Source organism: Lissotriton helveticus, chromosome 7, assembly GCF_964261635.1.
Source record: "Lissotriton helveticus chromosome 7, aLisHel1.1, whole genome shotgun sequence".
NCBI lineage: Eukaryota > Metazoa > Chordata > Amphibia > Caudata > Salamandridae > Lissotriton > Lissotriton helveticus.
In genome coordinates, this window is record NC_136068.1 from 1,392,708,014 (window position 1) to 1,392,780,102 (window position 72,089).

The window sequence follows — 72,089 nt, forward strand, 5'->3', positions numbered from 1 at the left end:
ACTAGAAAGTTCTTACCCTGCAGACAGTAGACACCGCAAGCGGCATTTACTCACCAAACAGCCAAGCAACTAAGCTTTCAAGTACTTATTTAATCAAATACCAGAAAGTTATCAAGGGTTCCATTTTCAGAGAACTGATAAAGGCCACCTCACCTATCAGGCTGTCAAGGGTGCAGCTGAGGAGCAGATTAAGGTGACAGACCAGCCTTAGGCAGCACTCACCACGCAGTGCACGGAAGCGGCTGCCTTTAGATCCGTGCAGCTTGTGCACGCCTCTGCCCCACCCCTCTTGTGGGTTTCCGATCTTTGCCTGACCCTTTTTATGCAGACTTTGTGGGAGGCAGCTAACATGCAGTCTGAAAGAATCAGGGTATCTCAACCACACATAAGGAGGAAGAAAAAACTGCAATCTTGTTCAGCCATGAAAGACAGTAAGGCTAACTTTCTCTGGGAGACCCAGCCTTAAATTTCTCCTATCACTCATATGTCTGAAAAATCCTCAACCATTCCTTATAAATCTGTCCTGTTGGGACTATTCTCACCATCACAGACGATCCTAACATCCTTCCAGTACCTATCTTCCGGACCATAAGCATTAAGTGTGCCTATCAGGATTTAAGTTCCATTACTTGGCTAAGCAACAGGGTTGATGCGAAGCCAGCACTGGCAGACGATAAAGAGCTCCTCTGGGTACCGATAGCCGACCTGGAGCTACTTTCATTAAGGTCGCCGTCACCTCAACTCACTCCCAGCCCACCTACATTGCATCTGCTGCCTAATACACGTTTGCAAAACAGTGCTCCAGGCCTAATTGAGGTCAGTGTAAAAATTAACTACTGTGAAATCTGCCAAACAACTCCCCAGCAACCCGAAGGCCAAAACCAACCTCACCACACACTGGCTAGGCTACCGGGGTCAAAGTTGCAACATCTGAGCTGCAGTTTTGATACAGGGTCACCTCAATTTACCTTCAAATTGCAACCTATCCAACATTGGGGTGAATCAAGCATCCTTAGGAAACAGCCACCCAGGCCAGGTCAGCGGGTTAATGGCCTGTGCCCTAAAAGGGAGTCGACATCTGCAACCAGAGTTCTCCAGGTTTACCCAATAAGCTTGTACCAAAAGCCCATAACAAACAATCTAAAGGAAGCATAGATAACAAGGCAGGTTCACCCACAGGAAGTAACTGCTCAGGAACAACCATCAGTGGAAAATCTCCAAACCATGGCACTATTGAAGCTAGAGCTATGTTGGATCTCTCATTCAGAACCTCTCAATTCACACTAGATGCCCTGACGTACCAGTCAAATAAAATAAACATCAGAGTGGAATTACTTAATGTTATGGCAAATTCGATTGCAGGCATCAACCAAAAACTGTTGGATTTAAACAACCTTATACTCTGGGCACAAAATTATGCTGCCCAACTTCTGTAGACTGCGCCTGTGCCCCCCATCAACAAATTCGCAACAATTCCTGAAGTTTTGTCCACTTCAATAGATGATTTAAAATCAAACATTGATGTTTCCTGTGGTAATAATGCCCTATGCACATCCGTGCAGCCGCCTCAAGTCCCCAGTATAATTGGAGCCCCCAGTAGTGCAATTAATACCAAATCAGAGAAGAAGGGGAATGTCAGGTCGAAAAGGCAATAGAAGTAGCAGGTACCTCCGTTACAAATGAAAGCAACAACACCCCAAATGAGGGCTTCATTGGTACCTCCCAACCCTCTCCTATTATGCAACCACTAAAACCTATGACAAACAAGCATTTGCAATGCAATAGGTCTCGCATTAGGAAATTTTATTTCTGTGTTGGTTTTCAAAATAGCTAAATAAATAGCTTTGTCATTTACAATGCCAATAGTTATAACTTTCGCAAATGTGACACCTATAGCATTTGTGTAATGCAATATGTGTTGTATTTACGTGACTTAGATGTATTGCTATTACAAATAACAATGGCTTTTAACTTTTTTTAAATAATTAATACTTAAATAAAAGTTATTTTAATTTATTATAGCAATAGCTTAAACTCTTGTAAATAACTTTTGTGAAGATTGTGTTAAGTGTATTTTATTGTGACGAAAATCCAAGAACAGAAATGAAATATTAACATCTTTTTGTGACATTTGTAATAAAGTTTGAGACATTGAGAGAACATATTTGAACAAGTTGTTGAATGGTTGCACAGATTGATGCTGTGGTGGTGCTGAGTGAGGGCGATAGATAGATATAGTGAGGGCGATAGATAGATAGAGTGAGGGCGATAGATAGATAGAGTGAGGGCGATAGATAGATAAGAGTGAGGGCGATAGATAGATAGAGTGAGGGCGATAGATAGATAGAAAGTGCCTATAAATAAACCCATCAAAAACATAAACACCTAATAAACAAAAATGCTTGATTATTGAAAAGGAATAGACCAAGATATTAGATTTGTGCAAATACAATAAACAGACTCTTATTAATAAATTAAATGGTGCAGCAGCAGAGAGCGGCACGTGGGATGCCAGAACGCCAAATCACCATTATTCCACGGCGGAGCACAGCAAACGGGCTGAGCTGAGTTAGCTGAGCCAAGACGAGCAAATTCTATCAACTCCACTACTCTACCATTCGCAGCTGATCCGCCTCCCCTGACTCCCCACGGCCACGCCACGCCAGACAGAGCATGCCAGACAGAGCTTCAGACAGGGCAGCCAGCACTCGGCCCGCAGCACCCGGTACTCGGTACTGGGGTGAGAGGAGAGAGGGGAGTCCCAGGAGAGCTGCGGTGTTGCGGTAAAACGGCGAACAACCACAGGGGATTAACGTAGCCCCCCCGCGGCTCTCCACGGAATCTGTTTCTTGCCCAGCTGTGGCCGTGGGAGGCGCCCATGTGCAGGAAGTACCTGGCGTGAAGGGGGCGACGCCACACCGCTGCCAACCTTGAGGGGACACGCCGGTCGACAGGTGAGAAGTTGAATTGGCCCCTGGCCCCTTTCTCCGTTAAGCGGCCGGCGGTGCGCTGGGCTGAGGACGGTACCGTATCAAACGTTTACAGTCACTCAGCGCCTAGGGGTGTGATGCCTCAGGGGGTGCAGCTTACGGACTGACTGACCGCTGGTCGCCTGATCATTGACCACTGGCTGCTGCCGAGCCGCCGCCTGCTGCTGAGGCAGCTCATAGGACCTCAGCCGGTCTGCTCCCTTGCGCCGCTCAGAGACTTAGAGACGACGGTGCCCTTGGAGGGTGCTATACGACTGAGTGCACAGAGGGGGTGAGTGGTGGCGACCATTACTGAGTGAGCTGGCATCTACAGAGTTGGAAGGAAGAGCGAAAACTGGCAACTTTCATCTGCGCAGCGAGCTGGAACTCAATCAGACTGTTCTTGGGCTGTCGCTGTTTTCGCAGTTCCTTCCCATCACTTTTGGGCTTTCATCACTCTTAAGAGGAGACAAGGGGTGTGTAAGTCCCACCCCCGTCAAGCCCGCAAATAATACCTTGTCGGCCTGCCATGGAGACCTCTAAGCAACTTAGAAAACTACCACGGAGAAAGGGCACTACTCTCCGTTCCGCCTCCCCCGGGGGGGTTCAACAGGAGTCGTCGCCACCTCAAGATAAAACGTCACATTCTGGTGGCCTACCATCGCAATCTCGGATCAGCGACTTTTTGGGTAAAACTGTTTTCAAAAATGGTTCTCCCTCTTCCCAAGCAATACAGCATGACGTGGATTCAAATGCTGATACTCAGATTGACAACCACTGCTCTTCCAGCCTTACCTACATCAAAAGCCCAACCCCGGAGAACCCCCCTCTACCCTCGCCCAAATCCACTGCTTCACATGAGACCCCCCAGCTGCATACGCTCTCCCAGGAAGACGCCATCATGACCCAGGACAGCTTTTTTGTCTCACTAAGTGCCTCCTCCACAGCCCCGGGAAATCTACCCTCACCAGTATTCCTCACCTGATTCCTTAAACATCACTGCTCTAAACATCGCGACTAAGCTCCAAGTCCAAGCTCAAGTCCACGGCAGCGTCTTGTCCATATCGTCAGAATACTCTGACAACTGCAACGCGGCTGATTCAACACCGAAGCCCCCACCACAACACAGCCTAAGCTTATGTCCAGGCGCACCCCCAATCAGCCATAACGACCTCTCATCTCCAAACAAGAGCCCAAACTATGAAGGCCCTTTGTTACCCAACAAATTATCCAACCGATTCTTGGCTTCCTTAGAAACTCGAATCGAAGAATCACTCGCTCACTCTCCGGGCTTCGACCCGCATTCAAATTCTTTTAGAACTCTACTAGAGGATCAGGAATCACCCGTGTTGGTCTCATTGGCATCTCTTCATGCAAAGCAAGATGCAATCGCTAAAGCCACGCTATGGCAGTCGCAGAAAATGGAACTGCAGATCGATCTAATGCAAACTTTGACTTCAGCGCTGTCGGACTTGGGCTCCAGGATAAGCTCACTTGAAGGCTTGGTGGGACCAAAGGGCAACTCAACTTCCTGCTCTTGCTCTCCAATGATCAATAAACTCTTGTCTCTCCCCGAAATCTTGGGCGCAATCATGAAGAGCGTGAAGTGTCACAGTAATGGATATGGGTCACCAAAGTCCACGCAAGAGTCTCAAATTCCATTCACCTTTGAAGAGCCTTTATGCCCCGCCACACCAGCCGGTCCACCACCAGAGAGAAAAAATACTCCCCCTTTTGCCGACCCAGCTATTAAAAGTTCGGCCAGTTTGTTACCGGCAACCAGCCCCGGCAACCCTATAGTGGGCTCGGAACTCACAGATACTAGCAGTCTAACATCAACGCAGCTAGCAACTACGCGATCGGACTGCGCTGACACTGCCCATACTGATTCAACCCACAGTTCTTCTAATCTTCCAACGATACCTTCATTGTCAAGGAGGGAGAGAAAGAAACTTAAAAAACAATCTAAAAAACAACGCTTAGCAAAAAGGAGAGCGGGGCTCGAAGGGTTAGCGGCACCCAGCACGCTAGCTACTAAATCAAGGGGCCTCTCTTACTTCCCCACCTTCAACCTGCCCTCAAAATCCAAAACGAAAACCACTGAGACAAGCATGACAAGTCTTGGCATTGCAGACCATCTGTATGTTGAGGGAGTGGTAGGACTTCCGATTGCGGAACATATACTCCGTGGCAGCTGGTGGGCAGATGGCGACGTGGGTACAGTCTATGCATCCGAGTACATGTGGAAAATGTGCTACATTGTAGAATTGTAGCTTGGTCAAGTGCAATTCCTGTTGGCTGGTGGGAAATTTTATGTATCGGTGTAGCTGGGTAAGCATAGCGTCAACAAAAGTCTTGAGGCAGCGTGACATGGTGGGCTGGGATATCCCCCCAGCAGCCGCTACTATCGCCTGGAAGCTCCCAGAGGCCAGGAGGTGCAGGCTACACAATACCTGCACATGTGTAGGCACCGCATTGGTACGCCTTGTTGGGTGCTGCATCAGGGGGTCAAGGTCGTGTATGAGCTGGATTATCATTTCCCCATTCAGCCTGTATTTTGCATATATCTGCACTCTTGTTTGGCCCAGCAAGGTGACCCGCTGGCGGAATATCCTCTCCTGGATCTGGCCTCTCCTCCGTGCTGCTCGCTGTAGCCTTCGGCGCCTGACGACCATGTACATTCCTGGCATTGTGGAACTCCTAATGCAGCTGCTGATTGTCCTTATGTGTGATTGGTCAGGCCTGAACCTGTTACTGATTGGCCAACTGTTTTTTGAATTTTTTTTCCCATGGCTTTTATGGTTACCACCTGCTTTGAGTTGTCCTTAATTTGCGCCGCGCAAACAGCGATTTTTGGGTTTTTCTCTATTTGCGGTATTTCATGAATACCGATTGCGATTGTATAGCAAAACCGCAATTTTTTTCGCAAAATCCGTGGATTGTCGCATTTTCCGATTCGCTAATGCTCTCCTACCGGGTTTCTGCGAATATTATTGCGTATTCGCTATTATGTGTTTGCGATTTAATGATGAATGCCGATTACCGACATTGCGCCCGCAATTGCATTTTCGCAGCGATTGCGGGCGCAATTTAGCTTGATGAATCAGGCTGTTAAAGAACAGAATTAGTGGCTAAAAATATTCGCTCTGCTAAAGGGCAACAATCAGTCCCAGTTTTGGAGTCACATGAACAAGCTCCGTTCCACGAACAAGATGAGAGGAAACGCGGTTTGTGAAGAAGATTGGGCCCTGCACGTGACCCAATTATATCGTAGTGACGCCCCGGACCCCGTGGTGATTGAATTAAGAGACCGTGCTGACTCCCCCCAAATAGAAATTCATGAGCTGACCACTGTAGCCGAGGTCTCCAAGTATCTGCGAGCCATGAAGAACGACGGTGCCCCAGGGCCCAACGGCCTTCCTGCCGGGGTATTCAAATGTGCCCTGGAAGAGTGGGCGGAACTTTTGACTCCCCTATATAACTACGTGTTTAAGACATGCCAGCTACCGGACTCATGGTTAGGCTCGACTCTGTGCCCCATATTTAAGAAAGGAGACTCCACGCTACCGGCTAATTATCGACTCATTGCCCTACTAGATCTTGAGGCAAAGGCATATGCCCGGTGTCTTCTAAGGTCGCTTGAAAAATGGGTTGCAGAAAATAACATTATACCTGTTAGACCTGTCTGGCCTTTTGCGTAGTTCCTAAAATTTATTATTTATTTTGTCCCCTTTTCGCCCCTCATGCCTTTGTGTTTTTTTTTTATGTCCACTAGGTTTTTATGGTGTTGGCCTGGGGGATAGGTGCTCTTTTGCCCTCCTAGTTTTTCATCTCAGGCCTAGGTGCCTTTCCTGACAGGAATTCGCCCAGGTTTACAAAATGGTGGTTTTCAACTGACACAACTGTCACACCTGGGATTTGTCCCATAGGATAGAGTAGGGCATTCCAGAACCTTCTGGTCCCTTCTGGACCTCTGAGGGTCAGCCTATATAAGGCGGAATGCTGGACAGCCATTTTGTCTTGACAGAGAGGAACAGCTAGAGTAAAGGCTGAGGTCTGGAAGGGGTAGGGTCCTCACAGGGTGGACTGCTTCACAGGGGTTGCCTCCTGACTGGGATCACCACCCCCCATTCCTGTTGACCTAACCGTGTTAGTCCCGTCCTGCTGACCCTGGACAGAGAGAGAGTTGCCTCAAGATAGGTGAAGGGGTTAATTCCAGTTAACTGTGGAGCTGCGGGGATCCCTGCTGTGAGAACGGAACTGAGTGCCCCCCTTTCACCAGCTCCTGTCCAGAATGGAGGGTTAGTGGGTTCCTGCTGAGGATAGAGGTTGGGGACTCAAACGTGAGAGAATTAATCTCTAAACCCCTTCCCTTGGGTGCTGAAGCAGGCTACGGCCCTCGTGACACTGAGGCCCCCTTACCGGTGACTGATCGTGCAGCCGGTGAATCACCCTCTCCACTCGCGAGAAAGAGGGGAGGTGTGTCGGGGTTCTGGTGGCTACGTTGTGTTCGCTGATTCCGCCGTGAGCGGGACCCCTGGGGCATCAACAGCGTAGTTGTGGCAGCGCCACTTTCCTGAGGAAAAAGGAGGCTGGCGGTGCAGAAGCCGGGCGCCATTGCGCATGCCCCAAGCAGATTCAGTCCTTGCTGACAGGAGGGGCCTAGGATCGAGCAGGTCCGTGGTAGAGCCACTGCCAGCGTCAGGCGGGCGGAGCAGGCGCTGTACCTGGTCCGCTAGTCCCCCGGACATGCGCGGTAGTGCCTCCGCGGGGGAAACATCGAAGACAGTCTAAAGGGTGATCCCCAAGGAAGCGGGCGGGAGGCGAGCATCAGCTCTTCTCCGCTTGTGTGCCCTTTCTCCCTGCATAAGCTCCAACAAGGAGGAGCGGTCTTGAGCGGGAGAGGAGGGACGAGGGCCGTGTCAAGTGCCTGGAAAGACTGGTTCCTTTCTCCCCTGACGAACGGAGACACAGGCCCGGTGGGCCCAATACAAAGGAAGTAAGGAGAGAATGAGAGGGGGAAGTTGGAGGCCATAGTTTTCCTTGCGGAGGAGCAGAGACTTCCGGTCAGCCATACAAGGATTAGACTAACACGGGGCAAAGCCCGTTACGATTCTTACAAAAAGTATATTAGAACTAATATTAAATGCTGACTGTTTAACTTTGATGAATAACCCCCCCGCCCCCTTTTTGAGATAGTTCTAGAGAAGAGCTTACACGGAATAGGTGGAGTGAGAAGGGCTAGCCAATTCTTCTTGGTGACAAAGGTGGGAAGGGGGTAAATGTGATAACCTTTATCAGAGGAGTCAAGTTAGTTAAGTTTAGAGGAGTGCAGACACTGCTCCCTGGAAACCAATGTGATGTGTTGTAAAGCTGGAAAGTGGAATGGTGAAATATCTTGGCAATTCTGAAGAAAATATTAATTTCACTGTTGGAATGTTTTGTATTGAACTGTGCTAACTAGAGGTAAATAATAGACAAGTGAACAAAGAGTATTTTTATAAACCAGCTCGTATTTTTACACAAAGATTGGTGTAGCGTCATTTTTGAGTGGAATTGTTTGATGTTACTGCTGGGTTGTACGCAATCTTTACACATGTGCCTCACTTAGAGACTGTCTTACCCTAGGCCAGGCTACCCTAGGTGACCTGACAACATTAGGTTCCAACATATTGGTGTCTAGCGGTGGGATCTTGACTGTGGTTGCGACTACTCTGCAGTAACTGAGTGTAATCCACTAACCTACACCTGGAGTTTTCTCCTAGCGGCCTTCCTAATTTGTACTTTTGTTTTTTCCAAATTTATTCCTGGTGGTGGGGTGGAGGTAGCTTCAGGTTGCCCTTGTAACTCTATTCTTTTTTTGTGTTTAATCTTGTGTTGCCTTTTGCAAAATGGAATTTGCACTGGAAGAACTGGACACTTATTCTGTGGCCCAGCTAAAGGATTTCTGCCAACAAATGGGGGTGTTCTTTAAGCGTGGTGCTAAGAAGGGGGAACTCCAGACCAGTTTAAGGGCTTGGGTGGAAGCACGCAGAGAAGGGAAGTAGGAGGATGAAGGGACAGACCGGGACACGGTCATAGAGGTAGAGGGATTATTCCACCCTGAGGTGGGAAACCTACTCCCAGGACCAATGACCTTCTCTAGGGGGGGCAGTAGTGTCTCCGGGGGAAGCTTGACCGAAGCGGAACTCACAGACAGGAGGGAAAAAAGGAAGCTGAAATGGGAGTTAGCCAGGTTAGAACAGGAGAAGGAGTAACAGAGGATGACTCATGAGCTTAGACTAAAAGAGCTAGAACTCAAGGCTCTACAGTTAGGACTCGCCAACTCTCCAAATGGTGGCAGCGAAACCAGAGAACCAACCAGGGAGTCCAGACCCTACCTGCCTAAGGATATAATTGCCAGCTATAGTCAGGGGGATGACATAGCCAAGTGGCTGGCTGCCTATGAGGTCTCCTTAAGAGCCCATGGGATCCAGGAGAAACACTGGGAGGGTGGGTTGTACAAGTACATGCCACCTACTGGTCGGGACACCTTGTTAGCCTTAGAACCGAAGGAGCAGACCAACTACCCCACCATGAAGCTAGCACTGATCAGGAAGTTTGGGCTAACCCCAGAAAGGTATCGCCAGAAGTTCAGGGGGAGCCACAAGTTAAGCACCCAGAACTGGGTGGACTTTCTAGATTATGCAAGGAAGGCATTGGAGGGCTGGGTACAGGGCAGTGAGGTGAAGGATTATGAGGGGTTGTATGATCTTTTTTTGAAAGAGCATCTACTCGAGAAATGTTTTCCCGAGCTGCGCCAACACCTGGTGGACAGCAAGCTGACTAACCCCCGGAAGCTTGCAGAGGAGGCGGACATCTGGGCGAGTACCCGGGTGTCCTCAAAGGGGACTGGAGGGGATTCCCAAAAGGCCGGACAGGGCGCCCCTCAGAAGAAGGAGGGGGGAGATAAAAAGCGGGAGTTCTCTAAAGGTCCCCAAAACAGTTTCCAGGGAAAGGGAACAGGTTTCACCCCTAAGGCTAACCCGCCCAGAAACCCTCATCCTGGCCAAAGCCAGCAGCCAAGGGTTGTCCACTGCTTCGAGTGTGGTGGTGTCGGACATTATAAGGGAGATGTCAGATACCCAAAGAGACCACCCCCTCCCACCGGAGGAAAAGCCCCGGGAGTAGCTAGTGTAGCGCTTGGGGAGGAGTTGCCCTTAGATAAGGGGGGTGAGTGGGCGGGTGTCACCTTAGTGTCCCTGGGAGAACGGGAGATGGTTCCTAAGATCCAGGTGCCCCCAAATACTGCTAAGTATGGGCAATGGATCACCATCAATGGCCAGAGAGGGGAGGCTCTGAGAGATACAGGAGCCAGTATGACTATGGTGAGAAGTCAACTGGTGTCTCCAGAGCAGGTGGTTCCCAATGTACTCCACCCCGCCGCGATGGCTGACGGCAGAATGGGCCACTATCCCGTGGCTGAGGTTCCCTTTGAGTGGGAAGGGGTTGCAGGTTCACTTCGAGTTGCCGTAAGCCCTGCCGTGCCAGTTGATTGTCTGCTGGGGAATGATATGGAGCACAATGCTTGGAGAGAGGTGGAATACCGGACGCATTCTGCGAAGCTGGGTACACCTGACTGGGCCTGTGTAAGCACAAGGTCTGCGACTGCCCGGAAAGGGAGTTCGCCTGGGTTGGAGCCTGGAACAATGGCCCAACCCGCTGCCAAAAAGGGACAGACCCGAAGACAGGAGAAGCCTGCTTCGGCTTCCACACCCCATGTGACAGATCGGCCGCCTGCGGTGGTGGACCAGGAGTCTGTGGAGGGGGAAGTAGTTTCTCTGGAGGACCTGCCCATCCCTGCTGAGTGGCATGTGGAGGGAGGGCCTACCAGAGAGGAGTTCTGTAAGGGCCAGAAGGAGTGCCCTACCCTTGAGGGACTGAGGCGACAGGCTGAAGCCCAGGCAGCAGGGGACGTTTCGGGATACTACCACATTTACTGGGAGGATGGACTCCTCTACAGTGAACCCAAGGTACCATTACCTGGTTCATCAAGGGCCTTGGTAGTCCCGCAACGGTACCGAGCCTTTCTGCTGGAATTGGCTCATGAAATTCCCTTGGCAGGACACTTAGGTCAGGACAAGACCTTTGCTCGGCTTGTCCCCCACTTTTACTGGCCTCAGATGAAAGTGGCGTCTAACACCTACTGTCGGACGTGTGTAACCTGCCAAGCCAGTGGGAAAACAGGGGTGAAGCTGAAAGCTCCCCTAGAACCACTTCCTGTCGTTAGCACCCCCTTTGAAAGGGTGGGCATCGACATTGTAGGGCCATTGGATCCACCAACAACAGCTGGTCACAGGTTCATCCTGGTTCTGGTGGATCATGCCACACGGTACCCAGAGGCAATTCCTCTGAGGACTGTCACTGCACCTGTGGTGGCTAGGGCCCTGATGGGGATCTTTACCCGAGTGGGATTCCCCAAGGAAGTTGTGTCCGACAGGGGGACCAACTTTATGTCAGCGTACATGCGGGCAATGTGGAAGGAGTGTGGAGTGACCTACCGGTTCACCACTCCCTATCACCCCCAGTCCAATGGACTGGTAGAAAGGTTCAACAAGACCTTGAAGAGCATGATTAGAAGTCTGCCTGAAAGCCTGCGGAGGAAATGGGATGTCCTCCTACCCTGTTTGCTATTCTCCTACAGGGAAGTGCCACAGAAGGGAGTGGGCTTCAGCCCCTTTGAGCTTCTGTATGGACACCCTGTACGCGGTCCTCTCAGCCTGGTGAAGGATGGATGGGAAAAGTCTCCCAGGAAACCCCCCCAGGATGTGGTGAGCTACATGCTGGCCTTCAGGAGCCAAATGGCGAAGTTGTGGAAGCAAGCTTCTGACAACTTGGAGGCCAGCCAGGCAGTAATGAAGGAGTGGTATGACCACAACGCTCACCAGGTGGAATTGGAGCCTGGCCAGAAAGTGTGAGTGATGGAGCCTGGAGAGCTAAGTGCCCTCCAGGATCGCTGGACAGGCCCCTTTGAGGTGTTGGAGAAGAAGGGTAAGGCCACATACCTGGTGGACCTTAAGACCCCACGACAGCCCCTACGGGTGCTTCATGCCAACCGACTCAAACCCCACCATGAGAGGCCCGAAGTCATCTTAATGATGGTGACTGATGGGGAAGAGGAAGCGGAAAGCGAACCTCTCCCAGACTTGTTCTCGTCTCAAGAAAAGGATGGGTCAGTGGAGGGAGTGATTCTCTCTCCAACCCTAACTCCTGAACAGCGGAAGGACTGTCACCAGATACTGGAGCAGTATTCTACGCTGTTCTCCCTTGTCCCGGGAAGGACTCATCTGTGTACCCATGATGTGGACACAGGGGACAGCCCACCAGTGAAGTCAAAGACCTACCGGCTGTCCAACAAGGTGAAGGCTAGCATGCATGGTGAGGTTGCCAAGATGCTGGAGCTAGGAGTTATAGAACCTTCCAACAGCCCCTGGTCCAGTCCGGTGGTTCTAGTGCCAAAAGCCGCTCCACCAGGCGCCACTCCAGAACTGAGGTTCTGTGTGGATTACCGGGGACTGAACTCAGTTACAAAAACTGATGCTCATCCGATCCCTAGGGCGGATGAATTAATTGACCGGCTGGGAGCTGCCCAATATCTAAGTACCTTTGACCTCACTTCAGGGTACTGGCAGATCTCCCTGGCAGATGGAGCAAAGGAAAGGTCAGCCTTCTCCACGCCTGAGGGACACTTCCAATTTTGTGTGATGCCCTTTGGGCTCAAAAATGCCCCTGCCACTTTTCAGCTGCTGGTGAATCAGGTCCTCTCCGGAATGGAGGGTTTCTCCGCTGCTTATCTGGATGACATTGCTGTCTTCAGTAGCAGTTGGGAGGACCATTTGCAACATTTGCAAGCAGTTCTCCAGGCCCTGAAACAAGCTGGATTGTCAATCAAGGCCAGCAAATGTCAGATTGGACAGGGGTCGGTTGTGTACCTTGGACACTTGGTGGGTAGGGGGAAAGTGCAGCCCCTGCAGGCAAAGATTGAGGCAATCATGGCCTGGGAACCCCCCAAGACGCAGACTGAGGTATGAGCTTTCCTGGGCCTCACAGGCTTCTACCGTCGCTTTGTGAAGGGGTATGGCACTATTGTAGCGCCTCTCACAGAGCTCACCTCAAAGAAACAACCTCGACGGGTAGTTTGGACAGAGGCTTGTCAGCAGGCCTTTGGAAAACTGAAGCAGGCAATGTGTGCAGCACCGGTCCTGAGGGCCCCAGACTTCTCCAAGGAGTTCATTGTCCAGACAGATGCATCGGAACATGGCATTGGGGCAGTGTTATCGCAACTGAATGAAGAGGGCCTGGATCAGCCTGTAGTTTTCCTCTCCAGGAGACTGCTTCCCTGGGAACAGAAGTGGAGTGCCATTGAGAGGGAAGCTTTCGCGGTGGTGTGGGCTCTGAAGAAGCTGCGGCCATACCTGTTTGGCTCGCACTTCCTGGTTCAGACTGACCACCGACCCCTTCGTTGGCTGATGCAGATGAAGGGGGAGAATCCCAAGTTGCTGAGATGGTCCATCTCCCTACAGGGAATGGACTTCCGGGTGGAACATCGGCCTGGAGTGGACCACGCCAATGCAGACGGTCTCTCTAGGTATTTCCGCCTTAGTGATGAGGACTCCCAAGGGGTTGGGTAGTTCTCCCCACTTTCAGCTGGGGGGAACGCGTGTTAGACCTGTCTGGCCTTTTGCGTAGTTCCTCCAATTTATTATTTATTTTGTCCCCTTTTCGCCCCTCATGCCTTTGTGTTTTTTTTTATGTCCACTAGGTTTTTATGGTGTTGGCCTGGGGGATAGGTGCTCTTTTGCCATCCTAGTTTTTCATCTCAGGCCTAGGTGCCTTTCCTGACAGGAATTCACCCAGGTTTACAAAATGGTGGTTTTCAACTGACACAACTGTCACACCTGGGATTTGTCCCATAGGATAGAGTAGGGCATTCCAGAACCTTCTGGTCCCTTCTGGACCTCTGAGGGTCAGCCTATATAAGGCGGAATGCTGGACAGCCATTTTGTCTTGACAGAGAGGAACAGCTAGAGTAAAGGCTGAGGTCTGGAAGGGGTAGGGTCCTCACAGGGTGGACTGCTTCACAGGGGTTGCCTCCTGACTGGGATCACCACCCCCCATTCCTGTTGACCTAACCGTGTTAGTCCCGTCCTGCTGACCCTGGGCAGAGAGAGAGTTGCCTCAAGATAGGTGAAGGGGTTAATTCCAGTTAACTGTGGAGCTGCGGGGATCCCTGCTGTGAGAACGGAACTGAGTGCCCCCCTTTCACCAGCTCCTGTCCAGAATGGAGGGTTAGTGGGTTCCTGCTGAGGATAGAGGTTGGGGACTCAAACGTGAGAGAATTAATCTCTAAACCCCTTCCCTTGGGTGCTGAAGCAGGCTACGGCCCTCGTGACACTGAGGCCCCCTTACCGGTGACTGATCGTGCAGCCGGTGAATCACCCTCTCCACTCGCGAGAAAGAGGGGAGGTGTGTCGGGGTTCTGGTGGCTACGTTGTGTTCGCTGATTCCGCCGTGAGCGGGACCCCTGGGGCATCAACAGCGTAGTTGTGGCAGCGCCACTTTCCTGAGGAAAAAGGGGGCTGGCGGTGCAGAAGCCGGGCGCCATTGCGCATGCCCCAAGCAGATTCAGTCCTTGCTGACAGGAGGGGCCTAGGATCGAGCAGGTCCGTGGTAGAGCCACTGCCAGCGTCAGGCGGGCGGAGCAGGCGCTGTACCTGGTCCGCTAGTCCCCCGGACATGCGCGGTAGTGCCTCAGCGGGGGAAACATCGAAGACAGTCTAAAGGGTGATCCCCGAGGAAGCGGGCGGGAGGCGAGCATCAGCTCTTCTCCGCTTGTGTGCCCTTTCTCCCTGCATAAGCTCCTACAAGAATGAGAGGTCTTGAGCGGGAGAGGAGGGACGAGGGCCGTGTCAAGTGCCTGGAAAGACTGGTTCCTTCCTCCCCTGACGAACAGAGACACAAGCCCGGTGGGCCCAATACAAAGGAAGTAAGGAGAGAATGAGAGGGGGAAGTTGGAGGCCATAGTTTTCCTTGCGGAGGAGCAGAGACTTCCGGTCAGCCATACAAGGATTAGACTAACACGGGGCAAAGCCCGTTACGATTCTTACAAAAAGTATATTAGAACTAATATTAAATGCTGACTGTTTACCTTTGATGAATAACCCTCCCCCCTTTTTGAGATAGTTCTAGAGAAGAGCTTACACGGAATAGGTGGAGTGAGAAGGGCTAGCCAATTCTTCTTGGTGACAAAGGTGGGAAGGGGGTAAATGTGATAACCTTTATCAGATGAGTCAAGTTAGTTAAGTTTAGAGGAGTGCAGACACTGCTCCCTGGAAACCATTGTGATGTGTTGTAAAGCTGGAAAGTGGAATGGTGAAATATCTTGGCAATTCTGTAGAAATTATTAATTTCACTGTTGGAATGTTTTGTATTGAACTGTGCTAACTAGAGGTAAATAATAGACAAGTGAACAAAGAGTATTTTTATAAACCAGCTCGTATTTTTACACAAAGATTGGTGTAGCATCATTTTTGAGTGGAATTGTTTGATGTTACTGCTGGGTTGTACGCAATCTTTACACATGTGCCTCACTTAGAGACTGTCTTACCCTAGGCCAGGCTACCCTAGGTGACCTGACAACATTAGGTTCCAACAATACCCTACTACCAAACAGAGTTTCGGGCATCGGCCTCCACAATAGACAACATTACAACTCTAGCCATTCTGAGTCAACAAGCAGCACAAAAAAAAATCTCCCACTTTACTGCTGCTTTATAGACTACAGTGCGGCCTTCGATAAAGTGTCTCGTAAAATCTTATGGAGGAAGCTGAATAAGTGGGGGATTTCGCAGAGCCTTCTAGGAACACTCATTTCCCTGCATAAGAACACGTGGGTGCGAATTAAAACCGGCCCAAAGACAGTCTCTTCAAAAATCGCCACTGAAGACGGGCTAAAGCAAGGCTGCATCCTTGCCCCTCTCTTGTTCAATCTTTACACAGCTGACCTTGGAACATTCCTGGAGAATAGTAATCTTTTTCCGCCAAAACTGGGCCCCGCAAAAAGGACTCTGCACATATTACAATACGCTGATGACATTGTAATAATGGACCATGAAAAATCAGGTCTCCAAAGAGCCTTAAGTATGCTCCATACATACAATACCGTCAACGCCCTTAAAATCAACCAGGAAAAGACCAAGGTACTGATATTTGCAAGAATAAAAAAAGTCTAAAATGGAACATTGGGCCTGCCAGGATTAATACAACTCCAAAATATAATTACCTGGGAGTCTGGTTCAACGAGATGTCTAGACCAGTAGCTCATCTAGCCGCCCTGAAAAAGATAGCAGGAGCAATCACATACTCCCTGACCTGACTGAACCTGTCCCTGGGCAGCCCCTCCGCAGAATCCATTCTGAAGGTGACCAAAGCTACTTTAATTCCTGCCTTAAGTTACGGGCATCAGGCCTTCCCCGGCGCGTGCTCTGTTAGTCTCGACCTCGCTCAAATTTCTACCTTTAAAAAAATCTTCCATCTCCCAAGTTTCATCCAGCGGGCAAGACTACGTTTGGAGCTGGGCCTACAAAGACAATCAATCTATTATGAGGCAGACACCCTGAAGTATTTTATAAGGACATTAAAAGCTGGAGACAATACCTTAAAGTCCCAGCTAAAAGAAACTCTTTCTAGTCCTGGTAACCCTTGGAACACTCAGATTGTAAAGGCCATAACAGTGCTAGAGATTGACAACTTATCTCTTCTTTCAGACACCATTCCATACTCAGTCTGGAAAAAACTTATCAATAAGCAGGTCAAACTAATCTCCCATCGTATGGACCTTCAGGCTGTAAAAACATCTACCATTTTGCTCCTCTTGAACTCCTCGTATCTTCCCGGGAAACCGCAATCTTATCTCCAGGAAAATTTAAATGCAGCGGCATGGAAGAACATAATGTTTATGCGACTTCTAGGCCTGCGTTCGACGTCCTTTAACAGATGGGCCCCAACAAGTGAGGGGGGCCTGCAGATTGTGTAACTATCACTCCGAATCATGGCTGCATCTCCTGTGCTGCTGCCCCGCCTTGGCAGCCCCTAGAAGGTTTCTTTTAAAACCTTTGTATTTAAAATGGGGCATTAGGACATGCCGGGAGGCCTCCCCCCTGTGTTTTACGTCCACGGACACTCAAGTACTTGCAAGGTCTGCAAAATTTGTGAGACTTTTGGACAATCTTTTTTTACCTTCCTTGGTTCCTGTGTTCCCACCCCCTCCCCCTCAAAAACTCATTACAGACTTTTTTTGTCCCCCGGTTTAGTATCCTCTGTTTTAATCTATTTTTTATTTTGGGCTTAGTACAGTAATATGTTTATCTTGGCAACTAAAATACTATTTCCTTTATAAGTGTAATGGTCATTAAGCCTGGAGAGTTGTTTTTCAGCTCTGTCTTTTTAATACGACAAATGTGATAATGTTGATTTTTATAGCAATGGGTTTAAGTAACTGTGCTAAAGTAATAAAAAACTTCAAACTTCAAACTTCAATAAACAAAAGCAAGACAGTGAAGGGGCAGGAGAGAGTGAGACAGAAACAGAGGAAGAGTGGAGAGGCCAAGACAGGGAAGGGGCAGGAGAGAGTGAGGCGGAAACTGAGGAAGAGTGGAGAGGCCAAGACAGGGAAGGGGCACAAGATTGAGGCGGAAACTGAGGAAGAGTGGAGAGGCCAAGACAGTGAAGGGACAGGAGAGAGTGAGGCGGAAACTGAGGAAGAGTGGAGAGACCAAGACAGTGAAGGGGCAGGAGAGAGTGAGGCAGAAACTGAGGAAGAGTGGAGAGGCCAAGACAGTGAAGGGGCAGGAGAGAGTGAAACAGAAATAGAGGAAGAGTGGAGAGGCCAAGACAGTGAAGGGGCAGGAGAGAGTGAGACGGAAACAGGAAGAGTTGAGAGGCCAAGACAGGGAAGGGGCAGGAGAGAGTGAGACAGAAATAGAGGAAGAATGGAGAGGGCAAGACAGTGAAGGGGCAGGAGAGAGTGAGACGGAAACTGAGGAAGAGTGGAGAGGCCAAGACAGTGAAGGGGCAGGAGAGAGTGAGACGGAAACAGAGGAAGAGTGGAGAGGCCAAGACAGTGATGGGGCAGGAAAGAGTGAGACGGAAACAGAGGAAGAGTGGAGAGGCCAAGACAGTGAAGGGGCAGGAAAGAGTGAGATGGAAACAGAGGAAGAGTGGAGAGGCCAAGACAGGGAAGGGGCAGGAGAGAGTGAGACAGAAATAGAGGAAGAGTGGAGAGGCCAAGACAGTGAAGGGGCAGGAGAGAGTGAGACAGAAATAGAGGAAGAGTGGAGAGGCCAAGACAGTGATAGATACATAGTCCGTGGCTATCCTGAAAACGTGTCAAGGTACCAATCTTCCTGGACTTACGATGGACACCCCTGATGTACTGTTTTGTGTGCATGCATATGTTGATTTAATGGTGTGCAGGCATGCACTTTTAAAAGTGGATCGTGCATTATTTGGGGTTTGGGTGCACGCACTGTATGCTATGCATACATGCAGTGTGTGTGAGAGTGCGTGGGCTGTCTGCGCACCCTGTGCGTTAAGGGAGCCCAGGCACAGTTTGACAGCATGAAGAGTGGGCCGCTTCTGCTGTGCTGAATGGGTGAATGCCCTGATTTTATGAGCAAGCACACTCTCTGATGTGCACGCATGCTGCAGAACACCCCTATGGAATGAATGACTCGAACATTCCAGTTACATATGGTGCCAGTGAAACGCTACCGTAGTTTCTGTCGTGAAATATGACTCGCAACCATAGAATGAGGAGACACAACTTAGGAGATGCGTCACTTCCTGCTATCGGGGAACAGTAGGGAAATTCAAGATGACTGGTTTAGGAATGCTGGTTAGTCAAGATGACTGGATTAAGGAACGCTGGTTGTCCTCCGTTTTAGCTCAAATATAGTCTGCTTAGCTTTCGGATACGGCAGCTTGCACTTAGTCTTTTATTTTAGAGGAAACTTTTTTTTTTTAATAGAGTTTTATAGAGTGTAACTCTTCAAGGCACCTTGACTGGCTAAGCAAGTTACACCTGGCTCTGGATTCACGAGAGGGAATGTGGGTGCCAAGTCTTTCTTTACTCTTCTTCAGTGTGTAACGCAAGCCTCTCTTATTTAACCAACCTCGCCGTTCAAGGGCCAACATGACTTGGTCACGAGTTGTGAGCCAAGAATGAAGCCAAGCAAGGAAAATATACCTTATTTGGTTTCTTTAATTTTAAAACGCTATCAAGAACGTTGGTTCAATGGGGCAACCCGATTATGACAAAGATAGGAAGGAGGTGGTTGCGCCAGAGAAGAGATGAGAGTGAGCTAGAGAGAGGGGACTTGGAATTTAAAAGTAATGTGGAGACGGGCAGAGGAGGATGAGGGTGACGGGGGAGTGTCCACTTCAGAGCTTGAGAGAGTTGATTGAGGGGCGGAGGAAACAGACGAAGATGGAAAGAGGAGGTGAGAAAGGAGGGTCCGGTTGGGAGCTGGGAAAGAGGCTAAAAGGGCTGAAAGGGGGGGGAGAATACACGGAGCGCATTCTAATGAAGTCTGGCGCGAGGCGTGGGGGGCGGGAGAGGGGGAGCAGGGTTATGGTGTGTGAGTGAGGCCAAGCGCGCGCCTGGGGAAGCTTCATGCCCCAGTACACAACATGCATTGTGAGAAATACGCTTGTGTTCAAGAGAGTTTGGTCACAAGTAATAGGTTTCGAGCAATGAATTGCTCGACCTAAAAAAAAGGGGGTGGTGGAGAGGTAAGGAAAGTTAAATACAACAATTTAGACAGCATCTAAAATCCGGTTTATTGGGATGTTGACAGGGGCAGTGGGTGACATTTGAAAGTGATGGGGCGCAAAGCACCGTAGCGAGCGAGCACAGCGAGCGAGCCCGAACCCCAATAGAGGAGTTTGGGGGATATAACCACAGAGCTTCATACATTCCGTCCTAATGTTTGTTGGGTGCTGGAAAAAATAACATCCTACACCCTCTAGTCTCATATGGGCACTGTGCAGGATTGTCACATAAAAACATTTCTCCAGTATTAGGGGTGTCTTTCATAGATTCACATGCTTGAATATTCCCCGTCGTCGAAGTGGGAGTCCCACGGTATATAAAAATAGCAATAATGCTAATACAACATAAATGATAACATCATACATAATAAAATAGAGATAATACAGTCTGTAAAACCTCTACAATGGTAACTTCCATAGGAAGACATTATAAAGAGAAAACTCATTTGTAACATATCAGTGTCATTATGTTAGTCCAAACTGCAGCCAATCAGGCTCAAGCACCCTCTAGAACCTTCTCCTCAGAAGCTCAAGCACTCAGATTTTCTACCGCACGTCGTGTGAAGGGAGTCTCCCTGAGCTCTGCTCAGTTTTCTTCAAGTATTTCACTTCAGTTGTTTTTTCTACAAGATGTCAAGTAAGAAGTCTTTGTTTAGACCTTGCTCTTCCTGTGGGAAGCTCCGTTTGTTTGAGAAGGACCCCCACCAAAAGTGTATTTACTGTTTGTATCCTGAACACAAGGTGGATGACTGTAAAATCTGTAGAGCTTTTCCAGCTAAGACTCTCAGAGACAGGGAAGGTCGTCTTCTTCTATGGTTGAAGCGCCTTCAGGATGAAGAGGATGTTTTGTCAGACGCAGAAAGTTTCCAGTCAGGCTGTTCTACTGTTGCTTCCAAGCGTGGAAGTGTTCAGGGTTTACCTTCTCCGTTTTTGATGAAGAAAAAGTTGGATTTAACAGTGGCACAAGTTCAACCAACAGCTCCTATGGTTTCTGTGTCTACGCCCACGAGACCTGGCTCTCAGGCGTCATTTCCACCCACTATAAGTGTTGTAACACTTCTGACACCGCGGTCGTCGACGGGCTCGTCGACGACCGTTCCATCAACGAGATTGGCTGTGGTGTCTTCGTCGACGACTTCAGTGACGACGACGTCTGCTTCCTCGTCGTCGACGATGGTTGTGTCGACGTCTTCTACGTCGACGAGAGCTTCTATCTCCTCTGTCTCGTCGACGATCCCGATTGTCTCGTCGGCGATGAAATTACCGTCGACGAAGAAATCCTCGTCGACGTCGAAGAGTTCATCGTCGACAAAGGTCCCGTCGACGCTGACCGCTCCGTCGACCAGCTCGTCGACGACGGCTTCGTCGACGAAGAGGATGACGACGGATCCGTCGACGAAGATTCCGTCGACGAAGGTACCGTCGACGAAGGTGCCGTCGACGAAGGTACCGTCGACGAAGGTACCGACGACGAAGGTACCGTCGACGAAGATTCCGTCGACGAAGATTTCGTCGACGACGGCACCGTCGACGGGAGAGCCGAAACGCTCGTCGACGTCTACTGCTACATCGTCGACGCCCGCCATGGAAACAACTGCTTCGTCGACGGCGACAGCTGCAGCTGCGGCAGTTTCACAGGGATCACGGCCAGAACATACAGGATCCACGTCAGGAATGGGTTCTTTCGCCACCATGCCTCTAGTGCCTCTGCCTTCCTTGGCCTCGGGCAAGGAGTCTACTCTCCACTTGCCACCTCCTTCTCTCCAGCTACCATCACCAATGATGGCTACTGATCACGAAACGGAATCTATTGGGGACGACGATGTCCTTGACGATGCACATAGTCCTTCGGAATTAATAATTAAATGTCAGGACACAAGTTCTGAGAGCGAGCAGGAGGAGGAAATTGACCGCCAGGACGAACAATATGTACAGGTTCCTATGGCATAATTTCCAGTATCTTTGTTTTCTAACCTCCAGCATATGCTGGACGACTACAATCGAAGATTTCCGCCAACCCCTCAGGGTACACCAGGCCCCGCTCCTTCGGACACACCAGGCCCTACAAACCATCAGCATTCTTTGGAGCAGACTGTTCACCCAGACAGACCCCGTCCTACTATCCCCATGACTCCGCAACCTGTTGCGCAAAAGGAGGAGGAGTCGGACAGAGAAGAAGGGGAAGTACCCCAGGATACTGATGAGGAACAGGACCCAAATATGGCGGAATTCGATGACTATCGGATACAGACACCCTCTCCTCAGCAAGCAGATGCTGGTGATTCACCTCCGGTTGACATCGCAAGCTTCCATGTGCTGATGAATAAAGCGGCGGACCGCTTTAAATTACCGAGAGCACAACAACAGGAAGACTGTTTTCTCTATGATTTCAAAAACCAACTGCACAAACAAATTCACACTATACCTATTATAGAATTTGTATGGAAAGAGGGTATAAAGATTATGCATGCTCCTAACTCATTGCCGGCACAAGTCCCTCGCCTGGAGAAGAAATATAAAGCTCCGGCTGGATCCCCCGCTTGTTTGCTTTCGCATCCTAAGCCAGATTCAGTGGTCACACAAACAGCGCAGCGACGGTCCCGTAACCCGGCGACTCCTATCACCGCTCCGCCTGATCGAGAGGGTCGGCGTTTGGGCGCAATTGGGAAAAAAATTTCAACCATGTCGTCTACGTCCGTTCGTGCTGCAAATACACTGCCCATTTTGGGTCGTTTCGACCGGCAAATGTGGTCGGATATTTCTGCACTGGTTTCGCTGATACCGGAAACGTCCAGAGCAGAGGCGCAACAGATCCTTCAGGATGGCATGAGGGCATCAGAAGAAATGATCGACTGTGCGATTGACGTGGCAAGTACTGGTTTTCGAATCCTTGCCAGTGCTGCGGCGCTCCGCCGTCAGGGTTGGCTTAAATCCACTTCATTTCGGCAGGAGGTCCAGTCGAAGATACTCGACATGCCTTATGACGGTGAGTCTCTCTTCGGCGCTCACATTGATGAAGCGCTTGAGTCAATAAAGAAAGACACCGATACTGCAAAATCGCTAGGATCCTTGCAATTTAAAAAGCAGCCCTTTCGTGTCGCACGTGGACGAGGCTCCTCTTCAACCACTTTTCGAGGAGGACACACTCAGTACCGCCAGTACAATCAAGGAAATCAGCGTTATTCCAACCAACAATCTAATCGCCAACCACAGTCGAAACCCTATAGAGGAAAGTCAAATTATAGGGGTTCCACCAACAAACGTCAATGACTCTCAAGTTGCGCAAGGAGTTGGAGGGAGAATCTCGCAGTTTTATTCCCAATGGTCTCTGATAACTTCGGACCAATGGGTATTAGACATTGTTCGCAAGGGTCATGCCTTGGAGTTCACAGAGTTTCCTCCACATTCTCCACCATCAGGCCCGCCACCTCCCCATTTCAGGGAATTGCAACATCAAGTTCGTCTTCTAATACTAAAAGGTGCAGTCGAAGTGGTTCCTATATCTCAACAAGGGACAGGTTTCTACTCACGTTTTTTCCTCATTGCCAAGAAGACGGGAGAGTGGCGGCCCATACTGGATTTGAGGGCACTCAATTTCTTTCTGAAACAACAATCTTTCCGCATGCTGACGTTATCGGAAGTCTTGCGGCTTCTCTGCAGCGGAGATTTCCTAACAACAATAGATCTACAAGACGCCTATTTTCATGTGCCGATTCTCCAACACCATCGCCAATTTCTGAGGTTCAAAGTGGGCAACATGCATTACCAGTTCAAGGTGCTGCCTTTTGGCCTGCGATCGGCACCTCATGTTTTCACGAAGGTCTTGGCCCCTGTCATGGCTTATCTACGACTTCAGGGAGTGCAAGTCTTTCCTTACCTAGACGATTGCCTTCTAAAATCTCCATCCCCTCTACAGCTGGCTCGCGACACAAGTCTCTGCCTGCAGACATTCGAGTCACTGGGGTTGACCATCAACATGGAGAAGTCACATTTTGCACCATTGCAAAGGAGAAACTTCCTGGGAGCAATTCTAGACACGAGCCTATCAAAAGCCTTCATCTCCCAAGAACGACAGAGGAAGATAGAACGTCTGGTCACCATCATCCGTTCAAAACAGTCAGTTTCTGTGCGGACGTTGAAGTCATTTCTGGGGATGGCGTCGTCCTGCATCGCTCTGCTCCCGAACTGCAGGCTATGCACTCGTCCTATACAGGAAGAACTAGACCTGCAATGGCGCCAAGTGTCAGGGTCCTTCAACGACCTAGTGCGAGTCTCATCTCGCATGAAGGACAGTCTGCTTTGGTGGACAGAACCATCCAACCTGGACGAAGGAGTTTCGTTTCTGGCCCATTCTCCGGATCTAACACTGACAACAGATGCGTCCATGGAGGGTTGGGGTGCTCATCTCCTGGACCTTTCAATCAAGGGCAAGTGGACGGCGACACAACGAACCTGGCATATCAACAGACTGGAGTTGATGGCGATTTTCCTTGCTCTCAGATCCTTTTTACCCGTAGTGCAAGGGGAGTCCGTGCTGGTTCAAACAGACAACACAACGAGCATGCACTACATGAACAAACAGGGCGGCACAAGATCTCAGCCATTGTCTCAGCTAGCTCAAAGGATCTGGAATTGGGCTCTTCGTCATCAAATTTCCTTGACGGCGGTCCATCTGCCGGGGGTTTCAAACATCCTAGCGGATTCGTTGAGCAGGTCCACATCATCGACCCACGAGTGGGAACTTCATCAGCCTACTCTGGACATGGTGTTCCGCCGTTGGGGTCATCCCATGATAGACCTTTTTGCCACTCCGCTGAATCGGAAGTGCCCCGCCTTTGCGAGCTGGCATCCCCATCCAGAGTCCAGCGGAAATGCCCTTCTCATGGATTGGAGCGGCCTGTTCGCCTATGCATTTCCTCCAATACCGTTGGTACCGAGAACGTTGTGGAAGATGCGCAGGCAACCCTGCCACTTGATACTGATCGCCCCTCGTTGGCCCAGACAGGCTTGGTTCTCAGAACTTCTTCTGTTATCCCAATGCGCTCCCATTCATCTGCATCCACGTCCAGATCTCCTGTCAATGGACGAGGGTCAAATTTGCCATCCAGACCCGACCACGCTTCAGTTATGGGCATGGAACCTGAATACCTCGAATTCGCAAACTTAGATATGCCCCAGGAATGCAGAGACATTCTGGCTTCTGCTAGAGCTTCATCAACCATCAAAACGTACAAGCTAAAGTGGAAACGTTTTTGCCATTGGTGCGCTGCATCAGATGTCCATCCACTCACTTCTACTCCGGAGCAGCTTTTGCCTTTCTTTCTGAGCCTTGCTCGGTCTGGTCTCTCTCATGCCACCTTGAGAGTCTTTCTGGCAGCCATTTCGCGTTTTAGACACGATGGTTCGACGTCTCTCTGCTCATCCAGAATAATCTGACAATTCTTTAAGGGTTTCTTCAGAAAGTTTCCTCCTATTAGACGCCCTCCTCCAGCATGGCAGCTCAACGTGGTATTGTCACAGCTCATGAAGCCTCCTTTTGAGCCAATTCACAGGGCAGACACCAAATTTCTTACCTGGAAGGTTGTATTGCTTTTGGCCCTAACATCTTCTCGTCGTGTAAGCGATCTTCACGCTTTCACAATCAAGCCTCCATATTTGCAATTTAAGCCTGATGGAGTATCTCTTCGTACCAATCCCTCGTTTTTGCCAAAGGTGCCTACTGATTTCCATCTAAACGAACCTGTCTTCTTAAAGACTTTTTTCCCGGATCCAAAATCTCCGGCAGAACAACGACTTCATTCTTTAGACATCAGACGTTGTCTAAAGTTTTACATTTCAAGGACTACCCCTTTCCGCAAATCCGATCAACTTTTTTTGGCATATGGAAGGATGCGGAGGGGACATTCAGTGACGAAACAAACACTTGCAAGGTGGCTCTCAGCAGCCATATCCTTCTGTCACCAACAAGCTGGCAAGCCTTTACAGTGCCCAGTAAAGGCGCATTCGACGAGAGCGATGGCGTCCTCCACCGCCTTGTTTGCTGGAGTGCCTCTACACCAGATTTGCCGGGCGGCAACATGGTCAAGTAGGCACACCTTTACCAGACATTACTGTTTGGATTCCATCAACGGAGCGGATACCGCAGTGGGGCAAGCAGTGCTTCGCCATCTCTTTAAATAAGGTGAGCCTCTGTTCCCTCCTCCTTTTCTTTCTGTGATTGCTATATGCTTTTAAGCTCTATGTTTCCCTTCATTTTAAGACTCTATTAGCAATCCCAGTTCTAAGGAGTTACTGCTATCTATTCTATTCAAGCATGTGAATCTATGAAAGACACCCCTAATACTGGAGAAGAACAATTGTTACTTACCTGTAAACAGGTGGTTCTCCAGTATTGGTGTCTTTCATAGATTCACATGCGACCCACCCTTCCTCCCCTCAGAGGCTCTCTTCTCCTCATGCGCTGTTATTACTAGTGCTACGAAAATCTGAGTGCTTGAGCTTCTGAGGAGAAGGTTCTAGAGGGTGCTTGAGCCTGATTGGCTGCAGTTTGGACTAACATAATGACACTGATATGTTACAAATGAGTTTTCTCTTTATAATGTCTTCCTATGGAAGTTACCATTGTAGAGGTTTTACAGACTGTATTATCTCTATTTTATTATGTATGATGTTATCATTTATGTTGTATTAGCATTATTGCTATTTTTATATACCGTGGGACTCCCACTTCGACGACGGGGAATATTCAAGCATGTGAATCTATGAAAGACACCAATACTGGAGAACCACTTGTTTACAGGTAAGTAACAATTGTTCTTCTATCACTTTGAAGTCAGAGAAAGAAAAGTAAACACCAAGCTCCCTTGGAAGACAGAGAGTGACATTTGAGCTCTGTCTTTCAATGCACAGCAAATGTGACAAGATAAGATTTAAAGGCCTGTTTACAGAGAGGCAGGACTCAGAAGGATCCAGAAAACAAGGAATGCCCACGAGAGAGATGTACTCAAGCTGGACAGCCCAAAGCAACTAAAACCAGATAATAGAAAGCAGGCAACTGTGAGTTACAAACAAAGACAATGGTAAGCAATAGGTGAAATGTATTCCCAGAGAAGCTTTCAGAATTTCCCCACGATGTCGTGAGCAAACCAAATAGCTGCACCGTCTGGTAGGCTTCGACCTAAAAATGAGGCTCTTTGGAATAAAATGTTTGCCTCAGGTCACACAGTTTGGATAAGCAGGGAAGCCGGTATTGCATGTTATCTGATTTTATGTTTTGAGATTTGGCCAACAGATGTGTGTCTCTCTCTCTCTCCCTCTCTCTCTCTCTCTCTCTGTCTCTCTCTCCCTCTCTCTCGCCCTCTCCCTCATCCTTACCCTCGCTCCCTTTCTCCAAAAGTCACAGTCTTTTTTTCTTGTTGCAGGATGATCAAAACCAATACAGATATAGTAGACTCAACTCAGGGCTAGCAGACCCAACTAACACGCCCAAAATGCATTTATTTGGTGGGTTCCCCACCCCAAACATCCTCCTGAGGCTACGCTACGCCCCTGCTTATTTGGGATTATAACCACAATATATAAAATATATGAAAGCTAGACACATGCATTTATAAAATAAAATATGTGATAGAATAACCAGCTTCTTCCTGATGAGTGATATATTTTATGAACAATGCACGCCAATATATTCTGTCTGGTACACCCAAACTTTGAAGTTCATTGTAGGTGGCATTGTTGCGCAACAGAAATAATATACAAGGAATCAGATGACAATGGAAAAACATCTATAACGTAAAGTTCTACATTTATGTAAATCTCTATGTTTGGAAAAGTCAGCTAAATATATAAACATAGTCTGGCAGACTGCCAAAGCTCCTACATATATAGGCCAGCAACTGATGTTTCTATTTTTGGTTTTATATAGCGAAGTAGACCCGAGACATCGGGCATCAGAGCGCTTTACATGAGCACCAGTTTCGTAACATCACCATTATTGGGGGGCAGCGCACTCTACGAGCTCGAACTGCAGATTTTAAAAACGACCCGACATGTGCAATAGCTCTTCATTAAAGCAGGTCTGCACTGATTAAGATCATAACAATACTTTTTTATAAAGAAGATTAAAAGAGTCTGGTATATGTTATGTAAATGTACAACAAACATGAAATTAGGCATTGATTGGCCACATACTTCATAAAAGGGAAATGGTTTTGTTTCGAGGCTCTGCACAAAACCCAGGAGATATTTCATAGTGTCTGACCTAAAGCGGACAAGCAGGGAACGTTCTCAGCGCCTGCTGCCCGCAAGACGATCAAATTCATACGGACTAAGATATCTGGGCACATTTCGCATCCCCTCCAGAGCCCTAAGCCTCTGAAATACCGAGAATATGTGGAAGGCATGAGCCACCGTCTTTTTGCTTGTAGTGATCCAAGATGATGGGTCAGTAAAAATGGATTGCATTCCGATATTAAAATGCTCAGTCCTTACATAAGCAATCCCTGAAATGTGTAGCCCTCTGTCCAGAGGGTGAATATCCAATATGATGTCTCTGATCAAGGCAGCCTCATCGTTGAGCAATATCGAGCAAGATCGAGAGCCAAAGGAGGACTGGGCGTGCCCTAATTAGCTCTGTAATACATTACAGGGGAGCCCTAATTAATTGTGCAGGATAAAATGAGTGGCAGAAATAGGATCAGATAACAACTCTCTGCAAAATCTGTTTTCTTCTTCTTGGATAGCCAAACAGTTGGATGTCCCCCACACCTACGTCCCGTACATAGCAATTGGTAGGCAGTGTGATTTATAAACTTGAAGCCATGATTCACCTCACTCAAACATATAGTTACCAACTCAATATTTGCACGTATCACCTCATTGAACAGCTTTACAGGGTCACTTGATCTCCATGTCAACCTTAAATTGTCAGTGGTGGGTTGCAAGTTACATGCCTGAATATCCAAAGCTGCACTCATTATGGGGAGTGGGTGGTGGTAGCTCTATCCCCAATTCAAGAGTTGTGTTCAGGTCATTATGTAGACTATCCCAAAAGAGTCAGATCTTAGCAGACTCCACAATGTGTGGGCGAAGGTCCCCACAGATGCACACCATTCCCATAGCACGTATCTATTTTAATCAATTGTATTCAATATTCTGAGTTGCACCAACTTCCGAATAGACTGTATCACCACCTCCCTCAGGTGGATCTGACTACATCCCAATCCTCATGGTCAAATGTACCCAAGTTAGTCAGCTAGCTCTCTCTCAAGCCCTACAGAGTATATACTATTGTGCACTTCAGGATCTTGTGGATACTGAAATTGCACTTTCCATGAATTCCTCCATTAAAAACCTAGTGTTATCCTCAGTATGATCCTTAATAGCCCCTGGTCCAAAATCTCTGGCTTAGGCTGGCATGCATAATTTAATAGTTCGGTAGGTTATTCCTAACACCCTACCACATTGCTCATCTCACCTTCAAGCACTATGCTGCAGGTGGTCTATACCCACTTCCCTAGATTGCTTTAGTTCCCCTATGCTGGCATTTGACGGAATCATTTCTGTGCTTGTCAGCTTTCAAGTATATGGCAATGTGTTGGCCTTTCACTCCACTGGTGGTTTTAGGGGTCTGGCAGCATGGCAGGACCACCATATTTGCTCACAGTGTTGGCAGTCTTCCAACAGAGGCTCTTCTCTGCCAGAATACAAAGTCAGATCTCTGTCCTGAGATCCTTGACTCACCGGTACAGGGTGGCTTTGTGGCACACCCTGCAATAGGTCTCAGCTACATTGGAACTCACGTCTGCCTCCAGTCACATATAGAAGGGGGTAAATATCAGTACAGAACACAGTAATGTCAGTTCCACGTTACTGCATGGCCACCGCTTGGCCACCACTCTAACAGTTGCATGACTACTAGCCAATATGGAGGACCCTCCACCAGACCACCTCCTCCATTGTGGAAGTTGGTCAGGGGCATCCCTGAAATGGTACACCAGACACTCAAAGTCAGGTCTGTGGTCTCTCAACTTCAGAATTGGAGTGTCTCTGCTTCAGAAGCAGAAATCAGCATGAAGTACACGTTACACCCTTGACTTCTGGTGCATCTGAAAGTCAAGGGTACTTATTTCTGTCAGCAGACCTCAGTTTGATATGGCATACTAGCAGGCGCAGCTCGTGCAGGTAAGAGTGGTGGGCGAGGAGTATGGTGAGTGGGAGTCGACAGATGACAACGACTGAAACTTAAATTAAAAAAAACTAAAATCACTTACCTTGCGCTCGCTGCATTGCCCAGCGATGCGGCGAGCGCAATGTAAGTGGTTTTCTTTGTATTCAATTTAAGTATCCCTCGTTGTTGTCTTTCGATTCTCCTCATCCCAGCCCCCGCCTCACCGCTCATACCTGCACGGGTCATGCCTGCCTAGTAGTGGTGCTGGAACCCTCTCAAAATATGTTATTGCTCTCTCTGACATGCACCCTAAAACCCCGCCCCCATCAGTTTAAGCTGAGTAAATGAATGAGTAATTGAGTGAGTAAATACAGATTTATAGCAGGGTATACAGACCGAACTGAATCAAGATGAGGATGGTATTTTCATCCATGCTGACTTTCTCCATTAAATAGTCTGTCATATGTTTTATTACAATAGTGAACAGGATTTCACAACACTGCATGTCACTGTAAGGGACAAACTGAGCTATGGCCGACAGAAAGACTTCCTTGCAGAAAATGTACAGAATGCTGTGAACTATATCCAGGGCTACTGGAATTATATCATTTTGTGGCCACAACATTTTTCGTATAACACTAAGTTTTACTCACTTTCCACACAATAAACTTTATGATTCATGCTTTACAGATTTTAACCAAAAAAAATGTTTTAGTAGTTCAGTGTTCAGACAGAACAAAAATTACAACAAAAAAACAAAAGTGACTCAGCTGTGATTTGATGTATTATACCAAATACTTTCCCTTTTCTCACGGTGTTATTTAGTCACCCCTGCTACTTCATTCAGTTCTCCTTTGCCGCAACTCGCAAGTACATGATTGTGGTGCTTTATGCACCAAAATCTGAATGTACTGGTAGGTATATGATATTTCCCTTGGCTAAAATTCAGCAGGTTTCACTGGGGCACATTTTTGGGACATGAGGTAATGCCCATGAAACATGTCATTCGGATCCCTGTGCAAAGCAGGCGGTCGTGCAAGTACCGAAAAGAAGGGGCCACTCACATGGCAAGCATTGGTAGTGCTACGGAGAGGGGGCAAGGGGTCGCCTCAAACACTGGGCCTCTCCCGAAGGCTGGGCAGGGGAACAATGCACGTTTTCTCTAGATGTCACCTGCAGGGACCTTCAGACATTTGCATTTCTGCTTTTCGTGGCATCGCTGGTGAGAGCTGGAGGGGCAATGAGAAGAGACGGGAGGACATGAAAGGTGGGATTGTCCAATTGTCATCTGCTCCCCAGCCACCTGGCCGCTGTGATCCCGATGAGTGGAGACAGATAATGGGTCACCTCACGGCACGCTGCCCCGCTACTTTCTGGGGGTCAAGTTGTCATGGCCTGAGAGGCGAAAAGAGACTGAACCATGACCTTCCATGCTGCCATTCACTGGGAATTACTCGGTATGCCCGGGGTTAAAACTTTGAACCGAGGTTTCAGATTGCTGGTGCCTACTTTCACACTTTACAGCACCGCTGCAGCCTGGGTGTATGTTGTTCGACAGTGGTATCCTAACTTCGGACGGTCGGATAATATACTACGGTGGCACCGCAGTATATTATCCGACCGTCCGAAGTTAGGATACCACTGTCGAACAACATACACCCAGGCCCCCCTCTAATAACAGATTTCCTCCGAAAAAACAACTGAACTGAGATATTCACTAAAGAAGAAGTACTAAGTAGTGGGTGATGATGACGACGCCGGGTCGAGAAACTGGAAAGGCAAGCAAAGGCAAGCACAGGCTGCCGCCGCCGGTGATGCGCACACTGTCTCCACTCCACAGTCCACACCGTCCATGAGGCGAGTGAACCGGATCCAACGACAGCAGCGCTGCACGCCGCACAATGGACAATCACTGCATGACTACATGAAGTCAGACACAGTGATTGGCCATTGTGCAGTGCGGCTGAGCCACCCACGCGCGGCATCCAACAATGGATTGCCCTGCTGTGCTGCGCGGTTACCGGCCAATCCTGGCGCTGCATGCAGCGCCAGGATTGGCTTGGAGGGCACACTAACTGCTCGCCCTGTCGCCCTTTTAACGCCAGGGGCTGCTGCACGAATAAACCTGCACCCCCCCTAGTCACTAGCTAATGTGGGGGGACTTTCATGCGCATGCTCGGGCAAGTTTCGGCCCCAGGCAGCACCTGCGCGTTCTATAACAAACAGAATAGAATATAGAGGACTCGTCTCGACTCGACTGTCAATCAGACCAGCCAGCCCCCCTGCGCACTCCTGTTTCATTCGGGTGCTGCCCGGCGGCGCTCGGATAAAAATCATGGAAATGTATTTAAGATACACAGTGAGTCAGGAACAATTATTTTAATTATTTTACTTGGCAGCCGCGGGGTCCATGGGTTGGTGGGGCTACGCCCCTACGCCCCAATGGACGCACCGCGGCTGGATGTTGAACCAGACAAAACGATATCTCGAACGCATTACCAAGATACCATATTAGGGCACTAATAGACCAAGCATATGCAGCATGGCTAACCACAATTTTTAAAGGATGTGCTGAGCCTTGGCTAGCGGGCTATTTTTTAATGTAAAAAATAAAATAAAATGGGAGTGGGTTCGGGCGGGGACACGAAGCAACTCAAGAGGGAGGGCAGGACAACACGCAGGTGTGAAAGGACACGCGAGGGAATGGGGAAGCGCACGGACAACGGAGGGTGTGCGAAAAGGGCTGCTGGAGCAAACGGACAGGGTGGAGAGGAGGGTCTGGAGAAGCACAGACAATGGTGTGTTGGGGAAAACAGACAGAGGATGGGCAGGCTGGGGAAGCAAACTGACATGATGACATGATGTTGGGAAAGCTCTCCACACCACTGGAGTCAAGCTATCCTGGCTGAAGACGGCTGATAGCCAGAAACCAGTCCTAGGATACTTGATTCCGGTCCAAGGAAGACATGGCTTGGCAGTTCGGGCTGGACTGTTCCCATGAGGCACAGGGTCAAGGCTGATTTGCATATGGCCATGTCTGAATTGGGGTGGTGTGGTGAGCAAAAAAACGATGGATTTAGGCCCAGATCTCTGTACTGGGGTGAATGTATGACATTGTTCTGTATTCTGTCCATCAACTCTTGTTTTTGCATTTGTCACCTCGAGTGGGAGGGGTATGCTCAGATGTGAGTCCCGTGCTCTCCACACCACTGGAGTCAAGCTATCCTGGCTGAAGACAGCTGATAGCCAGAAATCGGTCCTAGGATGTTTGATTCCGGTCCAAGGAAGACATGGCTTGGCAGTTCGGGCTGGACTGTTCCCATGAGGCACAGGGTCAAGGCTGATTTGCATATGGCCTTGTCTGAATTGGGGTGGTGTGGTGAGCAAAAAAACGATGGATTTAGGCCCAGATCTCTGTACTGGGGTGAATGTATGACATTGTTCTGCATTCTGTCATCATCTGTTGTTTTTGCATTTGTCACCCCGAGTGGGACGGGTATGCTCAGACGTGATTCCCGTGCTCTCCACACCACTGGAGTCAAGCTATCCTGGCTGAAGACGGCTGATAGCCAGAAACCGGTCCTAGGATGCTTGATTCCGGTCCAAGGAAGACATGGCTTGGCAGTTCGGGCTGGACTGTTCCCATGAGGCACAGGGTCAAGGCTGATTTGCATATGGCCATGTCTGAATTGGGGTGGTGTGGTGAGCAAAAAACCAATGGATTTAGGCCCAGATCTCTGTACTGGGGTGAATGTATGACATTGTTCTGCATTCTGTCCATCATCTGTTGTTTTTGCATTTGTCACCCCGAGTGGGACGGGTATGCTCAGACGTGAGTCCCGTGCTCTCCACACCACTGGAGTCAAGCTATCCTGGCTGAAGACGGCTGATAGCCAGAAACCGGTCCTAGGATGCTTGATTCCGGTCCAAGGAAGACATGGCTTGGCAGTTCGGGCTGGACTGTTCCCATGAGGCACAGGGTCAAGGCTGATTTGCATATGGCCATGTCTGAATTGGGGTGGTGTGGTGAGCAAAAAAACGATGGATTTAGGCCCAGATCTCTGTACTGGGGTGAATGTATGACATTGTTCTGCATTCTGTCCATCAACTGTTGTTTTTGCATTTGTCACCCCGAGTGGGAGGGGTATGCTCAAACGTGAGTCCCGTGCTCTCCACACCACTGGAGTCAAGCTATCCTGGCTGAAGACAGCTGATAGCCAGAAATCGGTCCTAGGATGCTTGATTCCGGTCCAAGGAAGACATGGCTTGGCAGTTCGGGCTGGACTGTTCCCATGAGGCACAGGGTCAAGGCTGATTTGCATATGGCCATGTCTGAATTGGGGTGGGGTGGTGAGCAAATGAGCAAAAAAACGATGAATTTAGGCCCAGATCTCTGTACTGGGGTGAATGTATGACATTGTTCTGCATTCTGTCCATCAACTGTTGTTTTTGCAAAGCAAGAAAAGCAACAGAGAGGGTGAGAAAGGAACAGAGGAGAAGCACGCGAGAGAGACAATTGGAAAACACATGCACTTTTGTACAGTTCTAAACAAAAACTAAACAAGTAGTGCCTGAAAAATGAACAGTGTAGGAACACAACTAATGTGCCCATGCTCCAAGCAAGTGAAAACTATGAAAGTGGATACAAAAAAAAACAAGCAAATTATGGACAATGAAACCAACCAATAGTATGCAATGGACATGCTTAAAAACCGCTGCACATTAACACAAGCATTTGCAATGCAATAGGTCTCGCAGTAGCAAAGTTTAAAGTTGTTGGTATTGTAAATGGCATTGTTTTTTTAAATCTATTTTGTTTTAAAAGCAATAAATATATACAAGGTTATTTATAATGTTAGTATGTGATAGTGGGGCAAATGTGTTATAGGAAATACAGTCTATGCACGTGGGATAAGACGCTATTAACTACTGCCACTCCTTATAGCCATGGATTCATATGATGTTTTGCCAAGTGTGTTTTCTGTTGCAGAACATACCATGATTGCCAATCGATGCTTTGTGGTGAATACTTCATTTCCCCTAACTTTAAAGAATCTGTTGGTGAGAGTTGCGTGCTTTCCAACATATAAACCGTTAGGAATGGGGAGCAACGTTCATATTAGTTTTTAGTCGCTGTGATTTTTAGGAGACATTGCTCTGTTTTGCTGTCTTGGGGGTAATGTCATCCAAAGTAAGACGTCGATTTTTTTCGAAATGAGACCTTAATTCACTTTTCCAGTCTGGCGTCAAGTTTTGTGTCATAAACTACCTACCCGCTGCCTGGCAAAAAACTTGTCTTCTTCACATGTCACATTAAAGAATCACAGGGAATGGCAGGAAATAAAATTATGGCCCACTGTGGGATCGGTTCAGATTTAAAGGAGGAAATGTACATGCGTGTGTTAAGTATTCTGTGCGAAAGGCAGTCCACAGAGAACGATAGCCGTGTACTGTTAAAAAGTCAGAGAGGTAAAGGGTACATACTCAATCAATAGCACTCACGGTTTAGTATACTACCCTATACTGGCCGTGCAAGTAGCCTGTAAAGATACTAAGACACAGAATGTTGAAGACTGCATTGCAGCATGGTTAGTTCGTGGGTCAGCTGAATAAGTCTCTTACTGTTACTGTTTACAGACAGCCAGTGGCAGACCATTTGCTCTGCATTCCTGTATCGAGCTTTATGGCGAGGGCATCATAAACTACCAGACACTGCAACGAAACAGCGAGGTGGCCCAAAACTAAAACAAGAAAATCCATATAACACATTTTTTTTAAATATTATTGTTATATTATTTAAAGGTTGAACCAATTGCACTGTATCCATAACTTCACACACACTTTATAAATATGAGCACACACCTGTACAGTCTTTCAAATACATTCACACCTGCACACAGACATTTGTAAACACACACACAAGAACACGCCTGCCTGCACACAGGACTTACCATGCACCCGATGCCAATCGTAGCACTGCATAACTTTGTCAGGGTACTGAAGTGCTAGATACATAATTCATGGGAGGCAGCTAATAATTGCGCAACGAAGACAGTGCTTTGGGCCAAGCAGAGGGCAGGGAAGCGCTACACAAACGGCAATGCAATGATGTTTACACACTGTCGGCGCTTCACCAGCGCGCAGACATTGTATTCCATACTGTGTTCTAGCCACGGGAGCAGCGACAGGGGGCACAGAGCTGAGGAGGGGGCCCCAACGAGTGGCATTCACTGACGGGTGGCACGTCACCGCTTCTCCCTACCAGAGAGGCCCGGAGGCGGATGGGCACGGAGATCCCCGCTCCATTCACTCCTTGAACAGACACCGGCTTTGTAACCAGTGGCAGGAAGGGGGGGGGTGCACAAGGGGTCAGGGGCACGCAGAGTCATATGGGGGCAGGGTCAAACGTTGTCACGGTCACACGGAGGTTGGGGCACACGGGGGCGGGGGCAGGGGCAGATAAGAACTTGAGCCAGAAACGTATCTTGGACCTAGTGGGAGCCCCCGTGCCCTGGCACCTTGGCACGATGACCTGGGCACTGCGGAGAAGCACTACTGCTAAGCTGGTAAGGATCCTTTACCATGGCAGCAATCCACTCCACAAGAATGAGATGCAGGTCGGGGCCCAAGGACAGGGCCATGAACAGGGCCTCCGAAATATATCCACGAGCCGCGAAGACATGACAATCGCGAGCATGAAATGCAGGGCAGCCCTGCACAGGAGAGGGCAGGGCCCCCACCGGAGCGGCCCGGGGGCGCAGACGCCAAGCAAGGTCAGAGCTCACGCAGGACAGATCCGGAGACACAGGGGCAGAGCACTGGGCAGGCAGGGGCTCAGCTTGTTCTCTGTACTGCCCCGACCCAGCACAGCCTGCACCCGGACAGCCTGTCCGACAGGGACCCAGCACAGCCTGTCCCCGTCCGACAGGGACTCTGCACTTCCTGTGATCGCTGACTGACCAGGACCCAGCGCTCCCTGGACCCAGCACAGCCCGGCCCGCCCCACCTGCCCGGCTTCGCTACTTCCTCTAAGCGCCCGGCCTGATTTACAGGAAATTATGGCTATGGGTAAGTCAGGGAAATTACTGGCAGTCTATACAAATAATGAAACTGAATAACTCTGAGTTTAAAAACAAGTGACCTGCATCGAACTCTTGCACAGCTACATGTCTCACTCCAGCTCCGACCCCCAGGGCCTCATATAATCCACTGAACCACCAACACGAGAAAGCATGCTTGATTCCTACAGCGTGCTTGTATCTGCCCAAAGATTTCCTCAATCCTGACCACCCATCCATTTCACAGAACCCAACCCAAATGTTACAAAAGGGCTCCCCTTTGACATGATTACAGAGCATTACCCACATTTCAAAAAGAAGACTGCGCTGACGCCATTACCGATGTGCAGCGTTGGAAGTAAAAACAAGGAGGGTGGGGGGAAATAATGTGAGGAGGGAGAAATACTTGTTTATTGAGGAGGGGGCTCTTCTCGATTGTTCCTGTGTTGGGTAAGCGGCGGGCACGAATGAAAAAAAAAGTTAACAAGCGCCATGCACGTGTTGCACGCCGTGAGCGTGCACATCACCGTATCCTGCAACTCGCGCCTGTGGTGCAGAGGGAGCCCTAGCGCCAGAGAGGTAGTGCAGGGGCTGAAGTCCCGGGTCCCAGGAGGGGGCCCGGGTGAAGATCGGCCGAGAGCAGTGCGGGGCTCCCATGACTGAGGAGAGAGACCCGCATCGTGCTACAAGAAGTATACAGGGGCTGGAGTGCTCCGGAATCGCGCCGCAGCCAGCCGTCTTTCAGGAGGATTCCCCCACACCGGGTGAGTGGGGGGTTCTCCATTTGTTCAGTGGTTGTGCCGATGAAGGCACAGTGTACATGTTTATTTACTGAGCGGACCCGCCGTTGCGGGCCGCTCCAACGATGGGGAAAGTTTATGGGGAAAGTGTATTTAAAAGCATGATGGGGAAAATGTATTTAAAAGCATGATGGGGAAAGTGTTTACACGCACCCTACACACGCACACAATTGTTCTTTGATCTGTTTGATTTGCATCTTGTTTGGTTCCTGATTTATTGAGTATTGGTTTGGTTTTATTATCCTCAGAATGGGATATTGAATGTTGCGTCAGTCGCAACTCCCTCTGGGCTTCGCTCACAGTCCACTAGCAAGGATTACACTACGCTGATACACTGGAGTTCCCAGAAGTGAGTGTGCATAATTTGGTTGATGAACAGAGGGCATAATACCATGAACGGGGGCGTTATGACGTGATGGCCATGCCTTGACACATGGGAACGCCCCAATGTCCAAATCACACATGCTCTGGCGCTTCTTTTGCCCGTAATAGTACCAGTTGACAGAAATAGGCCAGCACTGCCTTACTAGAGGCATGCCTGCTGGCTAGTACAAGCCTTGCATAGCGCCTGCACTGTGTGGTTTTGGTGACAGATGCCTAATCTAATCTCTTTACCATGCAGGGACTATGTGGTATTGACAGCCATTGTGCTAAACTGTTGTTGTTTATTGAAATCCTAACGTAGATTATTGGATGCGTGTGTCATATTTCATTTTCCCCCTGCTCGGGCATGTGAACAGTGTATAACGAATGGTACATGTACTAGCCTGATTGCAGTTGTATTTTATCCCATGTGTCGCATTCACGTAACCTAATATCAGAAACGCAATAATAAAAATATTCAAACAAAAAAAATGATGGGGAAAGTGTATTTAAAAGCGCCTTTTGGGGGCCACAGTGTTGAACTGAGCGCGCGTGCGCATAAAAACAAAAGTGAAACTCACATTGCTGAGGCTTGCGACCACAGAAGGGAGAAGGGGAGATGTGCACACTGCGTGCTTGTACGTGCGCGTCCACAGACCAGAAACGCCACGCGTGCCCCGGTCTGTCTCCCTTGAAAGGCATCTCGACGACAATAGGTCTCGAGAGCGAGACCTAAAAAGCAGAGGAAAAAGCAATGCAAGGCTAGGAATAAATTAAGGAACAGTTTAGTAACCATCTCCCATACTAGTACAAATAGCATGACTGAGAACGCAACAACACTCAAAAACAAAATCTACGTAAGAGCAAAGTGCAAGCAGCATGGGCAAGAAAAGGAAGCTCTATCCAGTTTCTGACAACCACCCAGGCATTTCAACTCAGAGCAACAGCTCCCTTGAGCTGCGAGAGCCCCCTGCCCTCGGTCCGACTTTGGGCTCTTGAACAACAAGTCCTGTCTTAGGCCCTATCATTCAGGCCGTGTGAAATAGAGAGGAGGCCTGTCCACTGCACGACCATATGATTACCAGCAAGGACAGTCAATAAGCTGTTCAAATTTATCTGATCAGTTGATCACAACCAAAGGAGACGAAATTTAAGACTAGAGAATCTAAGCTGCCCTTTCAGTACACCTCCTCAGGAATGAACCCAGTGAGAAGGGCACTCTACTCTATCCAACTACAAGAGCGAGCTGACACGGTTCCTGCGAGACCCACACTGTTCATCTCGAGCCAATCATGCATCAATATCGATGAAAAACAACTGATCCTTACTCCAGAATTTCAGTCCAGAGAAAGATATGATATCCTTAACCAGGGTAACATTCTGAAACTTTTGCAGGCAATCTCATTTCTTAAGAAGATAACGTCAGTAGACATTGATCAGTCAAATTCCTTCCAACTATGGGGGACAATGTGCAAGAGCCCACCATCATAACAAGGTTCTCTAACCAGTTAACTAATGAAGTTCTTCGGGAGAAAGAATATTTTTCCAACTGGGGAATAACGATAAGCAAGCCACTCCTACCATCCTATCCAGCACCTCTTGTCTGCCAGCAGAAGCCAGTGCAGAAGAGGGCCGCCAAGGGCAACAAGCAAATCCATTCAGTCCTTAGGAACCCCACTGGCAAAAATACACCATCGTCAACCTCCCTCTCATTGAGGTAGGAAACAACTTTATCCAAGGGCAAGCTTAGCTCCATTAAACTAAATATAGGCTGGCTGTCGGCAGCCTTAAACAGCGGAAGTCGCCCTTGACGCCCAGCAACGCAGTTGTCCCAACTTCCCACAGCGCCTACTACAATTTCAGCATCCAAACCTGAGGAAGTTATGAAAGTCTGCTCTTGGAATATAAACGGGGTGCATATCAAAAGTCACTATAAGAAATTGTCAAACCTCTCAGGGGAATTTCAAATTATTCTCCTATAAGAAACTTGGGACACATTCATTCGCAATGGAAGGATTTGCCAGTTACTCTAACCCAGCACAGAAAATAAATTAGTTTGGCCGTCCAAAAAGGGGACTGGCTATCTTTATAGCGGCTGCATTAAAGATGGAAAGCGAACTAGTGGAGTTAGTTGATAACAACTTTTTGATTGTTAAACTCCAGAAATGGCATGCCGGAGCCACACGATCTTTGCTGCTACTGAAATGCTGATTACTGACTAGCAGAAGCTGAAGAGTAAAATGCAGATTTAGCTTCCAGAGACTTCAGGCGAGGCAAAGATAACTTTGTAAAAATTACTTTTCTGCAATATCTAGAAATAATCTGACTTCACCACGGAATTGAATTCTAAAAATAGTTGTTTAAATATTTTTCTAGCTAGTCCCACTGCTGACATACACTATCACTATTTAATATTGCATCCCAGTGCTTTCCCATATAACAGCCAAGCCTGCTACCATGAAAACAGCTTTGAGGGGGCTATAACTGTAAGGACTTGTGGAACATTAAACATTTACATATCCTAATTTTAAATACAAAGCACCCTGCCTTTAGGTGCGAGAAGGCTTACTTTAGGGAGTGCAAAAATGAAGGTTTTAGGTCTGTCAACAGGGTGTATTTGAAAGGTTAAATTGGCAGTTTAAACACTGCTATGCCAAGCTACAATGGTAGGCCTGGGGTAGGGTGTGTTGTGTCACTGTAGTCGGGAGCACACTGGTGCCATTTAATTAGCAGGCCCGGGTACACTTTGTATCATACAGCAAGGACATATTGGCAAGTTAAATGTACCAATCAGGTGTATACCAATTTAATCATGTTAAAAAGGGGGCACAAGCCTTTTACCACTGGTTAGATGCAGTACTGCGAACAGAGTTCTATGGCTAATAAAAGCAGTCAAGGCAAAAACCTGAGGGAAATAAATGCAAACGGTGGGACTCTCCAACAGATGCCACCCGACCTTCTTCGGGTTAACTGGTGCCCTCCCGGCTTGTAATTTGGATCCACGTCAGAAAGGTGCCATGTTTGTGTACAGGGTTTGCCTTCAAATATTGAATATTTTGCTACTTGATTGGCTCAGCTGAATTTATGCACTCGCTGTGCTGGACTGAGTATATCATAAGTACCGACAATGTGCGAACCAACACACTTTACAACCTGAATCACAACAATGTTGTAACAAAAAAGGGCGTCATTCCACCAAGAGCAATATTACAGAGTCGGCCCCTTGGTTGAACGTGTATGTTCGGTGAATGTTGCCAATGTAATTTCAGCCCGCGAACGTACGGCTTTACTTGCTTCAATTAAGTATTTTTTGTTTTGTTATACTGAAACTGCTGCCCCAGTTCGGGCTGTAGGAACCGATAAATCGCGGCCTTCATCCTGAAGATAATCCAGTCCTGGATTTGCGTCCGCCTCACTAGCCTGCATTTGGTTTACAAACAGACGTTTTCCCAGTGTACCACGCGTACAGGGCGGGGGAACAGGACGCCAGTTACTGCCAGGCAGCTAGACCGGCGGTGGCCGGGGCGAGTTTGGCGTATGCCACAGCTCTAACCCGTGTCTCGACTCGAATAAGAGAGCTGCTAGGCTCTGCCGCGAGTTAGCGCGCCTCGCTCCAGGCCGGGCCGCACCTCCTTCTTGGCCGAGGCCTAAGCCATGTGCTCTGGGCGTGACATCACCAACGGGCGTGCGCGCTGGAGTCAGTGTTTGTAAACACTGGCGGCAGGCAGCAGGGCCAGATGGGCGTGGGCACCCACGCCAGCCTGTTGTCTATGGAGATAGTGAACCACGGGAGCCCCAGCAGCAGTGCTTCGACAGCCAAACGCCTCCGCTGCTTGTAGGTCTTTACACGGAGCGAGCAGGACGCTTTTACAGCAGAGGGTGCTGCACAGGCCTATTCAGCTATTTAGAGCCCGCGGAATATACATAGAATAAACAAGCATTTGCAAAGCCAATAGGCCTCGTTCAGCTATTCAGAGCCCGCGGAATATACATAGATTAAATAAATAAAATACAAAATAGAATAAACAAGCATTGTCAAAGCCAATAGGCCTCGTTTTTAGGTCTCGGAGAGCCAGCGCATGCGCTGCTCTGCGAGAAATTTAGTAAACGGGCTTTTAAAAGTGCCACCAGCAGTGCCATGATATCCTTTTGGGGAGGACTGTTCCCACTTTATAAATACTGCTGAATAAACTTGCATACCATAGGCTTGACAGAACAATAACTTTGGCACATTGTCCCAACACTGTGGCATCATACATTACAGGGCCGGCTCTAGGCTCATGGAGGCCCTGAGCAGGGAGTGTAGGTAGGGGGCCCGAGGCCGCCAAATCCCTGCCAGGGGCCGCCACGCAAATATGTATCTAAGGATATATATTGGTGTGGCGGCCCCTGGGGTTTGGCGGCCCTGTGCAGGTGCACAGCTTGCACATGCCTTAGGCCGGCCCTGTACATTAAGAGGGAAGAGATGTGTAATAACGAAGATAGACAATCGTAGGCAGGAAGTCACATAGCCGATAAAGTAGAAAATATGAGGAAGATTTATTGCAAAGGATAGGTTCAGGTTACAGGTAGATAAGATGGTAAATGCATAGCCCCATCAGGAGCAGCCGCCTGCTGCTCAGTCCCCTCTCTCCAACAGACCTCTCAAAGCATCCATGAACATTCCATGACATCACACTCAAGTCAAGTCAAAGTAACTTTACTCGGTACAAGTGGACCATAAAAGTTTAACATACATACAAAATGCTTGAAATTATCATGTCCAATTTATACTATAATGTAACTCATGACTCTAAAACTCAATATTTAAAAATTAAAAAAAAAGATTTTTTTAAAACTACTTAAAAAACACCATTTTCTTTTACAATTCATACTGTTTCCTTATTGAGAATGAGGTTCTAATATAATTTAGTGCAGGAGTTCAAATAGCAACCGTGGACAAAGAGCGTAGGAAATTAAAACCCTTCTGATAGGTACATGGGCGAATTTCTCTTAGGATTGGGGTAAGGAACCGTGCCCTTGGCTCTTTGTAAAGTGTGCAAAACAGCATAAAGTGCAAGGTGCTTTGTTGTGCTAGATTATTGCAAAGCAGGGAATAAGGTTCTCGCACCATCCAGCCTGTTTAGAAAAGGCCACAAGAAAGTGCAAAGTGCAAAGATGAAATCTAGTCATGAGAAATCGAAACCGTGCATTAGTAGTAAAAGACAAGTAAAATTATTGTAAAGGGGACCGATCTAAATGATATTGCAATCCTGATTGCCGACGACAATTTGTTTGGCTCAGCAAAATATGCTTCTTTTTTAATCATTTTCTTGTTTGTGTGGATGCTATCAGGGTTATCATAATAATGCCCCAAATCTATCTTGTTAAATTTGTCTTTGACAAAGCGAAGCCATGGAATAGCCAGGGCATTATCAAGGGTCATGCAATCCTTGATAATTTCCCTTGAGAACATTAAGTCCTCTGACAGCCAAATTTTAGCTCAAAGAACCAATGGGGCAATGTTAATTCGGTCCTCTATAAAATCCAGCCCTACCTCAGAGTGACAAAAGGCTGTGGGAGCACTTTTTGGGGACATCAGCAGTCTTTTTATGAACTTGTTTTCTAAAGTTTGTAATTGGGTGCTTTTATTGTGTCCCCACACTCTTGCTCCGTAGGTTGCGACAGACAGGCATTTTGATTTCTATAAAGTGATTAATTCCTCTACCGGCTTGTGGCCCAACTTACAAGCGAAGCTGAATAGACCTTCTACTACACAGCTAGTGTGTTGTACCCTTGCTGTAACAAGATGGTCCAAGTCCAGTTTATTGTTAAAAACGTTCCCCAAATATGTAAAATTGGACACCTTATCAATGGTCTTGCCCTTTACGATAAGTCTTCTTGTTTTTGTTTGATTGGGGCTGCACACCATGATATAAGATTTGGTAAAATGTACTTTTAGGTTCACTGCTAACATAAAATCAGGAAAAACATTTAAAGATTTTTGGAGGCTATTGGCGGTTAAGGCCGTTAAGACCGTGTCGTCCGCATATGACAACAAAGGGACCGGGTTGCCTCCAATTCTAGAGAAGTCTAATGCCTGCTCTATTAGAGATGATTCAAGGCCATTTGTATACAAAAGGAAAAGGGGCCAGGATGCACCCCTGGCGACCTCCCTCTGTAGTGACAATAGGCCCAGTCTTCTCCCCCCCAGGGCCAAATCGTATGGCGACAGTAGTGGACACATGCAGCCTGAGCAGGAGGGTGATGAGAGATTCCTCAAAGCCCATTTTCCCCATCTGGGCCCATGGTTTCTCCCGATTGACTGCTTCAAAGGCACTGGACAAGTCCATGAAGGCAAGGTGGATTGACCCCTTCCTTGCCCTCTTGTACTTGCCCATGATCAGAGACAAATTGAGGCACTGTTTGTTCGTCCCCATACACCTCTTAAAGCCATATTGTGTTTGGGACATAAGCTTGAAGGTATTTGCCCAGGTCTTGAGGCACGCTAGAATAACCCTCCTCAACACCGTGACAGTAGCATCAATTAGGGAAATGGACCTATAGCAGGCAAGGTTGTTCTTGTTTCCCTTTTTGTACACAGGTACCACTATGGCCTCTTTCCAAGATAGTGGGATGGGGCCAGTTAGCTGCTCTAAAAACACTTGTCAGCAGGGATGACCAGAGTTGAGGATTGCTTTTAAACAGATCTAAAGGTACCCCATCAGGTCCTGGGGCTTTCAAACAAATCCCCTTCGCAAGGGCGTCCTCAACGTCACTGTCAGAGAGGAGCTAAGTTGGTATGCGGTAATTGGGTCTATTAGGACGTCTAAGCATGGCTCCTGAGATGTAATACAGTTCGGGTTAAATATGTTTGAGAAGTGAGATTCCCAAATTTTTCCTGGTATCATTGAGTCCATAACCCTCATGTCTTTCTAAAATAGGGAACGATTTATGACCTCCCAAAAACTCTTGGTGTCTTTAGTGCGCTGGCTCTCTCTAAATCTTCCCAGGCTAACCTTCTCAGTTCTTCTTTTCGCTGGTTAATTGTACTTTTATAAGCCTGCCTCACATTTTTTATTAAGATTATGTCTCTAGGGATTACATGCAGGGCCTTCTTGAAGTCCTTTTGGGCCCTTGAACACTAGACGTTAAACCATTTTGTCTCCTGGGCTTCCCTCCTTCCTACTGACTTTGTCAAGCTTTTGGATACATCCTTACAGATTAGTTGGAAGCCCTGTATAACCATATCTGGGGGAGAGTCTTGATGTAGGCATTTCAGAACGGAACTTAAATTAACTTAAAAAATATTCTCCTCGAACTGGAGGGGATTGATTTTGCTCCATTTAAATCTAACCCCTTGATTTGGGTTATACTGGAGGGGGCGACCATCACCGTTCTCCTCCTGGGCTGTTACACGTAGGGAGGCAGTGAGGGGATTTTGGTCGCTGGCGTTATTAGGCTCCACCTCCAAGCTATCAACAAGAAAAACACATTTTCTAGATATTAACATAAAGTCAATAACACTTTCCTTTCCTCTGCTCATAAAAGTAGGGTACTCTATTTGGGAGTTGCTAACCAGGGTATCAACCAAACGCAGATCATTTACAATAATAATGGGGTTTAAGGCTTCACCTTGCGGTGTATGTATAAAATGCAACATCAGTTCACCCTCAGTGTCCAGTAGCCCACACACTTGGTGTGGGCTATGCCTACATAAAGTGCAATTAAAATCCCCTACCAGTAAATACACAGGGACTGCCACTTCCCCGCTATCTTGTCAATTTCATCCTTGAGAGTAACAATGATATCACAGCTGTTTTGGTCAAAGATGTTGTAATACCAATTTATCAGTAATGTCTTTGCCTGAAACAGGTTAGAAATCAAAATAAGTTGATACCAAGGTGAGTCAATAATGGTCTCTGCCTTAATAGACCCGTATTTGACAGGAATCAGTGCCACCAGCCCTCCTTTTGCCCTCCCTGCTGGCGAAGCGATTGTATGGACATTAAAAGAACAATAACCATCTAAATCAATATTCTCCCTTTACTATGTTTCCTGAACACAAATGATATCGAAGGCCTTGACATACTCTAGCCAAACCTCGTCCTCTAATTTCTGGCGAATACCTGCAATATTCCAGGAAAGAATTCTGAGAGGGCGGGTTTGGTGGCTCCTTATCACTGTATCCTCCCTGTTACTAATAGTGGCAAGCCTGGCAGGCGTGAGTTCCAAATAATGCCCACCGCTCCGGAATTGAGTATAGAAGGTGGAATAGGTGGATCAATCCCGGTCTCAATTTCAAATGTATTAGTGTGAGTGATGGTTATTTTATGCGAAGAAGGACCCAAGCAATTTTTGGCCAACCCATTTCCTGTTATTCTAGCCACTAAATGACGGTCTCTCCCTAGTAGCCCACCTATTATTACCGTCTTATCTGAACTACTTAGGTCTAAGGGTAGTCAATCTATATCTGTTAGGCTGGAGAGTACCTCAAAGCGTTTAGGGTGAAGCCATCTGGGGGGAGGGGGTATCTATTAAAAAATCACAGTCATGGCAGTTGGCTATTAGAAGCCCCTTGATAGCAAGGGTAGGAAAAGCCCAAGGGGCTTGTATCTGCTCCGAAGGGGGGTCTCTAAGGTGACACAGTGCAAGTTCAGCACACGTCCTGTAGTTAAAATTCAACACTACACAATCGGCGTCTCTGTTTTTCGGTGTTTTTACCAGCCAACTCACCCGCCTTGCTATGATGATATGTTTATGCCACTTTATCTGAAACTGGATTTTACTGGTACACCAATAGGCAGATTTATTAATAAGGCTCTGGCAACTTTCATGGTGTCCAGGTGAGGGATATGGGACCCCTGTCAAAACCAGGGTATAAGGTGTACACTCCGGGGGTAAGTTTAGAATGGTGTTGTCACCCTGCCTGCTTGGCAGACTAGGTGCGGAACCAGGTAAGAGCCTTTTCCCTTTCAATAGGCTCTCCCCGTTATGCCTATCAGATCTTAAAAAAATTGTAGCCCCTCGTTCAGCATTAAGGGTCCCCTCATGGCTGGGTGCCATAACTAGCTGCAGTGTTAAATGGTAAATGCAATTATCCGTATCCGGGGGAAATTTGAGTGGTGTTATCGCATTGCGTGTGACTATTGACCCATTTATTACAGCCCTCCCACCCTCTGGGATGCTTAGAAAAGCATTATCTCCTCTTTCTCCAGTACCATTACCTAAAGGACACCCTCCGGTTTGCTTACTTTGCGCGTCTGAGTTCCCTGAGGTCAGCAATATAGTTGTCCAAGCTGCTCTTCTATACGGCATAGATGGGACAAAATAGGCTCCAAGGAGTCCAACACTATTTTACCAATTCAGTCTTTCACCGTGTCCATTTCAGTCTGAGACCAGATGAACCCTCCTCCCCATGGGATCTCCCAACAGTTCCTGGAGGGTTTTGCTTTGTTCTCTTGACCCTTGGCAGTTGGCCCATTGCACGCTGGTCAGTCACAGTCTGGTCAGTGCACTTCCATTTTCTCCCAGCCTTACTCTGGTCTCCCCGGATCCCCGTAGATGGACAGATAACAGCTTCCACACCCACTGGCACTACGCCCTTAAAGACGTTGCCCCATGTATATGGTCTGACCATCATTTAATATCCTGTGAGGTACGCATTAACGGCCCTAGAAATAACCTACCACCGGAAGTCAGAAGCATCCGTAATTGGGCAGAGGTTGATTTGCTAACCCTAACCAAGGTGCTTTTGCCAAGGGATCGGTCTCCGAGTCCTGGCCATAGCCTGGACCGGGAATACGCGGATTTCACGCGGAGCCTAACCCTAGCTATTGACCAGATAGCACCTAGAAGAACAAAGCTAATCAAAGGACCCGGTAAAGGGGCCCCATGGTTTACGCCATCACTGAGGGACCATAAAAGGAAGCTGAGAGCGTTGGAAAGAGGATGGAGGAAAACTAAACAGGCTTCAGCTAGGAACCTCTATCGAATCTCTCTCAATCTATATAAAAAGTCTATTAATCTAGCGAAAGCTGAATATTATGAGTCCCGCCTAAGCAAGGCAGCTAATGTTCAGAAGGAGACCTTTAAGATCTTGTCGGAGTTGAGTAAAAAACCCGATATTTCTCAGTCTCGCTTAAATTGCAATACCTTTCAGGGATATTTCTTGGAGAAAGTGAGTACTATTATCCAGGAGATAAAAAGTGGCATGGCAAATGGGATGGCCAGGCCTACAGCCCCTTATAAACTGGCTGATTGCACCATCACACTGTTTCCAGAGATTGACACACTGAGTCTGGAGCAGTTGATGGGTAGAATCAAATCCGGATCTCCAGCAGACCCGTGTCCACCAAGAGTCTTTCAGCTGGCTCGCCCTCTGGTGGAGGAACGCATCCTCTCCCTCCTAAACAGATCCTTGGAGACAGGGCATATACCAGCTGAGCTTAAGGAAGCACGTGTAAGACCCCTGCTAAAGAAACCAGGCGCAGACCCCGCTGTGCTAAAGAACTACAGGCCTATCTCTCAGCTGCCTTTCCTCTCAAAAATACTGGAACAACATGTATTAAAATCCCTGTCTATGTATCTGGAGTCTCACCACCTACTTCATGAACGACAGGCAGGGTTTCGAGCCCATCACAGCACCGAGTTGGTGATGCTCTCGGTGCTGGATGAATTGAGAGGCTTGGCTGACGGTAAGAAACCGAGCGCCCTGATTTTGTTAGACCTTTCAGCGGCGTTCGATACCGTCAGCCATGTGTTGCTTTTGGAGAGACTGAGTGATTTTGGCATCAAAGGCCAGGCCTTCAGATGGTTGCAATCGTTCCTCTCGGGAAGGACCCAAAGGATACAACTTGGGGATGAAATCTCCGAGGGGGGGACATTAGAATGTGGGGTGCCTCAGGGCTCGGCCCTGTCCCCACTTCTTTTTAATCTCTACCAGCAACCTCTGATTGCATCTTTGGCGAGCATGGGCTGCACAGTATTTAACTATGCGGACGACACTCAGCTGTTGCTGAGTGTCGATAACACAAGTGCCGCACAACTCCAAACCCAGAATATCTTGAGGTACACGGTCCAATGGATGACGGGAAATCTTTTGAAAATCAACCCAGACAAGACCGAGGTATTGGTGATTCCATCTGCCACCTCACCATGGGGTGACCTCTATTGGCCCGCGGAGTTAGGCCCGGCTCCAAAACCTAGCCTGAATGTAAAGAGTCTGGGGACCAAACTGGACTGCGATTTATCGATGGTCAGTCAGATCTCTTCTGTGGTGGGAAGCTGCACCAACATCATTCGGCAGCTTCGGAAGCTAACCCCCGTTCTCTCCCAATCCATGATGCGCTCAATCGTAGCAGCCACCGTGATCTCGAGGATAGACTATGGAAATGCCCTCTACATTGGTCTGCCAAAGACTCTGGTGCTAAGGTTACAGGTTGTTATGAACGATGCTGCACGTCTTATTTTTAGGCTACCAAGACGATCGAAAGCATCTCCCCTGTTACAGAGCCTCCACTGGCTCCCTATCAAAGAGCGAGCAGAATTTAAGAATCTGTGTATAGCTCACAAGGCGATCTATGGTCTTGCACCTGCCTACATCAGAGATCGCCTGGTGGTGTACAGTCCATTGAGATCTCTTAGATCTTCAGATTCTCAATTACTGGTCTGTCCCCGGTACAAACTGGTAACTAAGGGAGGGAGAGCCTTCTCTGTGTTAGTCCCTCAGCTGTGGAATGCACTGCCTGAGCCGCTGCGTAGGGAAGAGAATCTCCTACGCTTTAGACGGGTGTTAAAAACATTGCTGTTTAGAAGATCCATGAGTGCTATATAGACTAGTGGATGCCTTGTCTGCTTTTGCTAAGTTATTGTTCTTACCATCGATTTCCGAGCGCCTAGAGACCTGTAGGTGATTGGGCGCGTTACAAATCAAAAATAACAATAACAATAACCTGAGATGCCCTGGCTCAGTGTGATAATGGTAGGTGAAAGTGGGGGTGGGGGTTGTCCCAAAGAGTCGAGGGACGTAGCAGGTGTTGTTATGTTGGGAACCTCCGTGAAAGTGACAGGCTGAACAGTCTGCGTATTGAGAACAACAGATGGTGTTGGTGGAGCTAACGAAAGCTACGTTTGGCAAGTTTGATTTCCTTATTAATAGCCCCCACAGCCTTCTGTAGGAAGCCATCCAAAGTAGCGTCCGTACTTTTGGCAGCCGGCGTGGGTTTCTTCCTCCCCATGACAAAAAAATACTTGAATGCACAAAATGACAAAATTTAAAAGGAAGAGGGGGAGATTATTTATTTTACCATACCATCACACCACCTTCCTGGAATTTTTAATGGTGCATCAGCCGATGGAGCCAAGAGGGTGCCTCTTCCGGCAGCGGACGGGTGCAGATGGGCCCGCCATTGGCCCGGGCTTTGCCCAGGCATGGCCCGGGCACGCCCGTGCGCGTCCTGCGCTGCAGGAACCCTCTGGTGCTTTTAACTCGCCTGCAGGCACGGAATGTTGTCGTCGATGGTGGCGTCAATGAGCCACAAAGGAGTCTGGGACTTAAAGTCCTGATCCCGCTCCCCCTAGCTGCGTGGCAACAGTGTCGGCAAATTAATTGGCGTCCCGCGCTGCGGGAGCCCTCTGGTGCTTTTAACGCGCCTAAAGGCGCGGGATACTGTCGTCGGTGGTGGCGTCAATGAGCCACAAAGGAGCCTGGGACTTGAAGTCCTGGTCTTGCTTCCCTAGCTGCGTGGCAACAGTGGCAGTGAAGTAACAGGCCTCATCACATTCACACTCTGAGCAGCAGGTGTAGCATCCTGCTACAAAGAACCACAGACACAGGTTCTTATATCTCAGAGCTTTATTTAATACAACTTGTCTCGACCCTGTCCCTACTCTAACTGCCCTCATCCTGTTCTGACCCCTCCTCTTCCCCTCAGCCCATCTAGCTCCGCCCATCCCAGCTACTAGACTGTCAACTATATTACATCTCCCCCTTTCTTAACAAAATGAGTTTAATGTCTTCAGTGTTCGCAATTCTTCAATCCACCACACGGGTCGGTGGACGGCCTGTTTTTCAAACTCCAGTAGTGTCGAATCAGTGGTGGGCTTGGCTTTGGTCAATCTTTCTGTTGTCTTGATCAAGGCATTCTTGACCACGTTGCGTGTGAACTGTTTACTCTCACGGTCCGCAGTCCTCATGTTTACTTCCGGTGGTGTGACTACGGTTGGTTCAGATGCTCGATCTCTTTCACGAGTGGATAATGTTCCGGTCCTCTTCCGAGCACCCACATCTACTTTTGCTTCCTTTTGGCTAGCCCGGCCGAGGGCAACACTGCCCTCAAATTCAGAGTCATTTATACCAGACAGTACGGTGTTACCTGATGAGACTGTCTTGGTTTGGTTCGGTAACTCATTCGCCGCATCTACCCTTACTTCCTTTTGGCTAGCCCGGTCGAGAGCAACACTGCCCACCAATTCAGGGTCATGTATGCCAGACAGTACGGTGCTACCTGATGAGACGGTCTTGGTTTGGTTCAATAACTCATTCACGGCCTCGGGTTGTCTGGCGAGCTCGTGAGCTATCGGTGCATAGGCATGTTTCTCTCTCATCTGATGATCTCTCTCTCCTGACACGTCCGGCTTTCCTTGCGGAGTGACTGGCTGGTCCCTTCCCGTCCGGTTACTAAGGTCCACTGTCTCTGTTTTCCTTTTGTAGGTCCTGTGAGTCAGCCTCGCGGACCCCTTCAGGGGTGACGGTGTCTGATCTGTGTCTGGATATACTTGTGACTGACATGACAGGTTGTCAGGTGGAGTGACTGAGTATTCAGAGACCTTAGTGTGTGACATGTTGCTCTTGACGGGAAGGATGTCCTTCGGTTCCATGGTGTATTCGGGTGGTTGACGCCATGTCTGTTGTCGGGACCATGACTTGGTCGACTCACGGGATTGGACAGACATGTTCTCTGGGTCAGAGAAGTCTCTTGTCGACTTCCAGGATCGGGCAGATGCGCTCTCTGAATCAGAGGAGGTCCGGGCCATACCCCTTTTAAAGGATCGGACAGACGCGCTCTCTGAACCAGAGGAGTTCCTGGCCATAGACGTGCTTTCTGGGTCAGAGAAGTCTTTTGTCAACTTCCAGGATTGGATGGATGTGCGCTCCGCGTCAGAGAGAGCCTTCTTCCCATTCCTTCTCAAATGTTTCTTTGAAACTGTCTTGTGTAATGGATTTTTGAATTCCGTGGTCCGTGACAAATTGCTCTTTCCCTTTGAATTGTCTTTGGGATGTTTCTCCGTGTGCCTTTGTTGGAGCATCTTCAATGCTGTCTCATTTGGGGGGTTGTTTGATGACCCCACGCTTGTTCCTTGTGCTTGATCCCAAGCTTTTGCCTCTTTGTCCTTCTCGCCTGAAGTTAACGATTTCCTCTCCGTTTCTTCGTTGTCGCGGGAGCCAATGATGCATGGATCTTTTCTGGTTTGTTGCTGTGGAGGATCAGTCCGTCTTGTGCGACCTGTTTCTCCTTCACACTTTTTTGATGCTCTAACACCTCTGATCTGGGGCTGATGTGGTCTCCTGCCAGATGTTTCCTTGGACTCGTCTTCACTGCTTGACGACTGATGTTCCTGCGCCGACTTCAGGTGTTGACCAGTGCGACCCCTTCTTCTAGGGTTTGTCTTTCTCTCCCACTTGTTGTGCAGGATGCCCTCTTGTCCAGGAGTGCGATCTGTCCCACTTGACGCTCTTTCCTCATCAGAGTACTGTGTGTCATGCTTTGAATGACTCCTTGAGGAACTCTTGAGGGGTGAATAACTCTTTGGAATTGTCTTTTGGATGGTTGACTCTGAGTCATCTGACTCTGAGTAATCCTTGGTTGACTTTGAGTAGTCGGACGCTGAGGGGTCTGACTCTGAGTAATCCTTGTTACTTTCTTTGTCGCTGTATCTTTCCCGTTGTCTTTTTGAATGACTCCTTGAGGAACTCCTGGGGGGCGAATAACTCCTTGGAATTGTCTTTTGGATGGTTGACTCTGAGTCATCTGATTCTGAGTAGTCCTTGTCACTTTCATTGTCACTGTATCTTTCCCGTTGTCTTTTTGCTGGTCTGCCTTCCCTCTCTCTCCTTTCAGTTTTGTTTGTTTTCTGAGTTCTATCTTCCCAGGTATCTTGATGGTTTGCTATCAGGTGCACGTCCTTGAATCCGTCTCTTGCTTTTATCTGCCTTCCAATTTCGGCCTTCTTAATGATTTCCTTTAACGACCAATGCCCTTGCAGGATCTTGCGCTTGGTGTCAGGGTTTGTGCAACCTTCAACTATCCGAAGTCGAACCGCATCCTCATTTGTAAAAGTGTTGAAGTGGCAGCCTCGTACCAGACTTTGTAACCGAGTGATGAAGTTTGGCAACGGTTCGCCTGGTTCCTGCCGTGCTGTATTGAAAACCATGCGGTTATGATCCACATCTGTCTGTGCGTTGAGATGGGCACAGAGCTCCCTTTGGAGTCTTTTATAGATATCTGTATCCTCTTTGGAAAATGTCCTGATTGGGCATCGGCCCTCAGGACCCACCAGATGGAGGAGTAGTATCAGACATTTTCTCTCTCTTTGCTCACCATTGGCTTTTAAGAAATCTACCAAAGCTTCAAGCCACCAGTGTCGTTTGAGATCCGAGATCCAATCATCAGTCTGCACCGCTGGGGGCGGTACTTCAATGTCTGGAGTGACCCGCTGTGCTACGTCTCTTCCCGCCATGAGAGAGGGAGATTCTGGTCAAGGTCTTTGGTCTGGTCGTTTGCTTGTGCGTCTTTTATTTTGCAGACACGTGTTACTTCATTACATTCGCCACTGCGCATTCGCTTGCGTTTCTCAATGTTCGAGTTTCCACCCGTGCTGACGTTTTTTTGTTGTTGTTTTTTTTGTCAATGTATGTTTGTTAAGTCACTCTTGTGGTTGCTCGTGCTTATTCTGTTTTGGTTGCCAAGAATTGTTCATCGTTGTTCACGCGCCGTTATCCACGCTTATTCATTTGCCTTACCAATGCCTGTTTCTTGGCATTTACCAGTGCTTGTTTATCTGCACATACCAAGCCTTGCCGACGTGCAGGTACCAATGTTTGTTTATTTGCATGCACCAATGCTTGTTTATTTGCATGTATCAATGCTTGCTTACTTGTCTTTGCCAATATTTGTTTGGTCTTCGCCAATGTTTGTTTCATTTGCATATACCAATGTTTGTTTCTTTGCATGTACCAATGCTTGTTTATTTGCATGTATCAATGCTTGCCTGCTTGTTTTTGCCAATGTTTGTTTGGTCTTCGCCAATGCTTGTTTTATTTGCATATACCAATGTTTGTTTATTTGCATGTACCAATGCTTGTTTATTTGCATGTGCCAATGCTCGCTTGCTTGTCGTTGCCAATGTTTGTTTGGTCTTCGCTAATGCTTGTTTTATTTGCATATACCAATGTTTGTTTATTTGCACTCACCAATGCTTGTTTGCTTTTGCTAATGTCTGTTTGGTCTCCGCCAATGCTTGTTTCTTTGCTCTCGTCAATGCTTGTTTATTTGTTCTTGCCAGTGCTTGTTTATCTCCATTCGCCAATGCTTGTTTATCTTTTCTTGCCAATGCTTGTTTGTTTGCTTCAACCAATGCTTGCTTATCGCCTCTTGCCTGACTTCAAAATGGCCGCCTACAGTTCACACAGGGATGATGTCCCAAGAGTTGCCTGACTCAAAGATGGCCGCCGTGGTTATCTGCAGGCACTACTTTCTCTCTCTTCATTCAACCTGATTCTTCACACGGGACTCACCGGCAGTTGCTTCCAGGGTCAGCATACTCCAGATTTGGCTCCCTCTGGTCACTGCTACAATCAGGTGAGGTTGGGGTGGGCTCCCGCCTTACTTTGCAGGGTCCTCGGCGGTGACTTGCCAAGTCTCACGCATCGGGGGTGAGGTGCCAAAGCTCACGCATCGGGGTTGAGGTTTTCCGACGTCGGACCTCACCCGGGCTCAAATTTCAGCGCGCTCAGCAGCGCTTAGCAGTAGACCTTGGGGGGGGCGATCCACCCCAGGATTCACTCTTCTCTGGCCACTACAGTCTTCAGGTTGGGTTGGGGTAGGCTCCCAACTCACTTTCGGAGTTCCCGCTCTCCGGTGCCGACAGCGTGCCAAAGCTCACGCATCAGGCGGAGCTCGCGTTTTCGGCGCAAAGGCTTCTTCTTTTCTCGAGCGCTTCAGCGCTCATGGTAGCGGCTCCCTCTGGGCTCCCACAATGACAGGAGGGGCAGGGTCACCTACTATTTATCTCTCCTTTGGCTGGCAGCATCACCTACAGCAGCAGACTTTCTCTTTTCGACGCTGCAGGGGACAGGGTGTCTTCTTGGGGTTCTGCACGCAGTGGGCTTGCTCATCCCACCCTCGTCGCCAGTTGTAGCATCCTGCTACAAAGAACCACAGACACAGGTTCTTATATCTCAGAGCTTTATTTAATACAACTTGTCTCGACCCTGTCCCTACTCTAACTGCCCTCATCCTGTTCTGACCCCTCCTCTTCCCCTCAGCCCATCTAGCTCCGCCCATCCCAGCTACTAGACTGTCAACTATATTACAGCAGGGAACTTGTTACCAAGGAGAGGATGCATGGCAACCAATCACAATACTACACATCTCCTCTTCTTAAGGACGCAACTGCAAAAACAAACCAGGTAAGATGGAATTAAACATAAGGAAACATTCAATCTTATAAATGTATCAAATTAAAGGAGGACCAAAGATGAAAATAATAAATGGTCAAGCAGTCCTAAAATAAGAGACACATTAGAAATCAAAACAAGAAACACTAAGGAATAGCGAAACTAATCTCCTGGGTGCTGAACCACACTCATCCTTTTCCGAAAACACAAATGTCGCCACTTGCAACAAATATGCCCCATCACAAGCAATCTCAAGCGAAGCATTATTTGTTTTGATGAGGCCTGCGCGACGTTCTGCGTGTGTCTCCTTACTGTTGTGGGGAGTTGATCCTATGCACCTTTTAAAACGCCTGAGAGGATGCCTTCTAATGTTTTCATGGATTCCAGACAAGGCTCGCCTGGAACTTCAAGGAGGAAGTGCATGCGTTGCTCTCATGTGCCAGGAATAAATGAAGGAAGGTCCCCTCGCAGGTGCAGCCTTCTCTGGAATCCATGAAAACAATAGAAGACATCCTCATTGGCGTTTTAAAAGTGCATAGGATCAACACTCCACAGCAGTAAGAAGACACACACAGAACGTTGTGGGGGCCTCATCAAAATAAATAATGCTTTGGCTTACCTGTCAAATACACCAAAATCACCACAGTTAAAATCCGGCTGACTGTTATACCTCCTGCTCAGCCAGTGTAGTGTGGCATGGGATGTTGGTGCGTGGTGATGCAGTGGAATGTTGGATGTCTGTGAGTGTCAGTTGGGGTATGGGCTGAGCAGCAGGGAGGCTGCTCCGGGTGGGGCTCTTCATTGAAGCTACTTAATACACCATCTTACCTAATATACACCTGAAGTAATGGACTTCCTTTTATTACAACAGTGACTTAGACCAACGATGCACTTTGTGCAGAAGATTACATTTGCATAAGTGTCAATTTCATCTACACTGCTGGTTCCTTTCGCATGAAACCTGGAACACCCTTCCAACACTGCCAGCTAATGTCACTAATCTCCACAGACCCACTTTAATGCCTTAAGCTCAGTGGTATTTCCACCGCGATGCGGGTGTTCTAAAGGGTGGGCGGGGCTGCGTCAGCCGTTGGTCGTGCACAGCACTGGAGAGGGAGTGTGTTGGCTGACGGGAGCACGGAAGGGGTTAAAATCGATGTTATCAGTTCACAAAACGTCAATGCTTTCACTATCCTTAACGGCAAAATAGAAGAGCATTTTCAAGGCTGAACGCGTGCTGTCCGTCGGCTGTATTGCTTGTCAGAGGTCCGCTCCACCCCTGAACAGTTGACTTTATCATGGGGACTTTCGAGCTTGATTCTGTTCTGATGTTCCTCTTTTAACATTAAGATTATACCGCCTGTTCACTCATCACTCTGATGGCTCGGTCTTAAATATTATGAGTTTCTTTTTTAACTGTGACTTTTAATAATGACTTGCACTTTCCTTTTGCTGCAGGTTTTTAACGTTGCATACTGTAATGGTTTTAAGTAACCACACATTAAATAAATAAATACAAATACTGTAGTTCACTGTGTTTAGATATGACTTTACACAGACATCTTTGTTGGAGTTTTATACAGCACAAACTATCCCTGAAAGTATTTGAGCGCTTTACATAAGTACCAGTTATGTTACACAAGTTCACACTCATTTCTTTTTCAGTACAGAGAGATAAATTGATTTGGCCAGAATCACAGGATGTTGATCCGACGCCAAGACACGACCCTGGTTCCCTTATACCAAAGTTGGCAGCTCTAGTCCTAACGTCACATCCTAATATTATCAAGGGTAAATTGTAAAAACGTAAATTGTAGAAGTATGTAATTATTTAAATACCCCGGCCACCCTTACCAGTTGGCCTTATCTTATCACTACCCCCACGCTCTCCTTCTTTCTCCATAGCGACCCGCAACCATAAACCTAGCAGCGTAGTTTCTGTTTTTGAGAAAAAAGGCCAAAGTCCTTTTTACAGATTTGATAAGATCACTACTGTGTCCGACCCTACAGGCCCTGCTCCAGGACTTTATATTATCTTGGTGGGCCACAAAGAAAATGGGTGGGGCAAGATGATGGATGTGGTGGGAACAAAAACCAAAGGTTTTCAAAAAGTCTCCTATTTTAGACATTGGTTACATAGGTCTAATTTTGACAAGCATAGGAAGTGAAAGTTGCTTTAGTGATATTGAGTGAATTAAATTGAAATGAACATTAGCCCTGCCAAGTACCATGATTAATACTGTGGGCAGCGGTAGTGGTATAGGGCATGGGTATAAACCATGAAGCATGCTTAGTGCTCTATGAACACACTGCAGGAAACACATATTTGGATATTAGATGTAGGGTACTTATTATAGGTCAAGGAGACTGACCAAGAAATGCTGTGTCACTGTTTATTAAGCATAGCCATGGCCAGGTATTGCCACAGGCAAGAGTATATTGGCAACAAGCAGGGACCTTTTTTCTAATGGTAATGAGAATTTAATGCAATCATTTTAAGGGTTATAGTGTGCATATAGCTTAGATGGGTTGACCTTTGGTCCAGTGAAATGATTAGATTGTCCCCTTGTCCATTTCTCAAGTGCTGTTAACATGTTTGGTCACGGTCCGATAGAGCAACTCATAGCAGCCCTGTAATGTAAATGTTCTAATGTGTGCTCTCTGTCTCTTACTTGTCTTTCCTCCATCACTTGGTTAAGTACTGCCACCCAAGAAGGATTAGTTCACCCCTCTATTTGGTCATGAAGAACACCAAAAACACTTCCCACAGAGGCCTAACTGCATGTACAAAACCCTTCCAACCAAATACGCACACACATTCCACGTCGATCGTGCACGCTGATACCTCACAATGGGATATAGAGTGCTAAAGAAATAATAGCTTGATTACAAAAGCCCACCCATCACAAAACGTAGCAAGTAAGGGACTAAAAACAACTGACACGAACATGGAACTGCAACTGAATGACAAGAAGAAAGAGAACGATTATAGAATGTGGAACTGGAGTTGAGTGCTAAAATCACCCTCTTCCCAGCTTTCAGGTACAGGCACACTTGATTCAGGAAAGCACATTTTTGTCTACAGTTTTGGCATTTTTCTGGGAGATAGCCCATTTTTCCTATTTGTTGTGCTTTCAACCTCCTTCCAGTTTGTGGTGGAAATGGGTGTGATCCCGGAAAGCTTTACATTTCTGTAAGAGTTTGAATTTAGCAAGGGGTCATTTGTGCAGATTCTTCAAGGTTTTCCCAAAGAAACCAAGGGTCTGATTATGACTTTGGAGGTGCGGCACCGGGTCAGCCCCACTGCTGCACCGCCAAAGCCATGGACCGGCCGCCTGCCAGATTGGGAGTTTTCTCCTGTCTGGCGGGCTTGCGTTTTTGTGTTCCCACAGTGATGCGTCTAAAATGGGCACCTCAATGGGCATGCACACAGGGTGCACATGTTGTGCCCCCCTCTATGCACCGGAGGGTCTAGAATCACAAGGGGGTCCTATAGGGCCCCACTTCGTTTCCTCTCTGCCAGGGATTTCATGAAGGAGGAACCGGCAAGCATATTGATGCCTCCTGATTATTGCAACACCGCCACTCTATTCCCTGATGGCAGCAACAGGGCAATGGTGGTCCAACCACCCTAATTGTGATAAAGCGGTCAGACACCACCACCCCCATGAGTCTGGCTGTCCATTAACCCCCAGACTCATAATTAAGCCCTTAGTGTTGAAATAAAAAAAGATTGAAAATTAGTAGGAAAAAACATAAATTTTTTGAAAATATTTTCATTTGTAACTTCTCGTCACAATGGCCAATATACAAAAGCAGTATACTGTTACATCTGCTAGACCCTTCAGGTTACGGGGATATATAGGGTTTGTGGGTTTTCCTAGAACTCAAGGTACCCAGAGCTTCCTTTTCCGTACAGTTGTCTTTCATTGTGTACCTGGTATAGAGCAATTCATAAGGTAAAATATACAGAGGCAAAAATAGGTATCACGGAACCTTTGTTATTCCGAAATGGGCACAAGATCTAGAGTTTAGAAGCAGTGGTTATTTGCACATCTCTGAATCTGTGAGTACCCATACTAGCATGTAAATTAGAGGGCATTTGTCAAAATGTCTTCTTTCTTACACACTGGCCTGCATTTGGAAAGCACAATGCAAAGAAATACAATTGGTAATATCACTTGTTCTACTAGTAGTAGTCAATGAATGTATTTTATGATTAATTAAAATCTTTTACAATATTTTGATCACAAAAAGACGATGAATTAAAATACAACAAGACCAACAGTAGTGCCTGGTCCAATGATAAAAGAAATTACATATTCAAGTACAAATATAGCAGCAACGTAGATTCCAAGATTATCCAGCATCAGCCTGTGAAGCCTTGTTCAACTCTTTTAGACATGTTTGTATGAGGTTGATATATTTACCAAATTTAGCCAACTCATTGGACTCGGTGCCTTATTACATGTGTGAATTCCGTACATGTCAAACAGAGGTTTTAACATAGTAAGTCGCACTTGAAAGGGTGATGGGCAGCAGCAAAGTAGGTGGTTAAAAGACTCATACTTATAGGCTCAAAGTCTGCACCTAACAATTTTAGATAAAGAGGTCTATTTGGGATTTAGGGCCAGATGTACGATCATTCACTTTTGCGAGTCGCAAATTGCCTCGAATTGAGACTCGCAATTTGTGACTCACAAAAGGGAATGTACAACATTGTCTCAGACACTGTTTGCGATTTCCAATGGGGTCGCAAATTGCATGCCTCATTAATATTCATGAGGCAAACGCAATTTGCGACCCCATTGGGAATGGCTAGCACTCACAGGGATGGTGTCCTTCTGGGTTCAGCAGACCACCACATCTGTCACTGCATTTTAAATAATGCATTTTTTTAAAAAGCTGCCCGTTTTCCTTATAGGAATCGGGATGCATTGAAAAAATTAAAATGAAACCTTTCAGTTTCATTGGACCACTGCCTGCCCTTAAAAAATATTTTCTCACACACGCACAAAGGGGAAGGGGTCCCCTACGGACCCCTTCAAGTTTGCGAGTGGTTTACTACCTACTTGAAGTAGGTGGTAAACGGCGAGTGTTTTGCGGCTGCAAATGCGGTTGCGAAACATTAGTAAATGGCATTGGAACTCGCTATTAGGAAGGGATGCCCCATAATAATAGTGCGAGTTGCAAACGCTATTTTGCGAGTCAGCGACTCGCAAAATTTCATTTGTACATGCCAGGACCGTTTTTCGTGGTCACAAGCGGGCCGATCGCATGTTTGCGACCCCAAAAAAGGGCTGTACATCTGGCCCTTAATTCTTTTATCTGTAAACCCATAAGCCTAGCAACTATTATTTGCTTAATACAGATTTTCCAGATCTGGCAGGAGAGGTATTCTTCGGGCAGAGGAGATGTGGCTGCCTGACTGTGTCAAAGTATGATTTTTCCTAGGTCCGTAATGGCCAGGAGTTCTTGAGTTTACTCAGGTCACTTTTTTTCGAAAGTATCCTCATCTGCTTTTTTAAGAATGTTGTTAGAGCTACAAGTGACAGGTGAAACCTTTTTAGCTCAATTTGGTCAATTTGTAGAGAGATGGCTGCTCTTTGGAGATTCTTTATGGATTCAAAGATGTTCTGAAGGACGGCTTTCAGTGAGTTAGGGGGAGATTTCATGATCCTGTAGAAATACTTTAGGAGCACCGTAATGCTGGTCCAGGATTATCCCTCTAGCCCTAATTCCAGCCTGATCAAGCACCCATGTATATATGAATGTAATCTGAAAACCATTTTGTAGGCCTTGAGCTGAAATGTGTCCATTGCTTTGACAAATTGGCCCAGGAAGGTTTCATGGCAGTAATTAATCGTTGAGAGGAGTGTTGCGTTTTTACTTGTCTCATAGGCTTGACATTGACTTTTGAGAGAGTTGTTCAGTTGGCATATTCTGAAAAGTACGGAGTCCGCAATTGCCTCCAGGTGCCTTAGATGTACTTTAGATCCCTCCTTTGACGGCAGCCATGCTCCTAGATTGCTATATGATTAGGTGATTTTGATCTTTAACAGTCCCAGACTCCAAGTGTGGCTCATTTCCTTGTGAAGCCTGCCAAAAGTTACCACTTTGTCTTCGAGCTGTTTGCAACCAATTGCTGGCCAGGCTGTACTTATAGAGGGCAATTAGGGCTTTCTGAATCCCTATTCTGGAGTGATTCAACAGGAAGGTATTGTCTGCTTATTGAAGGATAGTGATTTTGTGGGCTTCAATTCTTGTCGGATTTAGGTTAGCTTATTTCAGAGCAGAACCCATGTCTGTGGTATTGAAAAACAAGGGCGCAAGCACTTACCCTTTCTTTATGCCATTATTTTTCTGGATTTTCTCGTTACTAGGGTCTGCAAACACTTAGGCCCTAACACAGATGGCAGTATATAATGATATAATTGCTTCAAAAGAGTATTTGGAATGTCCCACCCTCTTAGTTTGTTCCAGTTAACAGATTCGAACGTAACAGAATAGTCGACAAAACATGCAAGGCGAGGCTGTTGTCGCTGGGTGGTAGCCTGATTGATTATTCTTGTAAAACGTTTTTGTATTTGAAAAGTTTTTTAAAGCGCTAACATGAACTGTCAGGCTATCAGTGCGCTGTACACAAAGTATTTAAGATGAACAAGTAAAGGTAGCACATTAATACATGTAGGTGCTCAGGAAGGAGTAACGCAAGAAAGAACAAACCAGGTTATAGTATGTATCAAACATTACAAATGCATAATTGGACATTAGAAATACAGCTGTAGCCCAGGAGTTAAAGTTAGTTCGGGTGGCTTCAGGTCTATCTTTGCAGGTAGCTATTCAGGAGCAACCCTTTGACTTCTTTTTTTAATGTGGCAATCAGGGGGTTAGATCTGATTTCAGGAGGAAGAGTGTTTCAAGTTTCCAGAGCAAGCCCAGAGACGGCTTGGTTATAAGTTCTCTTCTTATTGAATTTTTGTAGCTTCAGAAGTAGAATATTAGAGGTTCTTAAGGTTCGATTCAGGCTGGACAGTTCAAGTTATTTTGCCAGGTAAACTGGAGTGCTGTAGTGAAGTGCTTTGTGTGCTTCGAAGGGGAGCCACTTGGGTTGAATTAAGTCTGGTGTGAGTTGCTCATGTTTTCTTGAACCTGTGATGAGTCTGGCAGCAGAGTTCAGAGTGGCCGTTAAAGGGGTCAATCTAGCTTTGGGAAGTCCAGCCAGAGTCACAATTCCGCAATCTAAACAGGAGATAACTAGGGCCTGGACTGCAAGCTTCATGTCCTAAGGAGGAAGGAAGGATTTGATTTTTCTTAATGTGTTCAGTTGTTGATTTGCTCCTCTAGTTGTTGCGCTGATGTGGTCTTGCATATTCTGGTGTTTTTCCAGAGTTATGCCTAATGATTTAGTGGAATCCACAACATTTGGAGTGCAACTGAGGGCCTTTTGTTGTTATAGACAGTCCTGAATGGGTGTAGAATGATTGTGTGGGGAAGTCAGATGGAATTCACTTTTCAGAGTATTTAGCATAAGGTGATTGTGAGTTAACCAATGTTGAGTTTTCACAAGTGCAGAGTTAAAAGATTTAATGTCATCCTGTGTAGAAATGTTCATGTACAATTGAGTATCATCTGCGTACAAGTGGTAGTGTATGTTTGAGAAGTTCAGAATTTCAGTGAGAGGTTCCATGAACAAGTTAAAGAGCGTGGGGGATAGTGCTGATTCTTGAGGCACTCCAGTTGAGACCGGGATACTGTTAGAAAGGGAGTGGTAGACTTTGATTGTCTATGTTCTATTATGTAGGACTGATGCAAACAAATTTAAGACTGAGCTTGATAACCACATCTTTTTTCAAGAAGATCAATCAGGTTGTCATGTTTGACTATGTCAAACGGCGAGAAAAGACCAAGTATAAGTAGGCAATTTTCATTTTCGTCCAGTAGTCTCAAGGCGTCCTCCACGATGTGCGTCAGAGCAGTTTCAGTATTGTGTCCCGATCTGAAGCCTGATTGATATTGGTCGAGGAGTCAAAATTGTTTGATGTGATTACAGAGTTGTGTGTGTACTCATTTCAGTAGAATAGCTCAAGTTGTGATGTCGGAAATAGGTCTGAAGTTGTTAGGATCCATTAAGTCTGCATTTGACTTTTTGGGGTAGGGGTGACTTGACCAATCTTGAGGCAATCAGGAATCAATCCTTGCAGGAGAGATTCATGTACAATTCTAGACCAGAGTGGGAGCACAGAGGGTATAAGATCTTTGAAGAGATTGATGGGCAGCGGATCATTGAAATGATTTGATCGTTTTAATGAAGTTATAGTTTGGAGTAGCTCAACATCGTCTGGGAGTATAAAGGTGCCTCACGATGCCTGTTTTTTTGGAGAGTAATACATAGAGCCAGAAAGAAAGAGAACTCATCAAGGGTACCTGTGAGGAAGTGGACTGGGAAAGTGCGTATTTTGTGAAATGCGAAGTAGCTCTAATTCAATCTTTCTTGGCTTTTCAATGAAGTGGGCAGAAAACTCCTCATTGCTAGGAGTTGTCATTGGGTGATAGGAGAGTGTCACTATGTTATTTAGGGTTGATGATTTTGCCTAACCCTAGTTTGATAAGGCAGGATTATTTAGTTTACCTAAACCCAATGCTCCAGTTCTTCCAGGAGGACACAGGCATATCCCTTTGCTTCTATGGTCAGGAGGGCAATGACGTGATAATTTACTGGATCCTGCCTGTAGCCCTTCTTAAATATAGATTGCAGAATCAAGCCCCTCCAACTCGCCGGGACCAGCTGATAGGTTAAGCATGATTGATACAGAGGCAGGAGCATTGCTGACCACAGATCTATATCTTCTTTAAAGACCTCTGCTGCATCATTCCTCCTGAGGCGGAAAGCCGGGAGTAGGCTAAGCTTGCGACTACTTTTAAATTCTATCTATTTTTAAACCTACCTGTTGCATCACTTTGCTTCTCTTGGGGTTACACGCTCCTGCCTTTCACCGTGCAGCGGATCTAGCACTGACACGGGACTCTGTGCAGAGGCAAACACCCCGCCGCCATCACCGGCGAGATCGCTGGCCACGCCCCTTTTGAGGCCACGCCCACTCTACTTAACGCCGCTGACTGCGAGCGCCATTAGACATCATTCCTCCTGAGGCGGAAAGCCGGGAGTAGGCTAAGCTTGCAACTACTTTTAAATTCTATCTATTTTTAAACCTACCTGTTGCATCACTTTGCTTCTATTGGGGTTACACGCTCCTGCCTTTCACCGTGCAGCGGATCTAGCGCTGACACGGGACTCTGTGCAGAGGCAAACACCCCGCCGCCATCACCGGCGAGATCGCTGGCCACGCCCCTTTTGAGGCCACGTCCCCCCTGGTCGTCCTCCGGCACATATAAAAATGTGTAACTTCAGGAAGCGCAGCGGACGAGCGCAGCGGGCGCGCCGTTTGCGCGCCGAAGGCGCGCCCGTCTGCGCCCGTCCACGACAGGTCGGGACCAGGGGCCACAACCCCTATCTCTCCTACTAAAAATATCAGGAGATACACATCCACAGAATTACGAGCCATTAATTCACAGGTAAATCTGTCCTGCGTACATAAGTACCCCCCCCCAGACCTACCCACTCAGTGCAGGCACTGTAATACACATCTCATTCCTAAGCCCCACACACACAAACCACAACTATTTAGAAGGTTCCTCTTAAACTGCAGGTCACTGCCAAGACACTGCACAGAACTATCATTGCTACTCGATGAGAGAAAACCTGACGTATTTTTTTCTCACCGAGACATGGCTGACTCCGCAATCTGACCCTGAGTTGGTTCAAACCCTGGGGCAAGGTTACCAAATTGTGAGACAGGACCGCGTAAATGAAAGGGGGGGTGGATTAGCAATCATTTTCAGAGACTGTTTCACCTGTCGCTGCACCCCTAACTCCTTCATGGACTGCGAAAGCCTCTCTTTCTCCCTCGAATTTTCCCCCAATACCGATTTCTCAGGAGCACTTGTATATCGCCCACCAGGCCCAGCCAAACAGTTTCACGATTCTCTGCCCCCGCTGGTCGCTGACCTTGCTTTTTCGCCCTCCAACTTTACGTTATTGGGCGATCTTAACATTCATTTCGATGAACCTAATGACTCCATTGCCAATAAATTAATTGGAGATTTCTCTGCTCTACAGCTGCCCCAGCTGGTTTTATCCCCCACGCACACCAAAGGTCATTTGCTGGATCCGGTGTTCAGCAACTGCCCTAACCTGAAGGCATGCCCCCCTATAGCACTCCCCTGGACAGACCATGCATTAATCCCGTTACTATGGAAAACTGACAAGTTCTCGTCCCTTACACCTATAGTACGAGAAATACGCAATTGGTCTAAAATTCCGTTGGTTCAGTGGACTCATGAGTTACAAAACTCAATACCCTCAGTTGGTCAGACTCCAGCAATGGCCAATGAAATAGTTAATTAATGGATAAATAACTCTCTAAATGCCACACTCCCCTTGAAGAAAACTGTCTTAAAAAGATCTAGGATTTCTGCTCCCTGGTACTCGAACGAGCTACGGGAGAAAAAGTGCTACTGCAAGAGACTAGAACGCAAATGGCGACTAGGATATGCCGGAGCATACAAAATTATTTATAGAGAGGCTATTAGAGCATATAAAAAAGACATAAAGAGCGCGCAATCCCTATATTACTCACATAAAATCGCAGAGGCCAGCTCCAGTTCCAAGGAAATTTATAAGATTGTAAAAAGTCTTGTTAATCTCCCAACGTCCCCACTTATTGACGAAAATCCTCAGCTCCGTTGTGAAAATCTGGCCGATTTCTTCTTTCAGAAAATCAATCTCATCTACTCCTCTTTTCCATCTTCAGAGCAGACTAGATCGAAGGAGACACCTCTATGTCCCCCACAAGGAAACAAATTCAATTGCTCCCCAGTGTTGGTGGAACTTCCCCAGATGGATGCAGACCAACTCACCTCCCTCATGCGTCAGGTGAAATCAGGCTCCCCTAGGGATCCAGCACCACCACATATTCTAGTTTCTGCTATACAGACCATCTTCCCTATACTGCTAGCAGTACTTAACACCTCTATCTCCACCAGCACAGTCCCAGTGGCTTGGAAACAGGCCATGGTGAGGGCCCTTGTTAAAAAACCCAACTTGGACACTAAGAATCCTAACAACTTTCGCCCGATCTCCTTGCAGCCGTGGGCAGCTAAAATCTTGGAGAAATACATAAACGGTTTATTAACAACCTTTCTTGAACAAAACCAGCTGCTCAATCCCTCTCAGACAGGCTTTCGGCCCAAGCATGGGACCGAGACTGCACTACTGGCTGTCACAGAGGAGTCCAGGAGGATCTTAGATCTGGGAGGATCGGTGGCAGTCATCCTCCTCGATCTGAGCGCTGCATTTGATACCGTTAACCACGACATTCTCTTGCAGCGTCTCCTGGATACCGGAATATCTGACAAAGCCTTGGAGTGGTTCAGGTCCTACCTGAATGATAGATCCTTCCAGGTATTTGAGGGAAATGTCACCTCCACCAGTAAGCCTCTGGGATGTGGTGTCCCGCAGGGATCATCACAGAGCCCGACGTTATTTAACGTCTATATGAGGCCACTGGCTGAGATCGTCCGTCCGTATGGCATTAAGATCATTACCTACGTGGACGATACTCAGCTGGTGGTCTCTCTGGCGCAGGAAGGGGGTTCCTTAGCGGGTGTGGATCTGGCAGGCTGCCTGGAGATGGTCAAAAGCTGGATGACCAAGTCTTGTCTCAAACTCAACGGAGACAAGACTGAGCTCATGCTTTTAGGTCGTCTCGCACCATCTTCTATCGACACTCCTTGGCCACCCTGCTTAGGACCTGCCCCGGCACCTAAAGATACCATTAAGAGCCTTGGTATCTGGCTGGACAGGTCCTTGTCATTCGACCAGCAGGCAATAAGACTATCTGCCATCTGTTTCGGCATCCTCAGAGTCATCAGAAAGATCCTCCCTCTACTCCCCTTTGAAGCAAGAAAGACCGTGGTTCTGGGCCTGATCCAATCACGGTTGGATTTCGGGAACGCTCTATACCTGGGAGCCCCTGACTTCACTCTGCGCAAATTACAGTTGATACAAAATTGCGCCGCACGGACTCTTTTACAAATCCCCCGCAGATCATCAGTGAAGTCCGGCCTAAGGAGACTGCACTGGCTCCCCGTTAGGGAAAGAGTCAATTTTAAATCACTCTGTATTGCTCATCAGGCCTTTTGGTCTTTAGGCCCAGCAATCAATCTTCCTCTCATTACACCCTATCATCCTGCCAGACAGCTGCGCTCTACTGCTGCCAACCTGGCCATTGTTCCGAAAATAGAGAAATCAAGATCGGGAGGCCGCTCTTTTTCCTATAATGTGGCCAAGCTGTGGAATGCTCTCCCCAGCATCTAAGGTCCAACCCCGATCTCATTTCTTTCCGCAAACAGCTGAAAACGCTCCTGTTCATTAATTAGTAGTTGGGTAGATATTCTTCCCTCAAGCAACCTAAGCCTCAGTTGGTAATCTTAGCGCTTGGACGCCTCAGGGCAGCTATGTGCGCTCTATAAAACTAAATTGATTCATTCATTCAATGCTATTGGGACAGGGGGCATCGGAAGGTTGGGCTTATCTTACAATTTTACATATTCCATTTGCAGTTAATAGCATCCTGGATTCTTAGTTTCCACAAGGGAACCTGGCAAACCTGTATCTTTATTGCATGCCTTTGGAACTACATATAGTTTTTTTTACATGTAGTGTTATCTGTTGTTCATCACTGACATTAATTTTGGGTGTTCTGGGCATGCTTTATCTCTGATGTAACTTCAAAGGTCTGCTTGGTTCCTCTGCCCAATATTCAATTCAATTTTGCTTTATTTCGATTTAGGTTTACAAATCATAAAAGCATACATTAAAACAGTCATATAAATATACAAGATCTATTTACAAGGTTGACGTTAAAAACATTTTTACATTCCAGTTTATTATCCCTTAGTTAAAACAATTGATAGCAAGGAAAATGAATCAATTAAAACATTTTCCAAGTTTGTATTAATGTAAGTCAAAGCTGGCTTTTATACAGTATTTAATCTAGATTCGCTCGTTGACAAGCAATACATTTAAGAAAGCGAACTATTACAAGAACTATTTGCTCCCCTTCCAACATCTGCAGAAAGAGTAAGGCTGGACGATATTGTCTATATCCAGTGTATCGTAACAATGGAACAAGCCATTTTTTCCTGAGATCTTTATAAAATTTACAAAAAAGAATGGTATGCAGAGTGGATTGCAAAGAGATATCGTCACAGGGACAAGGTAAGAGATCTTTAACCCAGTTGTTTCAAATAGGGAAAGCAACCAATCGGTGAAATAAACTCATCCTAAACCTTACCAACAGATAGCGCTCATAGCTATTGATGTTATATGTAAGGTACGGTTGTATTGTAGGTACCGCTTGTATCAGCAGGCTATGGATAACAGATGGTTTCTTTACCTCGCTCATCAATCTCAGCTCTTCGAGATGAGCGAGACATTTCACTTTTAGGATTTTCCTCGGTATCTCATGAATTGAGGAGGGATTGTGATAGTATTTGCTCCATCCCAAATCTTGAAAAACCTTCTAATGTACCACAACCATCTGGATTTATGCACATTATCCATGGCTAAGCAATCAGAAAGAATAGACTGAGTAAGGGTTGCTTTCTCCGATATCCAGATTCTGCGCCATAATAAGAGGGGTTCCACCTTCGCTAGATCTGTCACATGTGGGAGTCCCAACTCTGTGTGGCAAGCAGAAGTGCCCGTACTCCTAGGGACTGCGAGAAGATACCTCAAAAAAGAGTTTTCCACCCTCTGGATACTATCCGTAGGTACAAAGCCCCAGAGACCCGCCCCATACAATGCCACAGAAAGGCATTTAGCTTTATAGATCTTAATAATTTCAGGGGGGGCTCTGTTACCCAACTTCCTGGAAAAATTAACAAGGGCTGTAGTAGTTCTTATAAATAGAAGTTGTCTGGTTTCTACTGCCGGTTTCCAGGATAATTTATGATCTATAGTTATACCCAGGTATGAATAATTCAGTGTGGTTGCTATTTTGTCTTGATTTAAATGGATATCTCTCATTTTACTTTTGTGGCCAGTACCTGCCCTCATAATAAAAGTTTTAGTAATATTAATTTTTAGGTCAAGATCTGCCATAAACATGGAATATCTATTCAAGCTCTTTTGGAGTTCAAGGGGGGTGCGGGCCAGTATAACAGCATCGTCTGCGTAGAGCAGGGCAGGTATTGGACGGTTGTTCACCATTGGAAGGTCCTGGCACCCCTTAATCATCTCTCTTTCCAATCCGTTGGTATATAATGTAAAGAGGAAGGGGGCCAGGACACAACCTTGCCTAACCCCTTTTTCTACTGCAAACTCTGCCGTCAACTCTCCCCCACCCCATAGCGTACCCTTGCTGTGGCATTTGAATAGAGTTCCCTCAGAAACTTGACCAGATTCGATGGTGCCCCCATGTCCACAAGTAATGTCCAAAGTTTGGAATGGGAGACGCAATCGAATGCAGACGATAAGTCCACATAGACCATATACAGGTCTCCTCTTTTGATGTGAACATACTTGTCTATCAAGAGGGACAGACTTAAAGCCTGATCAATCGTCCCCAATCCCTGGCGAAACCCATACTGGAGATCTGAAATAATCCTGCCATCGTCCACCCAATCTTGCAGTTCAAGAATGACTCGACCCGCCACCTTTCCAAGGGAGTCTAAGAGAGAGATTGGGCGATAGCAGGTTACCGACCCCCGATCCCCCTTTTTAAAGATGGGGACTAAAATGGATTTGGACCATGATTCCATTAGGCCTATGGTGCATGTTGCATTCAGGACTCTGGTTAGAAGAGGGTCCAGAGGTCCATCTGGGCTTTAAAAAGATCCACAGGGACACCATCTGGGCCCGGTGCCTTCCGATTTTTGCTTGCACTCAGAGCCAGAACAATTTGCTTCAATGAAAACCGAAGGTCAATGGGATAGGGACTATCTAAATCATCTTGAGGCTTAGGGTTCTGGGGGTTTGAGTCCTGAGAGTTAGCAGCCTCTGTGTTGATCGCAAAGATCTTAGAGAAATGAAGGACCCAATCCTTTTCCTCTATTGCTACCTCTAATTTTGGATAGTCAGTATTATCAACTAAAAAGGGAGATTTTACCACTTGCCAGAAAGCCACCGAGTTTTTATGGGTGCAGCTTTCATGTAGTTGGGCCCATAGTTGATTCTTTAACTATTTTTTCCTGCTTTTTAATGCGGAATTATATATTTTCCTGAGAGTTGTTATCTCATGTGGAATCCTATTCGATTTCCTCAAAGCTGCTTTTAAGTTTGAATAGGCTGCCATACACTCGTGATTAAACCATCCTTTCCTCTTCTTTGTTGTATGTTTTATTTCTATCCACAGAGCTTCGTTAATCGCGTTGATAATCATATCGAAGTTAGAAATAACTTCTACATCTGCCGTATCTAAAGCAAGACATTTTATGATGGAAGGGAAAGCCCTTTCTATCATTATCTTTGTTATTTCTGCAGGATCTACTTTCCCCCATTTCAACGTGTATCCATTTAGCCTATTTAGTTCTATGTTTTTTTGTACTAAAATAGTGCCAAGATTTTTTTCCGTGTTGTAAGACAGTGGAAAAGAGATGCTGAGTGGATAATGGTCACTCAACGCATTTATATGTCCAGTAAATGTTGTATCTTTAATCCTCTCCCCATTTGAGACCAGAATGTAATCTATTGTTGTTTGATGTCCTCTCCCATGATATGTAGGGGGTAATTGTGACTCTTCATTATTCAAGTTATTTGCTTGAATCAGATCTAACTCAAACAAGGTTTCATTTAGAGAATTACCTAGAATAGAATGTCTAAAGTGTAGGATGGGGTTTTCACTCTCATCTAGTATACCACAGATGTTATTATTACCAGCGAGGCATGGGCCCAGATTGAAATCCCCCCCCCAAATAATTACCTCCTCCTTAACTGTTTTCCTTGTTTTGGATAATGTCGAGCGAATCGAGGACACCACATTCACTGCCTCCACATCTGAAAGATTATTGTAGAAATTCACTATAAGGAAGTTGTCCCTTTTACTTGTACATAAGCTAAGTATCTGATAGTTAGAATCC